Source organism: Lotus japonicus, chromosome 2 (genome assembly GCF_012489685.1).
Source record: "Lotus japonicus ecotype B-129 chromosome 2, LjGifu_v1.2".
NCBI lineage: Eukaryota > Viridiplantae > Streptophyta > Magnoliopsida > Fabales > Fabaceae > Lotus > Lotus japonicus.
The window spans coordinates 65,848,399-65,919,795 of NC_080042.1; the positions used below are offsets into that span (position 1 = coordinate 65,848,399).

The following is a 71,397-nucleotide window of genomic DNA, read 5'->3' on the forward strand; positions in this document are numbered from 1 at the left end:
GTTTTCATGAGGGATAGGTTGCAGCGCAACCTCATGAAGTTGATGGCCGGATAATAACCATGAATCGGTCTAGAAACGGGCTGAAGCACTGCTGTCCACCTTCCATCTACATCCCGATAAAAGGGAGTTCTAGGTGGATCTTATACCTCGCCACGCTAGCGACTCGCGGCTACATTTCCTGACTGAAGGGACAACTGACTCACCACACCTATATTTGCCTCTCAACACCCGCACCCAAAGAGACGATGGTTGATAGATCAAGCCCCAACCTAATTTCATGATCAAGGCTTGATTAAAATCCGAAGTGCAACGAAAACCCAGCCCGCCTTGAGGTTTAGGCCGACAGATAGTCTCCCAATTAACTTGATGAATTTTCTTAGAACCATTCTCAGTGCCCCAAAAAAAGTTTCTTTGAAATTGGTCTAACTTCTCACACACTCCTTTGGGGAGGAGCATGGTTTGCATGCAATATGAGGGCAAGGCTGAAATAACAGATTGAGCTAGGGTCACCCTTTCGGCAAGGCTCAGAGTAGAGGCCTTCCAAGCAGTGAGACGCTTCTGAGTACGCTCAAGAATAAAATTGTAAGTCGATCTCGTTGGCGCCGTGTGAATAAGAGGGACACCAAGATACTTACCAAGGTCAGAGGTAAGACGAATACCTGCTAGATGACGGATTCTATTCGCTTCTCCCCTGTGAACATTGTTAGACACAAGAATGCGAGATTTATCTTTGCTCACATTTTGCCCAGAAGCCTCACAGAAGGTATCCAAGCAGTGAATCATAATCCCCATTTGGTCGGTACTAGCTTCTCCAAAAATAAGTAAATCATCAGCAAAAAATAGGTGAGTTATAGGAGGACCATCCTTGGATAAAATGATAGGATTCCACCTCTTGGCATCCACTTCATATTAAATTTTATGAGTCAACCGCTCTATACAGAGAACAAATAAATAAGGAGATATGGGGTCCCCTTGCCTGATCCCCCGCGTGGGAGAAAACTTATCTGTTTTGCCTCCGTTGAACATCGCCTGAAACGAGCTAAGAGAAACACAATTAAGGATTAAATCACAAAATTGAGGATCCAAACCAATCTCCAAGAGAGTGTCTCTGAGAAAAGTCCAATCAAGTCTATCATAGGCTTTTTCAAGATCTATCTTCATAGCTACCCATCCTTTCCTTCTTTTCAGGTAACGCATGGAGTGAAAGACCTCCTGAGCAATAATAATATTATCTGAGCTCTGTCTACCTGGAATGAAACTACACTGATTGGGAGAGAAAAGTTTGCTAAGTTCACTCTTCAGGCGATTGCAATGGCCTTAGTCATGGTTTTGTAAATAACATTACATAAACCAATAGGACGGAACTGAGAAATAAGGTTGGGTTTCTCAAGCTTAGGGATTAAAACAATAAGAGTGTCGTTAATCTCTTGGACCTTCTCAGGGTGACGAATACAGGATTGGATTAAATCCACCACAGAGTTCCCAATAATTTTCCATTGGGATTGAAAGAAAAGAGGATTTAGCCCATCCGGTCCCGGAGCCTTCATGGCCCCCATACTAAAAACTGCAGCCTTGATCTCATCTGCATCCAGCGGTTTGGCCATGTCACCGAGCAACTCCGGAGGAAGCCTCGGAAAAGAATACCCAGCATCCATAGGCAATCCGCTACCTGTACTCGTGTAGAGATTCCTGAAGTAGTTCACGGCCATGCCACGAAGTGCCTCCGGATCGGTCACTAACTCACCATGATCATTTGTCAAGGCCTCAATTTTATTATGTTTTCTCCTAACCATAGTCGCGGTATGAAAGAATCTCGTGTTTTTATCCCCATGAGTGAGCCAAGACACACGAGATTTCTGCTTCCAAAGGAGCTCTTCTTGAACAAGAGTCTTATGGTAATCCTCCCAAAGGCGCTTTTGGAGTTTCTCAAGATATGGTACATGTTGCATTCTCAACCTATTATTGATTCCTTCCTGGCAACGCATGAGCTTCCTTTTTCGTCTTCCAATTTCACCAAAGACTTCATTATTCCAAGTCACTACAGCTTCCTGGAACGCAGCAGAGGAGGGGGCCTAAGCCATGTTATCCTTCCAAGCCCCATCAACTACTCTGGGGAAATCTGCATGGGTTAGCCATGAAGCTAAAAAATGAAAGGGACGTTGGAGGTTATCACCAGGGGCCTCAAAGAGCTTAATCAGAATGAGATTGTGGTCGGATTTAAGCCGGGGAAGATGAAAGACAGACACTTGTGGGAATGTTTGGACCCAAGGCGTATTACCAAGAGCCCAATCAATACGCTTACGAACCCCTCTCCCCTCCCAAGTAAAGGGAGGACCTTTATAACCCAGATCAGACAAAGAACAATCTTCAATGCGGTCTCTAAACTTGTTCATGCTCACCAGATTTGGAGGGCCCCCACCAATTTTGTCAGAAGCACAAAGGTAGGAATTGAAATCCCTAACAACTGCCCAGCTCTCAGTAACTGACCCTGCAATAGTTCGAAGTTCACGCCAAAGAACATCTCTAAGAGTAACATTGGGGCTGCCATAAGTAAAAGTGATGAGCATCTTGGGACCCCCTGCATTCAGGGTAACTCGGGTGTGGACAAACTGACGGTGAGACTTAAGGACTTCCAGCGATCCCCAATGTTTATGCCAAAGAAGCCAAATACCACCAGAAAAGCCTTCAGCTTCAACAACAAAGAAATCGTCAAAACCCGTAGATTTCATAATTACAGGTAGCTTCCTCGCACTAACTCTAGTTTCAAAAAGAGCTAGGCAAGACACATGATGTCTGGACACAAGATCCTTCAACAGAAGGGGAACTCATTTCCCTGCAGCACCTCTGATGTTCCAACTTAAGATGTTGTACAACATAAGGAAACTATAGAGAGAGGGTAACACGGCAGCTTCTGCGGGTCCTGGGAGAAGAACTCTTGTCCCTATCTCTAGTAAAATCATTAACTGAGTCACTAGATTCCTTGGAATCAACCTTACCCCCTTTAGGGTTACCACTGTGGCCATTGCCAGTTGTAATATCCACTTTCTCCAAACGTTCCCGGGCTCCATGGTTTCTACGAGCCTTTTTTTTTGCATTTTTTAGGGACGTGGGCCCCATTGAATTATTGTGGGAAGGCTGCATCAATGGGGGTGAGGTGGCCCTATTAGCTATTGGCTCCTTAAAAGCTGTACTGATTTGGGAGTTGACTGGGCCTTGGGATTCATGGGGAAGAACTCTTGCTGCGGGGTCCACACGCGGAGGAAAGCTAGGAGGAGCTGCATCCTCATTATTGGGGGCCACATTCTTGTCAGAGAATATTCCAGTGCCATTTAAGGAAATGTGTTCCTGCGGATTCTGATTGGCCATCAGAGATTCCAATCCCAAAGTGGTGGGACCCACTACCTCGCCCATAATTGAGTCATTATTAGGCTAAATATTCTGTTGCTCATTTCCAGGCATAGAAACCGGAGCTGAGTTGGCGGGAATCTCGTCGTGATTATTATCAATCACCATATTTTCCAAAACTGCAAACCTCGTCCCTGTTGAAGTCCCACCGGTCTGGCGGCGGTTACCGGAAGTAGTGGCGGATCTGCCAACGGCTTGGGATTTTCTAGGGGCGCTGCGAGAGTATTTCCTGGCTATCATCCATGGCCCGAAGTCTTCAACCTCCTTATCCAGAGCACCGGAACTGGCTAACAATTGGGGAGCTGCATCTGCTACACTAGCAGTCTTCAGAGGGCATTGTTCCTTCTTGTGGCCAAATTTACCACAGTCAAAGCATATCATGTTCAAGCCCTCGTATTCAATTTTGAATTCCTCATCTTCGAACACAAACTTGGAAACCAGAGTCTTGCGAAGGTCTATTTCCACACAAATTCTTGCAAATTTCGCTCGTTCAGATAGATCACCAGGTTGGCCCTTGCCAGCCATGGTCTTCCAAGTATGGTCATCCACCTTCACAAACCTTCCCACATTCTTGCCAATCTCATGCAATACCTCCTGGTCATAACATTCAACAGGGAAACCCGGTACCCGAAATCACACAGTCACCCTTGTTAGTTCACCTTTGGATGGGATAAACATTGGGCGCCATTGCTGAATGACCAAGTCATGGCTCATAATCACCCATGGCCCTCCAGTGAAAACATGGGCATAATCAACCCTATTAGCAAAACGGACCACAAAGAAATCAAAATCGAGGTCGATCACCTCCATATCCCCTGACGGGTTCCACAACCTTGAGAGGCGATCTTTGAGTAGACGCATACCGATCCGTTTACCTAGCAGTTTGACAATAATAGCATTCCCCCAGGGTTTTGGCAACTCGCGGAGTTTCTCTTTGGAAAGCTTGATGACGGGACAGAGAGGGTTTGGCTGCAGCCTCTCCTCACCCTCCTCCTCCATCTCACTAGTCTCAGAGTCTGATGAGAACCCCTCCATGGGGACTTCGTCCTCTTCCTCAGTCTCGTTACCACCATTCACTCCTAGGCAAATATCCTTATAGGATATCACCTTACGCGCCGGCACCGTGAACTCAGTGGGAGTAGGCTTGCTGGAAGTCCCCCCACCCGGAACATCCTTACCACCCTCCGGTGGGTTACCGGAGGCACTCAACGCGTCCAGATCTCAGGGTTTTAGAGAGAAGCTGCTCTAGGGTTCCTATTTTTTACGAACTATTAATTTTCTTTTGGTGCATACATTCTAATCATTATTAAATAATCGTTAATTTCTTTATTAATATGGAAAGATTCATAACTCATCTTCCATAATTGCTGCTTAATTTCTATTTTGGTGAAAAATTTGTATAATTATTCTCACTATTATTAAATAATCCTGAAATATATCAATTAATGGAATCTTTAATTTAAAAAAGAATTAATACCGAAAGATCCATAACTTTATTCATTACTCCATTTCCATATTTGCTGCTTAATTTTTATTTTGGAGAAAAATTTGTATAATTATTCTCACTATTATTAAAGAATTCCTTATTCTCAATTCAATTTTTTTTCTTCTTCCCTGTTATTTTATCCGTAATTTATAAAAAAAAAATTACCAGTGTTGCTTTTGTCTAAAGCTCATTTTAGTTTGAATTTTTTCAGGTAGGTGATGTGGAGATTGGCTAAACAACAAAAATGGTACATGCTTTGAGTAAGTAGGAAGTCTTATAAGCTTTTATAATGATCTAGATCAAGAGAATGACCCATGATTTATTGAATGTGAATATCTGCAAGAATGAGGAGATAAATTTTTCCGGTATTTATATTTTTGCACTTATTTTACTGCTTTATGTGGTTGTAATTTATCATGTTTTTCTTCCTTCTACATGTTTCATTTTCGTCTCCTGCTTGTCTTCTTTGTTTCCGATTTTCATTGTTTGGTTTTCATTATGAGTTAAATTAGTGGATTCTTCTTTTGACAAATCTTGATTGTTTCATTTTGTCTATGATTATTTCATGTTTTTGTGGTAGTGCTTGCTCTGATGCCTTAAAATAAATGTGAGAAGCACTGTAGTCTTCTGCTGTTGATGATAAATGTCATGGAAGATTATAGCTAAAATTCAAAGCTTTAGTTCTAAACTTGATTATCTAAAGATCACTTTCTATTAGGTTTTCTAGAAATTTATTAATTGTCTCAAGTATGTTTGTTTCTTACAATTGAAAGTTGAAAACTTATAGCTTATTTTCTGCAAGTTTCAAAGAGATCTCACTAGCTTATTTTCTGCAAGTTTCAAATTGATCCCATTTAATTGTTTGTTGGTTCTAACCGATAATAGTTTTATTTGTTTTGCAATTCTACTAATAGTAGATGAGGACTCATTTCAAGAGTATAATTTAGTGAGTGGACTTATATAGCTCACTAAAAAGGTTAGGTTGCTCCTCTTTATTCACCTATGTGTCATATCTATTTAGTTTTCTTTTTATAAATTGATGTTTTCAACAGATATTTAGTTTTTTACATTCAGGATGACCAGAATGAGGAGCAGAGATTCGGTAGATTTACAAAATATGTTCATATCTCATATAAATTAGCTTCAAAATTTAATATAGATGTTAAAATCATATATTCAGGATATGGTTTTCTACCATTGCTCGAGATGTTTTATAACCAACACCACTTCTATGTTTTTGGTAGGTCATTGATTTTCAGACGTTCATAATGTAACCGAGGATAGCAAGTTTTGAAACTAGCTATTATTTGAAGGTCGATTTTTCCGTTCTCATAATTCGTAATAATGTAACAAAGGATAGCAAGTTTTGATGTATTGCTCTTAATATGAGCTTATATAGGGGATGAACAATTTCTTAATACTTCGATTTTTGAACTTTGGTTTTGTTTTGCTATTTTCATTTAGGTTTCCTGACATGCGTCTTATTCCACTTGTAGGGCAATTTTCTAAGCATTTAATTTTAATATTTGGTTAGTTTAAAAGGAAATGACATATATGCAATGATGCAGTGTTAGTTAAAGTGATAAGATGTTACTTTAATTTCATGGTGGCGTTTTGAGCTTGGGGGATTTTTTTTAATTCAAATGAAATGTTTTGACATCAGATTTTTTATTTTGCAGATATAAGATTATATGAAAGGTTCTTAACGTGTGGAAATGGGAGGTGAGACTTGCCTTTCCAAATTTTATGAAAAAATTGAATTTTTTTCCCTTACATTGAAGAATTGATGATGATAATGTAATTGGTGATTGGTAATTATAGGTTAAAATCTCCTAAGGGGTTGAGCATTTTACATGAAATTTCTACATAAAAAAAATTGTTAATAAGATTTTATCTAAATATCATGTTAATTTTGTACTACATAACAATATAATCTACTTTAATTTTTTATACAAACTATTATAGGAGTTAAGTTCTCCTACGGGAAGGAACATTTTAAAAAATATTTTCATTGTTAAACCTAATAGAAAATAAATTTTATATGATTTATGCTTTTTTATAGTTTTAAGAATAATTATAAGGGTAAAATTTGTAAAAGTTGAGTGAAAGGTTGGAGATTGTGTGATATTCGTTGTGGTTTTATTTTGTTGAGTGCTCATATTTTTTTAGTTTCTTGATTCTAGCAGGTAAAAATTTGGCAATATTAATTTCCGTATATCAATTTTGATATAAACATGTGCAACGCACAGGTAAAAAACACTCACAATAATTAATTGGATTTATTTTACTTTTATAATTAAATATAATTTATAGAATTATCCCATAGATTAAATATTCAATATTCAATTTAAGTTAATGCATTTCTTTTTTTTAATTGTAAACAAAATTTGAGTTTGAAATTTAAAATGAGTACGAAATAATAGTAATTGAGGCCAAATTTTTACTCAGATTTTAAAACATTTTTTCTTAAATGAGTACTTTATACTTATGTTTAGATCACATGGTAAAAAACTTCCAAGGGGAAAAACATTTTACATAAAAAAAAATTCATGAAAAACTAATAATTGTTGCTAACTCCTCATTCCCCTCCAACCCTTATGTCTCATAGTTTTTACCATTTTTACTAATTCTCGGGAACAATTTTTCATCTAATTTAAGTATATTTTTCATAATTTTTGAAATATTTAGGATTAAATATTTATTAAGTTTTTGTCAAATTTTGCAAGTTTTTTGATACTCATTTTGATTGATTTTGTTTGATTGAATGCTCATTTTTTTCATATCTTAATTCATTAATATGTACCTAAATAGTGAGATCAATATTCGTTGTGCAACGCACGGAGTAAAAACACTAGTATATACTAATTGCCTTTAATGACTAGTTTATATTAATCTAAATGTGTCATTCTGATTGAGCAACTGCTTGAAACCGCCAGCATTCATGTGTTCAACTGCATAACTTCTTGTTGTAAGATCAAGATTTGATCATGTGGTACAACTCTATGTTTTGATGATAACAAGTATTTATTTGTGGATGAACAATTATGATACTCTAATGTTTGTCTTGAGTGTTTTGACAAACAGGTTCTGATTCTGACACCAGAAGATATATTCATCAGAAGATCTGAAGATCAGAGGATCTGAGGATCAGAGGATCTGAAGATCAGAGGATCTGAGGATCAGAGGATCTGAAGATTAGAGGATCTAAGGATCAGAGGATCTGAGGATCAGAGGATCTGAAGATCAGAGGATATGAAGATCTGAGGATCAGAAGATCTGAAGACCAGAAGCTCTGAAGGACCAGAGGCTCTGAAGGTCCAGAAGCTCTGAAGGTCCAGAAGCAGAAGTTACGAAGGTCAGAGGATCCAAGCTTCCCTCTGACTCTGATCACCAAGCTTCACAAGTTCCAACACGAAGCATTCCTCTGATCATAAGTCAATGGCTAAAGACAAATGTCTCTATCAAGAAGTACAAGAGCAGTGTACTATTCTGAAAAGCCTACCTACCAAGGTTCAGCCACAGCAGGTTCTGGAAGTTCCAGAAATGCCCTCCAACGGTCATATTCTCTCAACAGAAATATCCTTTGCACCTTGGACTATTTAAGGCTGAAGAAAAGAAGAAAGATACGAGAGAGAGAAACCAAGAGCTGCAATACAAGAAAAGATTCAAGCCTCTACTTTCTTCATCTATTCTTATTTAGTTTACACTCAGCTTATTTTAGAAGCAAACCTTTGTAAACACCAACCTCAAACAGTTGTTTGATTTTCCTTAAGGGACCGGGTAGGTCAGTATCCTTAAGAAGACTAAGAGAGTGAATCTTAGTGGTGATTCCTTTAGGAGATCAAGGTTGATCGGATCCTAGAGAAGACTAAGAGAGTGAATCTTAGTGTGAGCTAAGTCAGTGCATTGTTAGTCACTTGGAGGTTTCAAGTGCAGTTGTAACAATTATCTGATTAGTGGATTGCCTTCATTCTAAGAAGGAAGAAATCACCTTAACGGGTGGACTGGATTAGCTTGAGGGATTTATCAAGTGAACCAGGATAAAATACTTGTGTGCTTCTCTCTTCTCTCTATCTTTATCCGCTGCACCATCTATCTCAGATAAACCGAAAAGATTTACTTTAAATCTTAAGGGGAAAGTTTTTATATTCAAAACTCTATTCAACCCCCCCCCCCTTCTAGTCGTTTTTCACACCTTCAATTCGTATCAGAGCGCAAGTTCTGATTACCACACTTAACAGTGTTCAGTAGATCCAGGCCAGTGTGAAAAACTCATGGATTCCACCACTACTACAAGCAAATATCAATACAGTGCAAGACCACCTATCTTTGATGGTCAGAGATTTGATTTCTGGAAAGACAGAATCGAAAGCTTCTTTCTTGGCTTTGATCCTGATCTCTGGGATTTTGTTGTTGATGGTTACACCCCTCCTGTTGATAAACATGGTGTAAAGATCCCAAGGGAGAAGATGAGTGAAGATCAAAAGAAGGAGTTCAGAGATCATCACAGATCAAGAGCTATTCTGCAAAGTGTCATTTCATATGAAGAATATGAGAAAATTACTGATCGTGATTCCGCCAAGGGCATCTTTGAATCCTTGAAGATGTCTCATGAAGGAAACAAGAAAGTGAAAGAATCAAAGGCGCTGTCTTTGATCCAGAAATATGAATCCTTCATCATGGAACCCGGCGAGTCCATTGAGGATATGTTTTCCAGATTTCAGTTGCTGGTAGTTGGAATGAGACCTCTCAACAAAAGCTACACTACAAAAGATCATGTCATAAGGGTCATCAGGAGTCTTCCTGAAAGCTGGATGCCCTTAGTGACATCAATAGAGCTCATGAGAGATGTCGAGAGTATGAGTTTAGAAGAACTCATCAGCATTTTGAAATGCCATGAGCTGAAGCGCTCGGAGATGCAAGATCTGAAGAAGAAGTCTATTGCCTTGAAATCCAAATCTGAAAAGGCTAAGGCTCTCCAAGAAGCTGCAGAAGAATCTGAAGAAACCTCTGAAGATTCTGATGAGGATGAGCTGACTCTGATATCCAGAAAGCTCAACTGCATCTGGAAGCACAGGCAGAGCAAATTCAAAGGCTCATCAAAGGACAAAAAGTCAAAGAAGCATTTCAAGACCAAGAAGAGTCTGATGATGACCTTTGATGAATCAGAGTCAGAGGATGTTGACTCTGATGGTGAAGTCCAAGGACTCATGGCTATTGTCAAAGACAAAGAAGCAGAGTCAAAGGATGTTGTTGACTCAGACTCGGAATCAGAAGGAGATCCTAACTCAGACGATGAAAATGAGGTATTCGCTTCTTTCTCAACCTCTGAACTGAAACATGCTTTGTCTGATATTATGGATAAGTATAACTCTTTATTGTCTAAGCATAAAAAGCTAAAAAAAGGACTTATCTGCTGCTTCTAAGACTCCTTCTGAACATGAGAAAATTATTTCTGATTTGAAAAATGATAATCATGCTTTAGTGAATTCTAACTCTGTGCTTAAGAATCAAATTGCTAAGTTAGAAGAAGTTATTGTTTATGATGCCTCTGATAGTAAGCATGAATCTAAATATGAAAAATCTTTTCAAAGATTCCTGGCTAAAAGCGTAGACAGACGCTTAATGACTTCAATGATCTATGGCGTAAGCAGAAATAGAATATATGACATTGGTTATTCTAAACCTTCTGAAGTTGCTCCATCAGCTCTTAAGAAAGGAACTTTCCCTATGTCAAAATATCATGCTCAAATTCCTTTATATTATCCTGCTGAAAGACCCAAAGTTGTCAGAACTTCTGGGCTAACTAACAAGAAAGGACCCAGAAAGTGGGTACCTAGGGATAAGATTATATATGTTGCAGATATCTTCAATAGGTCCATCGAAACTCCAACCATGGAACCTGGACAGTGGATGCAGGCAACACATGACGGGAGAAAGGCATATGTCCCAAGATCCAAAACTTGAACCTGAAGGTGAAGCTGATCTTGGAGGCATCAGTAGAGTAAGATTTGGTCAAGGAATCATTGGTTTTTGATAAGAACCCCTCTGTTGATATTCTGAACGCTATTCATGTTAGAATTAATGATAAGCTTGACTCTGACAAGTCAAAGCTAGCTGAAAAAGCTTGCAGAGATGAGCATGACCGTTTCAGAAAGAAACAAAGACTCAGAACTTGTCAAACCAGAAGCAACAACATCAGAAGATGCTACTACAACTTCTGATTTGCGTCCTCATAAGAAGAGAGGGTTCCTAGCTTCTCATTCTGAAGTATCTGAAGATAAAATTTTGTCCAGAATGGAGATGTCACCAGAACCACTTCTGCTCTCATCAGAAGATATACTAATCAGCAGCCAAGTATCCCTTGGTATTCCTTCCGAGGGGGAGTATTTCGTCTTATGCTCTTACTATTTTTTTTTCTTTTTCTCCACCTTCATTCTTTTTGCTTATGACAAAAAGGGGGAGAACTAATAGTATCTTGACAACTCTCTTATGTGATCAATTTCTATGCTCTAACGATACATTCTGATTGATGTCATCTCTCTCAATGCTATGATACATCTTATGACTCAATTAACTCTGATCACATACTTCAATATAGCTCAGAATCTAGATACTTCTAACGTGGTTGATATTAAGTATTAGATTCAGGGGGAGCTTAGCTCAGAAACAAGCTCGAGTCTTGGATTCAGAAGGAGCTAGATAAACTATACACATCAGGATAAGTTTTAACTCTGATACCTTATACTCTGAGTGTATTCAGTTTATTTGTTTAGACATGTTCATCAAAATACATGGTTTTGTCATCATCAAAAAGGGGGAGATTGTAAGATCAAGATTTGATCATGTGGTACAACTCTATGTTTTGATGATAACAAGTATTTATTTGTGGATGAACAATTATGATACTCTAATGTTTGTCTTGAGTGTTTTGACAAACAGGTTCTGATTCTGACACCAGAAGATATATTCATCAGAAGATCTGAGGATCAGAGGATCTGAGGATCAGAAGATCTGAGGATCAGAGGATTTGAGGATCAGAGGATCTGAAGATCAGAGGATCTGAAGATCAGAGGATCTGAAGATCAGAAGATCTGAGGATCAGAAGATCTGAAGACCAGAAGCTCTAAAGGACCAGAGGCTCTGAAGGTCCAGAAGCTCTGAAGGTCCAGAAGCAGAAGTTACGAAGGTCAGAGAATCCAAGCTTCCCTCTGACTCTGATCACCAAGCTTCACAAGTTCCAACACGAAGCATTCCTCTGATCAGAAGTCAATGGTTAAAGGCAAATGTCTCTATCAAGAAGTACAAGAGCAGTGTACTATTCTGAAAAGCCTACCTACCAAGGTTCAGCCACAGCAGGTTCTGGAAGTTCTAGAAATGCCCTCCAACGGTCATATTCTCTCAACAGAAATATCCTTGCACCTTGGACTATTTAAGGCTGAAGAAAAGAAGAAAGATACGAGAGAGAGAGAAACCAAGAGCTGCAATACAAGAAAAGATTCAAGCCTCTACTTTCTTCATCTATTCTTATTTAGTTTACACTCAGCTTATTTTAGAAGCAAACCTTTGTAAACACCAACCTCAAACAGTTGTTTGATTTTCCTTAAGGGACCGGGTAAGTCAGTATCCTTAAGAAGACTAAGAGAGTGAATCTTAGTGGTGATTCCTTTAGGAGATCAAGGTTGATCAGATCCTAGAGAAGACTAAGAGAGTGAATCTTAGTGTGAGCTAAGTCAGTGCATTGTTAGTCACTTGGAGGTTTCAAGTGCAGTTGTAACAATTATCTGATTAGTGGATTGCCTTCATTCTAAGAAGGAAGAAATCACCTTAACGGGTGGACTGGATTAGCTTGAGGGATTTATCAAGTGAACCAGGATAAAATACTTGTGTGCTTCTCTCTTCTCTCTATCTTTATCCGCTGCACCATCTATCTCAGATAAACCGAAAAGATTTACTTTAAATCTTAAGGGGAAAGTTTTTATATTCAAAACTCTATTCAACCCCCCCCCCTTCTAGTCGTTTTTCACACCTTCACTTGTAACCTTTTCTAATTGCATGGCTCTTAGGTCTCCATTCTGAGGCATCTGTCTTGAATGGTGTAACTCTGAATTTCACTAAGTCTTTCAAAATAAATTTCGACTCAAAATTTAACTTAGGTCAAAGAATGACCCCTTATTAACTCAACTAAATATAACTCCTTGATGACTCTATCACCTTTTTCATAAAAGTTATGAGAACTTAAGTCTCAAATTCTCTATTCAACCCTTGAGGTTTCGATTCATATTCCACTTCGACCTAAGTCCAAGTCTTGGTAAAATTTTGGGTTAACAACAACCCATAACCAGCCTTGCGCTCGGAAGGCCATTCTTAGAGCCTTTCTATGGACTTGTAGAGGGAGTGATGATGGTCTTCGAGCCTATAAATACAAGTGTGGTTATTCATCTACATAACACTTTGCTCATTATGAAATACTCTAAGTTTTTATTAGATTTAGAGATCCTCTCTTTTCTCTCTCATTGACTTGAGTGTCGGTATATCCTCTTCAAATACACCCCTAGTTCTGACCATGCAGCTTCGTCGCTCAAGCAAAACCATACAAGTAAGCGATGATGGTCATGCCAACCCTCCAAGCAGTTGTTCACTGGCCCTTTTTTCAGCATGCTCAGCTTTTTGCTCTATTTCATATTTTCTTCCATTTTTCCACTTTTTCACTTGGAAATTATTGCACAATTGTGATGAAAATATGAGTTATATAAAGGCAATGAAATGATTATGTACCAATTCATATAGGAAAACATAGGAAAGACTAATACTACAAAATATATGTCCATCAACCCACGAAAAGGAAAATAAGAAGGCAAAGGATTCCACGTATTCACCTTGGTTCTCAAGATGAAAATGAGAGCAATAGATATTTCTCTAAGGCTCGTTTGGTATGTTGTATAGTATAAAGTCTGATAGTATAAAACATGATTGTATTAGGCCTGATAGAAAAAGGCATGATAAAATTTTAATACTATACAACGTTTGGTCATGCACTGTACAATTTAATAGCGACGGTGGTGGTATGGTAGTCGTGATATTGGAAGGTGATGATGGTGGCGGCGGTGGTGGGTGGTGGCAGCGGCGGTGGTAGTAGTGGCGGTAACGGCGATGGTGGCAAGGGCGGATGGTGGTGGAGGGTGGCGGTGGTGGTTATGGTAGTAGTAGAGGTAGAAGCCATTGTGGTGGTGGTAGTGGGTAGTGGCGATAGTGGTGGTGGAGGGTGGTGGTGGTGGCGGCTATGGCAGTGTTGGTGGAGGGTGTTATTGGTGGAGTGGTGGCGGTGGTGGTGACAGTAGTAGTGGTGGTAGCGACGATTGTGGTGGGTGGTGGCACAATGGTGGTGGTGACAGTGGTGGTGGTGGTGGAGGGTGGTGGGGGCGGTGATGGTAGTGACGATAACGATGGTGGCTGTGGTGGTGGTGGTGGCGGCGACGACTGTGTGGTGGTGGTAGTAGTGGCGATAACGATGACGGTATCAACGATAGTGTCAGTGGTGGAGCGTGGTGGTGGTGGCGACTACAGTGGTGGTGGTGGTGACGGCAACGATGGTGGTGGTGGCGGGGTGGTGGTGGTGGTGGTGGAGAGTTGGTGTGGTTGTGATCGTTGATTAAATATATTCAAATAGTTTATAAGGTGTATTAAATAGTCCATCATTTTGTTGTATAAGAGGGGATTGATGTATAAGCCTATATAATACAACCTGAGCACCAAACAATGGATAAATTCATAATGTATTTTATAAGTTTATATTATCATGCCCAATACGGCGTACCAAACGAGCCAACGCCTGATACACCTGTTGAATGTCCGGAATAAAGTTAATATGCATGTAACTTTTTGGGGATATGACTTATTCAAACTGATAATTCGTGAAAGAAATTTATACTTATCACAATCATTGCAATGATCACTCGCATCTAATTTTGGTATGATCCAATTGCTACAAGGAATTACAAGTGCATCACCAAAAAAGTGTCATGTTTTTATATAAGGTTTGACACCTTCAAATTGATCAAGCTTTATTGAACAACCGATAAGTTGGAACAGCTAATAAATGCTTACTTCTTGGAATTGAAAGTCCAAAATTCTCAGTCATTTCCAATTCGTCGGGAGACATACCCAGTGGAAGCTTCCAATTGAAGCAATGCACTAACTGAGCTAGAACAAATCCAACTGTAATTAAAGCCAATGACACCCCAGGACACCCTCTACGACCAGAACCAAATGGTATAAGTTGAAAATACTGCCCACAAAGATCAATATCACTATTTTCAAATCTTTCAGGATAAAAAACCTCAGCATTCTCTGACCAAATTTCAGGATCTCTTCCTATTGCCCAAGCATTGACCAAAACCCTTGTCTTTTTTGGTATGAAATAACCATTGATAGTAACATCTTCTTGAGACTCACGAGGCACTAATAAAGGACCAACAGGGTACAACCTTAAAGTTTCTTTCACCACTATATTGAGGTAATTCAATTCAACCAAATCAGCTTCCTCTACTTGTCTATTTTCCCCCACTACACTCATCAACTCATCTTGAAGCTTCTTCATTACCCTTGGGTGCCTTAAGAGTTCTGACATGGCCCACTCAACTGCGGTAACAGAGGTGTCATATGCTCCTACAATCATGTCCAATATAATTGCCTTGATGTTGGTTCTGTCGATGATATGTGTGTGTTCGTTTTGAGGGTCTTTTGGTTGGTTCATATGTGATAGTAATATGTCCACGAAGTCCATGTAATGCTTGCTGTTATAATCAGAAGAAGCCTCATGATCTTTGATGATATGTTCCACCACTTGGTCATATGCCTTGCTTATTTTCTTGAATTTTCTTACTTGTCCCTGATACATGGATTATTGAAATTGATTGAGTATCATATATAATCTTTTAAGATGAGAAGAGTAATGAATACCTTCCATATAAAACAGTGGAAATAATCATTTACATATTTTCAACTTGCTATTGTTTTTAAATATATAATTTTATTTCAGCAATGAACATTTACATTCTAATGGGGTTAGTTCTCCTAATAAAATTTTCTCCATTCAAAACTCGAACCAAATAATTTACTTAAAAAATAAAAAATGTACTACATGAACCAACTTAAAAAAAAGCAGTCAATTTGCAACTTAATTATTTAATCACCGAAAAAAACTCAATTGCTTGTTTTTTTTATATCTGTCAAGAGTGAAACTGAACTCGCATCGTCTGCATCTTTTACAACAGCAAAAATGACATGTCTTTCAAATTTGTAACTAATTCAATTTTTTACTAATGAATCTAAATCATATAATATAAAAATCAATGGTCACGATTTTGGAGTAGAGAGCTGCATGCGCAAAGAAACTAGTTGCAAGTATAGAGGATCCAGGTTGAGTGAAACATGTGATTTCCGAATTTCTGGATTGAAGTGACACGCCAATTATCTTTCATGAATCAAAAGGGATGGTTTTAGTATAGGACAAATCCCATAAGGAGATTCAAAAATTGGATAATCCAAAACTACAATAAGCTTTTCACATTGACAAAAAAAACCATAATAAGCACAATCAAAGATATAATTTGAAAGGTAGATGCAACATGAAAGTTGAAGATGATATATTGTTTACCATAAGGTCCAAGGCACCAGCCAAATGTACATAATCTCCCAGGTTAAAATTTCCAACCAAGTGCACAGCCTCGTGAACAATCCCCTTGAGGTCGAACCTATCATCGTTACTGCGACCCAGAATCATTCTAAACACTATATTCTCAATAAGCTTCGCAACCTTTTCACTGACATCCACAACTTCCCCTGACTCTCCAGATTCCACAAGCAACTTCACAAGCAATCCCATCTCTTCCTTTCTTAAAGGAGCAAAGCTCTCAACTTTGGATCCACTCAGAAGCTGTGTGGTGCAGACCTTTTTCACGTTGCGCCAGTAGGGACCATACTCAGAGAACGCCAAGCCTTTACTGCCATAAGATAAGTACTCAGAAGCTTGGATTATGGGCCTGCTAGCGAAAATGGTGTCGTGTGTCTTGAGGAATAGCTTTGCAGCTTCAGGGGAAGAAGCCACGATGGCTGGGACCTGTCCTAGCTTCAAGGACATGATAGGTCCACATTTTTTGGCAAGGACTTGGAGGGAGCGATGGGGGAGTTTTCCTAGCATGTGGAGGTTGCCAATGATTGGAAGAGGTTTGGGACCTGGAGGGTGTTTGTGTTTGTGTTTCCTATCATGTTGACTCTGTTTTGGATGGAGGAACAGAGCTAAGGATAGAGTTATAAGGAATGTTACAAGGAGTATTGCAAGGATGGCCATGGTTTGTGGATACGTTTCAGGATTTGTTGGCTTGAAGATAAGAGAGACGGGTTTGGATATTTTATAATCTTGAGGTGTTTTTGGTCTTTGATTGATGATGGGCTTGGTGGGACAGGGGATTCGATCTAGATGGTGCATAGTCAAACCAAAGAGTTAAAGGATTATTAATGTTTTACCGACCAACCACCCTATAGAAGAACAAACGCTTTGAGAGAGGCTCTAGTTCTCGCCTCCAATCTACAGCTGGGCAAATGCATCTTTGCTTCTGACTGCAAGGAATTGATCTCCTTAGTCACCTCCTTCAAAATGGACTGGTCTATCAGTTCTATGACATACAGGAGCTAAGGAGCAGACTTAGTGAACCTAAATTTGTGTGGGTTGGAAGAGGGTCTAACCAGCAAGCTCATGACCTTGCTCAATCAAATTATTTTGGTTCCCAAAGACACGGTAGAAGGTAAAGCTAGAAGGTTGCTTCTGAGTTGGTTGTCCTTTCCCTCCCCTCGGCCCTCACTTGTCCTAGTCTCCTAGCCGTTCATGATGAGCTCCAGTATGAGACCATGAGCAATGGATGTTGAGGATTGATGTTGAGGCTTGTTGAATTTTGTTGAGAGCATCCAATGGTTGTTGAAGTTTGTTGAGAGGAGAGAGAGATGGCCAAATTGTTAAGAATTCTCAACAAAGTTGAGAGGAGAGAGGGACGCCACATGGCGGGAGCCGATTGGTGAGAGGAGAGAAAACGCAGAAGGAGAGAGGGGGCTGACACGTGTGAGGTCGTGATTGGTTCGCCGGATTTCTTTTACCCCTATTTTTTGAACTCAATTATTTCGTCAAAAAAAAATTTCTGGAAAAACAATTTATATCAAAATTCATGATTTTTTTTCTCTATAAATAGAGACTTAGTTCGTTTGATTTGGACACATAAAAAAACCAAGTTTTTCACCATCTTATTATCTCTCTCACCATCTTATTTATCTATCTATTAGCATTTGTTTTGAAATGGATCCCAATAATCACCATTTCAACACCCAGAATTCTTCAAACAACCCATTTTACAATAAAAAAACACAACAACTATGAAGATCCAAATCAAATTTCTTACCAACACGCAGAATTCTTTAAACAACCAATTTTGTTAAGTGTTTATTGATTTAATTTAATTTAAATCGATAACTGTAATTTTATGTAATCATAAAAACAAAAATATAAAATTAAATAAAAATGTGAAATAATGGGGTAGGGTGAGTGGTGAGTGGTGGGGTAGGGTGTTGAGAGTTAAGTAAAACCATTGGAGTGGGTAATTGTTGAGAGAGTGTTGAATTGGAGAGAAAAGATGATGTAGAGTGTTGGGAAGAAAAAAAGTGAGGTAAAGAATGGGTAAACAAAATATTTTTCAACAAACCATTGTATATGGTCTAGATGGTTGCTTTTAATTTTCTCTGCTTTCACTATTATGTTAGGTTGCATAGGGGACACCTTGCATTGTATTATTGTCTTGTCTATGTTTTAGTGTGGCCACACCTACTGCTCGGGCCCATGTGCCATGTACTGCTCGGGCCTTTGTGCCTTGTATTCTTGTTCCTGGCTTCAGCCTTAAGATCATGAGCAATGGTTAAACAAAAAATGTTTTGTTTTTCTTTTTAATTCAATTTTTTTTCTTCCCAACACTCCACATCATCTTTTCTCTCCAATTCAACAAACTCTCAACAATTATCCACTACAATGGTTTTCTCTTTCAACACCCTACCCCACCACTTTTTTATTTCATATTTTTATTTAATTTTATATTTTTATTATTTACATAAAATTACAATTATTGTTTTAAATTAAATTAAATAATAAACACTTAACAAATTATATTTTTTTTAATATAGACAATAATTTATATTAGGATTTTGGTTGTTATATGGGTAGTTAGATGAATTCTGGGTGTTGAAATGGTGATTGTTGTGATCCATTTCAAAAGAAAAGCTAATAGAAAGATAGTTAGATGGTGAGAGAGATAATAAGAGAGTGAAAAAACTTGATTTTTTTTAAGTCTCTATTTATAGAGAAAAAAAAATCATGAATTTTGGTATAATTTTTTTTTTCAGAAAATTTTTTTTTGATGAAATAATTGAGTTCAAAAGATAAGGATAAAAGAAATCTGGCGAGCCAATCGAAGGCTGACACGTGGCGGTACCATAAAAAAGCAGATTCTTCCTCTCTCCTCTCAGGCGCGTCACGCGCCTTGTCTGGCCGTGTTGCCCACGCGCCTGGGGGAGGCCAACCGGAGGCTGACACGTGGCATCCGGCAGTGGTCTCAACAATGTTGAGCTTCCTCAACATTTATCACGCTTCTCTCTCCTCCACATCACTCTCAACATCACTCAACATCCATTGCACCATCTAAACAAAACTCAACAAAAATTCTCAACAACCATTGCACTTGGTCTAATGGAATACCTTTCATCGACCAAAAAAAAATTGACAAAGAAAAAGTATAAAAAATGGAGGGACGGAAATCTCTATTTTATTAAAATCTGGGGACAAAAAACGCATTTAACTTTGGATAGACCTTATCACCTTAACGATATGAGAAAAAAGAAGAAATGACCATCAATACTGTGAATATACATACAATGTGATGTGACTATGTAGGCTTGGTTAGCACTTAGCAATGCCTTAAAGAATTCAAACATCAGAGCATATGTTTGGAGCTTCGTCGTTGGCCGCTGTCGTTCCTATTCCGCCACTGTGCTGTTGTCGCTTCCATGTGGTTGGCTAGGGTTTGGAGATTCAAGCTAGGGTTCTGCTGACCCATGTTCTCTTGGGCCTATTTCCTCTTGGGTCTTTTGCAAGTAGTTTTTTTAATCTCCCTTAGACAAACTTTCTATTTTGTGTACTATGGAGTCGTGGGCCTCATTGTTATGAACTATCTTGTAAGTTGTATTTGGGCTTATGACCCAAATTTCCTCATTCATTCAATGAATGATCGATTGTAAGTGTCGTTCGGCTATCTCTATTAAATGAACTTTGAACCTTTGACAAAAAAAAAACATCAGAGCATGTGGTGGCTCATACCTTTTATCCAAAAGGCGACAAAAGATAGAACAATTACAAAGACACAATTTTAGAAGTCATAATAATTATATAATAGGCCAAGGCGGCTGAGTAACCAGTTCATTGTGTCCACCATGTGTCATGTGTGTAACTAATGTCCCCGAATGATAGCTCAAGTGGTAAGAGTTAGGAGACATGTGAGTTGGGTGAGAGAAGTCTAGTGATTAATCTCTGGAGGATGCAATTTATCTTTACGATGTACTAAAAAAGCACTATGTGGAAGTAGTTAAGACACTGATATCCAATTAAAAAATCAAATGAACAAGGTTATTTGTGAATGATTAAGAAAACTATGCATTAACCCTCAACAATAGAAGTTAAAAATAAATCATCACCGAACCGAAATGGTTCGCCTTCTCTCAAATTGCAAAATTGCAGTGGTTGTGGCTCCAGAGAAGAGCCACGATGTTAGAGGATAGTGCTACAACTAGACGACACTAAGGATTTGACACCCAAGTTAGTGAAGAAGACTTTGAAGCCCGAGACTGACAAGATTCACGATATTCAAAAGACCATCCACAATGGATGGTTGAATGGGGTGTTTGATGTTGTTGAAAGTTGTTGAAGAGGTTTAATGGTTTGTTGAAATTGGTTGAAAGGGGAGAGAGAGTATCAAATTGTTGAAAATTTTCAACATGTTTAAAGAGCCTGCGGTGTGCCACGTGGCGCGAGGCCAGTGGCCACCGCAGGCGCGTGTGCAACACGCGCAGACAATTGTCTGTAGGAGAGAGAAAACGGATTTTTCTGCCCCTGCCACGTGGCAGCCTCTGGTTGGTCAGTCCGGATTTCGTTTTTCCTTATCTTTTGAACTCAATTATTTCATCAAAAAAATATTTTCTGAAAAAAAAATTATACCAAAATTCATGATTTTTTTTTCTCTATAAATAGAGACTTGGTTCGTTTGATTTGGACACAGAAAAAAAAACCAAGTTTTTTCACTCTCTTATTATCTCTCTCACCATCTTATTTGTCTATCTATTAGCATTTGTATTGAAATGGATCCCAACAATCACCATTTCAACACCCAGAATTCTTCAAACAACCCATTTTACAACCAAAATCACAACAACTATGAAGATCCAAATCAAATTTCTTACCAACGTCCTCAAAATCCCACCAATTATCAAGTCTCACATCAATTGTTCAACCAACGTCCTCAAAATCCAAACTATTATCAAGTCCCACATCAAATCTCCAACCAACGTCCTTGAAATCCAAACTATTATCCAGATCCAAATCAATATTCGTACCAACCTCCTCAAAACATACAAAATTTTAACCAGTCATCAATTGTTCCAAACTCTCATCCATCTTATGGATCTGTGAGATATTCATCTCAAACACCTCAGTCTAGTGGTTATATGCCAGTGGTTCCTGAAAATTTTCCGAGTGTTGATGTATCGGAATTTCCGGAATTTTCAACACAAGTCAATCTTGGTGGCGGGTCAGCTGATAATGAAGTCAATGAAATCACTCCTAAGAGCAAAAAAGCCCATTTACCCGCATGGAACACTGTACAAAATCTAGTGCTAATTAGTGGGTGGATTAATTGTGGAACAAACAGTGTTGTCGAAAGAAACCAGAAAGGAGAAACATTTTGGAGAGATATTGCTGAGTATTGTAATGAGCATTGCTCATTCGATCCTCCGCGCGATTGGGTTGCCTGCCGAAACCGTTGGAATTATATGAACACAAGACTGGGTAAATGGATTGGCGCTTATGATAGTGCTAAGCGTGAGCACCGAAGCGGTTGGTCGGAGGATGATGTTATCGCAAGAGCGCAGGAATTATACGCAAGTGGGAAGATTGGTCAATTTACTTTGATGGAAGAATGGCGCGTTCTCCGTGATCAACCACGTTTTTATAGTCAGGTAGGAGGAAATAGTGGCTCGAGAAGTAGTGGATCTAAGAGATCACACGATAGTGATGCAAGTGGCTCAAACTCTATAGGATCAATTCCTCGTCCAATGGGTAGGGAGACAGCTAAAAAAAGAGTAAAAAGAAAATTAGAGAAGATGCCGACGAGGTGGTGGACAAAGAGTGGGATTCTTATATCCAATTCAAGGAGAAAGAGCTTGAACGATTGGACAAGATAGCATCGGTGCAAGCAGAGACTAACGAATTGATGAAAGAGAAGACTAATGCGATGAAAGAGAAGACTAATGCTAAGAAAGTTAGTATGTATCTAAAGCTAACTTCGGAAGAGCATCTCAGTGACCGTAAGAAAGAGTTGTTAGAGCAGTTGTCCAAAGAGCTATTTGAAAATTAATTTCAAGCGAGTCTTTGTCTGTATTCGGTCAAACTTGTCAGTGGTGTGAAGTCTGTAGTGTTTGCTTTAATGTTTGCTTTAATGTTCGCTTTAATAATTTTCAAGTGGTGACAGCTATGTAATGTTTGCTTTAATGTTCGCTTTAATAATTTTGAAGTGGTGACAACTATGTAATGTTTGCTTTAATGTATGGGTAACTGTGTTTGAATATGTACCACTCAATCCGATAATTAACTCTGGCTGATAACTTATTTCAAATCCACCAGTTGTGTCAAGTCTGTAGTGTTTGCTTTAATAATTTGCCCGTGGTGTCAAGTCAGTAGTGTTTGGCTTTAATAATTCTCGGGTAACTGTGTTTGAATATGTACCACTCAATTCGAATCTTGTCCTTTTCCGATAATTAACTCTGGTTGATAACTTATTTCAAATCCGGCACTCAACCACCATTCAATGTACCTACTTATATGGACTCATAGATCCATTGATGTACCAATATCCCAAATCTTTTCCAATCTACTTCAAATTTCACAAAAAATGGATCCATCTGATTGTCCTTTTGATCTTGCAGCATACATTCAAAATAGTCAAATTGAAGAAGCTTATGTACTCAACCGATTTAGAGAGCGTCGAAGAAAAATTCGAGAAGATACTGCACCTCGTAGTAGAAAATATCTCGGTAGAGATCATACAGCGGCAAACCAGAGGCTAATTGGCGACTACTTTGCCAATGAGCCTACATATGACGATGCAATGTTTCGTCGTCGGTACCGGATGCAAAAACATCTTTTCCTTCGAATCGTTGATGACCTTTCAAGTAGTGATAACTACTTCACCCAACGCGTTGATGCAGCCAATAAACAAGGTATATCACCCTTAGCAAAATGTACCACAGCAATGCGAATGTTAGCATATGGTGTGGCATCAGATGCGGTCGATGAGTACATCAAAATTGGAGGTACTACTGCATTGGAGTGTTTACGTAGATTCTGTAAAGGAATCATACGATTGTATGAGCAACAGTACCTGAGAGCACTAACCCAAGAAGACCTGCAAAGAATACTACATGCTAATGACATGCGGGGGTTCCCAGGCATGATCGGGAGTATTGACTGCATGCACTGGGAGTGGAAAAATTGTCCTAAAGCATGGGAAGGTCAATTTACTAGAGGGGATAAGGGAACCACAACAGTTATTCTTGAAGCAGTTGCAACTTATGACCTATGGATCTGGCATGCCTTTTTTGGATGTCTTGGAACGTTGAACGGCATAAACGTTCTAGATCGGTCACCAGTGTTTGATGACGTGGAACAGGGAAAGGCTCCAGCTGTGAATTTCTTTGTGAATGGTCGTCCCTATAATATGGCATACTATCTAGCCGATGGTATCTATCCTTCTTATCCAACTTTCGTCAAAACGATTAGACTTCCTCAAAGTGAACCCGATAAGTTATTTGCAAAAGTTCAGGAGGGATGTCGGAAGGAAATCGAACGTGCATTTGGAGTTCTTCAAGCTCGTTTTAAAATCATCCGTGAACCAGCTCGCTTGTGGGACATAGATGACTTGAGTATCATTATGAGGTCATGCATCATATTACATAATATGATTGTCGAGGATGAACGAGAGTCATATGCTCAACGTTGGACCGATTTTGAGCAATCTGGGGAAGGTGGATCTAGTACACAGCAACCATACTCGACCGAGGTTTTACCCGCTTTTGCAAATCATGTGCGTGCTAGATCCGAGTTGCGTGATTCAAATGTTCATCATGAACTGCAAGCAGATCTAGTGAAGCACATCTGGGCAAAGTTTGGAATGTCTCAGGATTGAAGATGATTTGTATCGTACTAATTACGTTATTTGTGTGTTGTGTGCTTAGTTTTTCCTTGTCTTGCATTTTAAGATATGGTGTGCTTAGTTTGTTGTCTTGCATTTTATTTTAAGAAAATAAAATAAATTCTTGTATGCTTAGTTTGTTGTCTTGCATTTTAAGTTAAGAAAAAAAATTATAGTCTATATTTTAAAAAAAAAATTGTTAAGTGTTTATTGTTTTAATTTAACTTAAATCGATAATTGTAATTTTATGTAATTATAAAAACAAAAATATAAAATTAAATAAAAATGTGAAATAAAAAAGTGGTGGGGTAGGGTGAGTGGTGAGTGGTGGGGTAGGGTGTTGAGAGTTAAGTAAAACCATTGGAGTGGGTAATTGTTGAAAGTTTGTTGAATTGGAGAGAGAAGATGATGTAGAGTGTTGGGAAGAGAAAAAGTGGGGTAGAAAAGGGTTAAACAAAACATTTTTTGTTTAACCATTGTATATGGTCTGAGGGTGTGAAAATGATTAAGGTCCTCATTGTCGATTAAAAATTATAATATAAAATCATTCACATAACCTTTAAGCTTTTGAGATAACTAATTATTTGATCGCCAATGTTACGACAACATTGATGGGGGAGGAAGAGTTCACGATTTCACATGGTGGTGCGGGCACGGATTGAAAAACAGCAGAAGCTCTGGCGGCCGCCAACGAGGTTAACAACGGCAAGGGACAGACGCATCGCCGAAGGAAAGGGTATTCTAGTAAACCTCCTTTATAACTTCACTCAATCCAAGCCATTGATTATTAAATTTTATATCCAACGGCTGTAAATGACTTTCCATTCACCAACCAATTTCATATCTCTTTCCAACTCAACAACACAGTCAACACTTCACAACACCACTCTCATTCTTCATTCTTCATTCTTCATTCATTCCCATCTCGCGAAGACGAAAATGGAGGGATCTCAAGTCGCACACAGTCACCCCTACGTTCCACGCGATTTGCATCTACCTGACTATGTTCCTTGCTTCCTCTCTCAGTCCAGCATTCTCTCTGTCTTTGCCATCTCCACTCTTCTCGTCGTTTCCTTCATCTGGATCTTCTCAGGTACCCACCCCTTCACCATTCCTCTCTCTTTTCCTTTCAATTCATCATTTATTCATTTTTTTCTGGTTTCTCTTCTGATTTCAATGATATTGACCAGCGATTTTGAGGTTGAAATGAAAAATTCTGCAATTCTGAGATTTCAGTGAAATGCAAATTTTCAAATACATCGATTTTGTGTAATTGAATAACGACCCATTAGTGAAATTAGCTTATTTATCAGAAAAAGATACTTTTTTTAATGTAAACTAGGTCCAGTTTCAAATCCTTCACTTACAATGTCAAAATAGTTCAATGTCAATGATGACAACAAAACTGAATATAGGTCAACTTTTCATTCCATGTTACTTGTTTCCGAATCTTTATTTGCATTTGGCACACATAAGATGAATAGATGAGCACTTAGAAGTGTAGGATTCAAGTTATGTGATGTGTTATGTGTTCCTTCCTTACTTTTTTTTTTTCTCTGGTTAAGAATATATAATGAGGCTAAAATATATGAATGTATGTGTGATTAACTTTGTTCTGTGGTGTGATTTGTTATTCAACACTGTTCTGATCATTTACTATCTAAGTGGGATTGCCATATATTCTGTGGATCTATTCTGCTATTTGTTGTCCTGCTTGTGACCATTATATCATGCTTTCTAATTGTTGACAATATGTGATAATCTTTAATGGAGATGGTTACTTGCTTCAAACTAGAATCATGGACTGAAATTTTCTACAAGCCAATTTTATTGTTTGTGCATGAAAGAAACCATATCAGTTTGGCCTACACTGTCTCAGCTCAATCTATATGTTTTATCACTTCCTTTATCCTTTAGTGCATATGTTTTCTTTCAATTAAGCTCTTCACTAGGTACTCAAACAATATCATTCTTTGCAAGTTCAAAGTTCAAGGATCAGGCTGTCTGTACTTTGTTATGGCATTCCATTATCATTTCAGTTTGAATATCTATCCTCTGATAGGTGGAAATGGTTTTTTAGGTTTCTCTGATTTTGTTTACATGACTGAATTTTCCCAGGACGCCTTCCTAAGAAATCAAAAGTTGATAGAGTGTTAATGTGCTGGTGGGCCTTTACTGGCCTCACACACATAATTCTTGAGGGTTACTTTGTTTTCGCACCAGAGTTTTTCAAGGATAAGACTGGCTTCTACCTGGCTGAAGTTTGTGAGACATTTAATCTTTCTCTGACATTCAATACAGACATAAGATAGTTTGAATTTGGAGCACCTTCAAGGAATTTGAATTTTTAGTTAATGGAAGTGTCTTTTTAACACATAACAGGGAAGGAATATAGCAAAGGGGATTCAAGGTATGTAGGAAGGGATGCAGGAGTAGTTACTGTTGAAGGACTAACAGCAGTTATAGAGGGTCCAGCTAGCCTTCTAGCAGTGTAAGTTGTAACTAAGGAGCAAAATATATGATCAACAAGCTAATGCTATCATGCTGCAACTAGTGAATTTTTGTTTATCCAGTCTAATTCTATGTTTTTTTATGTTTAATCTTCTCTTGATTTTCATTTTAAATTTAACTGTTTGTGTTACCAATATGGATTACAGATACGCTATAGCTACTGGAAAGTCATATAGCTACATGCTTCAGTTTGCCATTTCTCTGGGGCAGCTATATGGAACTGCTGTGTATTACATAACCGCAATCTTGGAAGGTGATAATTTTTCCACAAACTCATTTTACTATTATGCATACTATATTGGAGCAAATTTCTCCTGGATTGTGATACCCTCGATCATCGCCATCCGCTGCTGGAGGAAGACTTCTGCTGCATTTCGAGTTCAAGGCCAGACAAAAAAGCCTAAAGTTCGATGATGCAAAGTGCAAACTTGTCAGGTTATCGTTGATGACTTCAGTTATTAAGTTAATTGGGATGGTTAAGGTAGGAGAGGATATTTTAAATGAATTGTTTCAATTGATTCTCTTAAGCTGCATATCTCCAAAATTGAATATTCCATTATTATTTGAGAAGATGGTGTTTAATGTTTTTAACTTAGTTTTCTTTTGATACTGACTGTTTTGAAATTCCAATTGTTATTCGGAATTAAATGTGAACACACGTCCTTCTGCTCATAGTTTTTCTAGGATTCACGTCGTTGTTCTAGATCTTACACTCGCTTAATTTGTTTCTTAATTATTTGTTTGTGATGACTTGTAGGTTGTTTCAGAGAGCAAGTAGCTTTGTTACTTTGTACTCAACTTCATGTTTTGTTTGTGTTTGTTTGTTAGATATTTTATTTTTGGTTACATGGAAAGTCCCAAAACAGTATATAAAACCATTTTTGTGAATATATAAAGGCATATAAACACTTGAAGAGCAAGTTTCAGTATGTTAAGCAGCGTTGTCAATAGCGCTATACCGGCAGAGCGTGGTGGATCGACGGTTGGCCGCGACGTTGGAGGTCGTAGTGGCGCGGAAATCGCGTAGTGGCCACAATTGCGCAAGGAAGAAACAAGTATAAAAAACGTTAAATTCATACCGAAAACTCCAAATTCCCCCTAGATTTAAACATTAGGTTAAACTTTTTAAGGGCATTTTTAGGTTTTCCTACCATTTAATGAAACATTGTGTTTCATTCCCCGAAACCTCTGTAATCGAAAACCCTACTCATCCTAGCAAAAACCCTAAATTACCCCAGAATTTAAACATTAGGTCAAAATTTTAAGGGCATTTTGGTGTTTTCTCAGCATTTAATGAAATGTTGCATTTCATCCTTCTTCAACTTGGAGGCTCTGCGATCTCTTTCATTTTTTTTCTCGATGAAACGCTGTGTTTCCTCCTTTGTCCTCCTCCTTTCAGCCCCTTTCTTCCTTCTTCCTCCTCCTTCTTTAATGTAGTTGCCATTGCGCTACATGCTAGCGTTTTTTGGGCTTGCTGTTACGCAATGCTATTTGCCATTAACAACATTGATCTTTAAGTATATTAATCAACATCAAAATGACTAGATTAATAGCTATATTGTATTGTGTTTAGCATTATGTTTTCACATAAATGCAGTATACATAATGGGTCTACATATCGACCAAATTTTTAATTCTCATGTACTGTTGAGTTTTGAGCATTTCTTTTTATAATTGTCTAATTAGATAGTTTTTTTCCTTAAAAAATAAAGGTTTAATTGCAACTTTAGTCTCCGACGTTTACAAAAATCATAATTTTAGTCCTTCTCCTAATTTAATTACAAGACTAGTCCCTCACGTTTGCTCCCGTTTGCAATGTTAGTCTTTCTGCCTAATTATTAACGGATGAGGCTTATGTGGCAAGTCTTTGGGGACGTGGCACTACCACTAGAGAAAGGACTAAAATCATAGTTTTGTAAACGTCATGGACTAAAGTTGCAATTAAGCCTAACTAAAATACTAAGATATAAGGATGAGGTGAGGTGAGAAGAGGTGCCCAACAAGAGCCTCAGCTAGCCTATTTATACTAATAAACAAACTTGTCCAGTAAGAAAGAATTCCTTGTTCTTTAAGTCTTCACAAAACTGGGCCACCTGTAATTAGGTGAGAGACTAAAATCGTGGTGTTTGTAACCTCAGAGACTAAAGTTGCAATTAAGTCTTCTTTCTTTTTAACTTTTATTATCCTTTGCACTAGAACAATTTGAATATGGAGCTGTAGAGATCCAAACAGGGTGAATAATATGTCTTTGGAAAGCTTACTCGAAGCCCTACAACTTTCATGCTCAGCATAATTCGAGAATCTATCTCTAACATGGTCATAATTACCTTGCAAAGTTGTTGTGGCTAATCTTGCGAGTCTGGACCAGTCTGCACTAAGGCGATCATATCTTGGGCTATAGAACTCGAAACTCGGCAAACTCAGAAGGGTCACGAAGCTGATTTAAAGAGCTACAATTCTCATGCTTACATTAATTAAATATTCGACCCTTTTGTGGGATCCGCAGATGTGTGTTTAGCAGCTTACTCCTCTGTGGAACCAATTTTGTGAAGACTTAGAGAACAATGAATTCTTTCTTAGTGAATAGGTTTGTTTATTAGTATAAATAGGCTAGTTGAGGCTCTTGTTAGACACCTCACCTCACCTCATCTCATCTAATCTTTATTTCTTAGTATTTTAGTTAGGCTAACCTGCAGCTTTAGTCCCTGATGTTTTCAAAAACCGCAATTTTAGTTCTCTCTCCAGTGGCAGTGCCACGTCCCAGAGACTTGCCACATAAGTCTTCTCCGTTAATAATTAGATAGAAAGACTAACGTTGCAAACGAGAGGGATCATAAGAGACTAATCTTGTAAATAAATTAGGTGAGAGACATAGTTTTCGTAAATGTTGCAATTAAGCCAAAAATAAAATAAGAAAGAATAGTTATTCATTCCATATTCTTTTATGGATGGAGTTTATACTCATCATTTTGAAATAGACCTCCAATATTTCTGAATATACAGGTTACATGTTAAAAAAGTCACTTTGTTCGTCCAACTGTAATTGCAACTCAGAAAAGATGATCAGCTGAATGATATGGAGTGTCAATCTATTATTTATTTATTTATTTTTATAAGTGTCAATCTATTATCTATCTATCTATTATGTTTCTATTATAATATATTAATTCTGAAGCACGAACTATAGCGTTGCCACTTATCATTTACTTTAGTCACATCACATATTTAGTTTAGTTCTCAACTCATAGAGAATAAAGATTTTTCATCTACCACTATTATACTGTCAAACTTAACTCGTCGACCTTAAAAGGTGTAGTCCTTAATATTTTATTTATATAAATAGAAATACTTTTGAAGTGTTTTTTTAAAAAAAAAACTTCCATTATAATTAAATACAATTAAGAAGTAAATATAAATCTGTTATAGTAATTTAATATCTTATTAAAAATGTAAATAGTACATTATCTAATTGATTATGAAATTTGAAATTAATTATTATTATTATTATTTATATGCTTAATATTATATTTTCTAATCTCTTAACCGTCTTACAAGGTAATTATATGTTCACGCATTGCGCATGTCTTATGTTAATAATATATTAAATCTGAAGTTAAGATGTGGAGCTGCCACATCAAAAAAAAAAATCCGCCTCATTTCATGTCACATAAGTAATTTTAAACAGTTTGAGAACTCTCCCCTATTTATTTTTCAACTTCCAAATGACAATTTTACGTAATATTTTTAACATCCAATACAAAAGTCTCAAATAAGAAAGAGTTTGAGATTTGACCAAATGAATATAGTTCACCTTTCATCTGACCTCTCTTTAAAATACATTTGCACACGTTTGAAGTCACCTCAATCTATTATAATATATAAAGTTGAACTGTAAGATACACATATGACATTCATTACAAGAAAAATAGGAGGTACTGACTGACGAAAATCGTCGATAAGCCCTAAAAATAATCAGTAAAGAATTATCACCGACATCAAATATCCATCATTATTATGCTCCTCGGTAATATTGATCAACAATTTTCAAAAGTCATTAGTAACTTAGCGATGATCACAGTCGTTGGTAAGTTACTAACGACCTCAACCGTCGTTAAGTTACCAACGACACAGACCGTCAGTAACATATCAACTAGAACGAAAAAAAATACATTACTTAGAATGAAAGTGATATATCGGTAGAAAAAAAAAATTAATTTTTAACATATTGCATTCTTCGTGACAATATAATAGAACATATTTATAGTTTGATCAAAACTACTCATATTATTAAATAATATGATTTAAATATAAAACCTTAAATTCAATTTCCATATTTAGTCTTTTTATAAATTAATAAAATAATATGATTTGAGTAATGCTACGTGGTACGACAGATCTGGCACGAGAGGGGCACAAGACTCATTTAGTGACGGTTTTAAACCGCCACAAAATTACAACAGCCAAAAAAAAGAACAAGTACAGTTTCTGGGGGTTTCAAACTGACAGAAAATGCTTCGTGCGTGGTGCACGAGAACCAATGTCGTGCCCCACAGCATTTTTCATATGATTTATCTATGGTTACAACAGATATATTAAAGGTATGGCAGGAAAATTCGCTACTGTCCTCTGAATTTAAATGTGGCTTGGCTTGTAAGCTAGGGGAGGTAAGGGGGTCAGATTTTGGGGGGACATATGGCTAGGGAATACACCTTTGCAAATCCAATTCCCTCGCGTTTTTGCATTGTCTTTGAACAAAGTAGCTGTTGTTTCTGAGGTAGGTAAGCGAAGCAATGGGGTGTGGGTTTGGACTATGTCTTTCCGGAGGCAGTTCTTTGATTGGGAGATTGCTCAATATGAATCATTCACATAATTGATAAATTCAGTGGTGCCGGCAATAATGGACGATATACTGATTTGGAGGATTGGTCGTATGGGCTTATTTTCAGTTAAGGCTGTGTGCAGCGGTCGAGGAGAAGTGGGTGACGAGTTCAACCTGGAGTGTGCCCAAAACAGTGGCAAAAGTAGTGCCACCAAAGCCCAAAGGTTTCTTTATTTGTTTGGCAGGTACATATGGACCGGATTGCATCGAAGGCAAATTTGATGAGACGGGGAATGGTGCTTGCAGATGGAGGTCTTTGTAGCTGCTGCGGAGCTTTTTTGGAGACCACACACCATCTCTTTTTGCATTGCAGCAGAACATAGGTGCTGTGGAATAAGGTGCTGAAGCGAGAGGGCATTCTATAGTGTGTACCAGGGACTTTTAGTGCACTTATGATGGAATGGACAGATCTGGCCATAAAAACTGACAAGGTAATCTGGTCTTTAATTCCTTTTGCGATGTGCTGGTCCATTTGGAAGCTTCGGAATGATGTAATTTTCAATGCAAAAGTGTTCTGTGTTGAAACTATTTGGGATATTATGCATATGGTTAGGCTATTTTGGTGGTTAAAAGGGTGGTGGCAGGATTGTCCTTATTCGTTGGAACAGTTTAATATGAGGTTAGAAAGAGTACAATGTACAAAAAAGAAGGAGAAAGCTCGAATAGTGGTACCTTGGTGTTCTCCTTTGCCGTCATATGTAAAGTTCAATGTTGATGGCGCGTCTAAGGGGAATCCCGGAATATTAGAAATTGGGAGGCCTATACTCAACCACAAAAGCTAGCTCAAGAGTTGAGGTTTGCACTACCTGCTCGAATAGTGGTACCTTGGTGTTCTCCTTTGCCGTCATATGTAAAGTTCAATGTTGATGGCGCGTCTAAGGGGAATCCCGGAATATTAGAAATTGGGAGGCCTATACTCAACCACAAAAGCTAGCTCAAGAGTTGAGGTTTGCACTACCTTTATAAAGACTATCTATGCTCTATCTCTAACCAATCTGAGACTTCTAACACACCCCCTCACGTCCAGGACTGAACAACCTGGAACGTGGGATCAACAACAACGGGTGCCCCGAATATGGGAAGTCTCCACAACAAACAACAAATGTATCTAGGATAGGCTCTGATACCATATTAGAAATTGGGAGGCCTATACTCAACCACAAAAGCTAGCTCAAGAGTTGAGGTTTGCACAACCCTTATAAACACTTGATTGGCCTTATCTCTAGCCAATGTGGGACTTCTAACACGGAACGAGTGGTATTGGAGGGGTACTTCGAAATCATCAGGGTACGATGCTGGGTTATTTTGTGAAAGCAACTGGTCATCTATGGGCCTATGAAGCTGAGCTTCAAGCAATTGTGCATGCACTTGTATTTTGTCAACAATATGGTATACATAATGTCTTAATTGAAAGCGATTGCTCGCTGGTGGTAGGTTGGGTAAGGAATGTGAATGCTCGTCCATGGAGTTTGCATCAGGTGTTTAATAGAATTGATTTTTTGATGCCTTTGGTGAATTGCTTGGGTGTATGCCATATCTTGAGGGAGGGCAACTCTTTTGCAGATTATTTGGCAAACCAAGGATGTTGCATACATGACACAATTTGGGTGCTTTGTGATTCATTGTAGTGGGAGGATACTGATTTTGGATTGTGCAGATATAGATGTTGTATCAGCACAATAATTTGTGTGTGTTTTGCGTGGGGTTCTTGTGAAAATAATACTGGAATTTTTATGCTATGGATTGGTAAGGATGCAATCTGTTATGGTGCTGTTTGGATATATAAGTCTCATGCTTTTGGAGCATTTTGGAAGCTCATTATGTGCTGCGTGATGGCCTGATTTCAAGAGGAAAATGGAGGTAGTTTCTAGTGTAATTTGGTAGTTATATTGTATTTTTTAAAGTGGGTGGATTACTGTTATGTGTTTTGTGTATTTTATTATGGGTAGTTGAAAAGTAATCTAGCGTTTTGAGTACTCTTTTTCCTTCCTCTGGTTTTTTCTCATTGGGTTTTTCCAAGGAAAGTTTTAACGAGGCTCTAGCGTTAGATATCTCTTTCAAGGTGAGGGTTATGTTTTGGTTTGTAATGGTGTGGTTTTGAGGTTTTAACTTACTTATGAGAGGGTTGTGCAGTTGTGCTCATAAACTTAATATCATTCAATAAATTCATTATGTTGTTAAAAAAAATTAATAAAAAAATAATAACTACTATATAAAAATTTTAAAATTGAAATACTGAACGTTAAAATTATTTGATCACTTTTATTGATAATTTTTCTATAAAAATATATTATTAATATGTAAATTATTTTTTATGTATTTATCATATATATAAATATAAACTCAAAATATATCCAGACACTTCTAGATTATCTCATAGAGTCCAGGTCTTTTTATTCCGGAAACATATAATGCATGTTTTTTTTTTGACAGGCATATAATGCATGTTTATATAACACACTTATAAAGTATGTATATATAACCAACATATAATACACGTTTACTATATATATATATATGTGTGTGTGTGATATGTGTGTGTGTGTCCTATGCATTTCAATCTTGCAGAGATTTTTCATTTTTTCATGTTATATTTTATTCCCTCCGTTCCTTATTAACTGTCCACTTTGAAGAAATTTTTTTGTTCCTATATAACTGTCAACTTGAGTTTCAAGGGAACATTAATTGATGTTTTTTCCAAGAAATGTCCTTACATAAACAATAAATGAAGAAATATAAAATACATTTTAAAGGGTGATATGGAAAACAAATAATATTTTTATGAAAATCAACACAATTAATTGCTTTCCTTAATTTATGTGAACCTTCTCTTCCTAGACAGATAAATAGGAACGGAGGAAGTATTTTTTAAAATTCGTATATCACCTTGATTTTTTGATGCTTATATAAATATGAAAGAAGTTAAATTTCTACTAGCTAAATATGCAGTTACATCTTACGGATGAACATGAACCGCCCAACCATTTCTTTTTATTGATAATTATTTTATAAAAATATATTATTAATATGTAAAATATTCCCAGGCCCAGGCGCAGATCTAGATCTCCTCCTAGGCGTAGCGATGAGCGCTATTATCAGCATGTAGGGCAGGCCAATATCGGGGCCAATGACAGGACGTGCAACTTCTTTCAAGGGGTTGACGTGAACATTTCAGAATGAGCGCTATTATCAGCATGTAGGGCAGGCCAATATCGGGGCCAATGACAGGACGTTCAACTTCTTTCAAGGGGTTGACGTGAACATTTCAGAACGCTAATAAGAGCTTGAAAGGCTAGAGGCTATGACCTAAATCTTTTCAAGTTGGGAGTTTGCAAAAGCCTTTGCTGAGGAATATTGGACATCTTTTGTGTTTCTAATAGGAATTTTGAGAAGTATTGGTAGTTCATGGAAGAAAAATTTCGAGTTTGAAATAGATTAGGAAAGGTTATATATTTTGGTGTCTAACATGAGATCCATATAGTAGTGTTAGTTTCTTTATGGACTCACGATTCTATTTTTTGGTGTTCATAGATTGAAGTATATTGTCAGTTAATTGTTCATAGATTGAAGTACATTGTCAGTTAGTTGTTCATACATTGTCGTACCAAGTTCACAAATTGAATTGAATGGTTTTCGTCTAAATTTTTTTTTTATGTATTTATCATATATATAAATATAAACTCAAAATATATCTAGACACTTCTAGATTATCTCATAGAGTTCAGGTCTTTTCATTCCGGAAACATATAATGCATGTTTATATAACACACTTATAAAGCATGTTTATATAACCAACATATAGTACACGTTTACTATATATATATATATATATGTATGTATATATGTATATGTATGTGTGTGTATGTCTGCGCATGTGTGTGCGTATACTTATACGAATATTCACAATATTTTATGAAATGTGTATTTTTTATTGATATAACCTACCAAAATAAATAAACAGTCTCATCTATCATCTTACATTAACGAGGATAAACCCTAACCCTGTATTATTTCGCGAGTTTTCGAAAGCAGCGATGATAGGAACCAAGCCTACTCGCGACACCCCTATCGGCGGCGGCTACGCTGGTGGCGGCACAGCAGTCGCGCCTTCCGTCGAGGGAGGGGGCGAGGGAACTGATGGAAGTGTCAGCCCCACCTCAAATCTATGATGGCAAAGGTCGATCTGTTAGAGAAGGAGGAAGAGGCGGTAGCTGCCGCGGTGGTTCTGCTAGTTGACTATTTCGATCGAATGGAGGGACGTATGCGAGAGATGAGGAAGAAAAATCGCCAAGAGCATCCCCGTATAAGACGCGGAGGCATTCACACACTCCGACGTCGCCGACTGGCATGGAAGTAGTTTTTGCATCCGAATTCGAATCCTCCTCAAAATCGGGAGCTTCAACTGGATCAGAAGCTCATGCTTTGCCGGCAGATGAAGAGGGTGCAGATGATGATTTGCCTCTACTTTTCATATTGATCTAGATTAAGAAGGAATAAGCACGGGGCTGCTTGGTTTGTCATAATCAGGCTCTGTTCATATGCTTGGGTTGGCTTGGGAGTGTGGTGTTCGGTGAATTATTGTTGAAAGTGATTCTCTTGTGGCTATTAATCTGATTAATAGTAGCTGTGATAGTTCTCACCCTTATGCTTCTCTAGTTCTGCAGGTCAGGGAGTTGATGCTCAAGGAGAGGCAAATCAAGTAGCTGATTGCTTGGCCAACATGCCTCATTCTCTGGATTTGGGTGTTCATGTCCATGAAGTCCCTCCCCTAGTTGTAGGACTTCATTTTTTTTCTTTTTGGACAATATCGCAGGACCTTTTTTTTGTTGGACAACATGGCTTCTTCTTGCTTTTGATGATATCCTAGTACGCATTGGTCTATAACTGGTTGGTGAACATTTCTTTGGTTTGTAATGAATATTTGATAGCTTAAAAAGGGTGCAGTTAAGTGTCTTATTATTTTCAAAAAAATAAAAATATTACATTATATTTTTTACTTATTAAAATTATTATTAATTAATTTTGTATTAAATAATTTACATTTATTTAGTATGAGTAGTTAAGTTAGTTGAATGAATTATTGTTAGTTCTATTTCTAAGCTTTACCAAATACTATTAGTACTAGATATAACACTCGTGCGTTGCACGAGTTTATTTACAATATTTTTTAAGATTAAATAAAAATTATTATACTTTAAATGAATGTTAAAATAATTTTTAATTATAAGTATTATAAAATTAAAAAAATAATTATCTTGAGACAATTTAGAGTTTTCTTTGTGTAAAAAATACATACTCAAATTTAATAATTTATTTTAATAATTAGCATGAAATTAGTTTTAATAATTTAATAAGTCAATTTTTTGTTTATATGAAAAATAATTATAAAAGTTTTATGAAATATTTTATTTTAATCTTCCAAAAAAAAGAAATTTTTTATATTAAATAATAAATTTTCAATATCATCAAATAAGTTATAATAATAACATAATTTGTGTGATTTTTATCAACAAAAAATTGATTTTAAAATTTAAAGTTATTATAAATTATAAATTTTATAGCTCTTAAAAAAACTTAAATAGCGTAAAACTTTATTTAGTTTTCTCTGTTATATGCATTCTCAAGTCATTTTCACTTATATATAATAGATCGAAAAGTATATTTAATTATTTTTTCAAATAATACCCAAATACCTCATTGCGAAAATTTTAATTTTAAAACTATTTGAATAAATTATTTATCAGTAATTCATATTTTATTATTATTTAATTTTGAATCTTGATGTTAATTTGTTTATGTAGGTAAATTTGGTTTTTTATCATGAAGGACAGTGAGTAAGTATTATGAAAAATGAAAAGTCATGAGTTTAATTTTTTTTTTTTCAAGGAGATGAATAAGAGGGTCTTCATTTCTACTATTGTATTTAATGCTATGTTCAAGTCTCATTTACATATATGTACACAATTTGAACCCGAAACATTTCTTAAGAGGAATAAAACATCCAAAAATTAAGATATTTATTTACATAATTTATTTTTAACATATTTTATTATTATATAACTAAAATTGTTCACATGTAAATTATAGGTACTTTTATCAGTGTAACTTTTTGGTCGATAAACAACAGTATTAATACAAAAGATATGTTTTATCATTTAATGCATTTAATGTAAAGGAGTGCAACTAAACTCAAGTCTTTTATATATATATATATCTATATATCTAGCATGATTGTAACCCTCAAGAACTTCAGAGGGAAAGATTTCCGTAGTAGGTCCAAAGAAATCCCACCAAGAGTGAAACCAATTTGGAAAAGAATATTTGTTGGACCATTTAAAATAAATGAGCCAAGAGTGTTTGAAATTCTGATTTTGTAGACCAAGGATTGTATTCTCCCAAGCTTTTATATAGTCCCAATAGTTGAAACCTACAGGGTCAAAGTTCTGAGAGAATTTTTTGTAACCATTTGGATTAGGTCCAAAGTCAGTGGGACGAAGGACACGGAGAATTTGGAGTGTAGAATGAGTGATAAGGGAGTTATCAGATTTATCCCTAAAGTGTTTGATTTCTACACTGTTTGTATCTATAAGGATAAACTCATACAAAATTTGGGATTTGTTTGGGTGAATGGGATCAAGGTGATTTGGGAAGAGTTTAATGCCAATTTTGTTGGCAAGGTCGATTCCTCCAGAGCTATCCCACCATTCTGGTTCAATAAAAGTTTGGAATTTGGAGTTTATTTTGGCTAGATAACCGGTATTTTGGTTGGGTTGACTGGGTTGAGCAACAACGGGTTTTTTCCCGCAATGAGTTGCTAAGGTTTTGGTTTTATCAATGATGGCTTGGAGAGATTGAAGGTCATCATCTTCTTCTGTCATGCTAGCCCAGGATTTTTTGGGTAAATTGATGAGTCCCTGAGGAACATTATCCAGGCCTGCTTGTTTAAGGGCAAGGAGAGTTGGAATTGATAAAGCATAATCTGCTTTGGTTTGTTTTGGTTGGGGAGATTGATTTTGAGCAGTGGGCTCAGATTTTTGATTTTGGACAGTGGGTCCAGATTGATGGGCAGTGGGCCCAGAGAGGATTAAGTCAGAAATTGTAATACCTTTGTTCTTGTGAGAACCTCTGCCTCTTCCTCTGGATGAGGAAGAGCCTTTGGAGGCCATCTTATGATCTGCCCTGCAAATATTCACGAGTGAGGAAATCAGGGAGAGAATTTGAAGATCCTTTTATATATTCAATTTCAAAGTCAAAAACACTTAAAATAGCTTGCCATCTGGCGAAGATATGTTTTGAAGCTAAGTTTTTGACATCTTTTTGTAAAATCTCTTTAGCAGATTTGCAGTCCACCCGGACCAAGAATTTTTGATTGATCAAATCAGATTGAAATTTTGAAATAGACAAAACGATTGCTAAAACTTCTTTTTTGACAGTAGAATAATTCTGCTGAGCAGGGTTCCAATGTTTTGAAGTAAAAGCAATAATTTGTTCCTTGTCAGAAACCTTTTGTTTCAAAATGCCACCAAAACCAATATCAGAGGCATCAGTTTCAATAATTTTGAAAGCTTGAGGATTAGGGAGATAAAGACAAGGGAGATTCTTGACACGAAGTTTGATTTGTTTGACCACATTGGTATGAATATCGGACCAAGGTGGAGGATCCTTCTTGAGTCTATCATGAAGGGGTTTGATTATGGTACTGAGTTGAGGACAGAAATCCGCAACATAATTGAGACAACCCAAGAATCTCTGTAATTGGGTTTTGTCAATGATTTGATCAGAGAATTTATCAGTGAACTCGATGGCTCTATTGATCGGAATGATGGTTCCTTGGTGGATATTGTGACCAAGGAATCGGATTTTGGTTTGGAACAAACTGACTTTTGTCTTGGAAACAGCCAAGCCATTCCTTTTGATTACAGAGATAAACGTATTGAGATGTTTGAAATGTTGATCAAGAGTTTGGGAAAAGATTAGAACATCGTCAATGTAGACAATAGTGAATTTGGAATAAGGATTGAAGATTTCGTTCATAATCCTTTGGAATTCAGAAGGGGCGTTCTTTAGCCCAAAAGGCATAACGTTCCACTCATACTGCCCAAAAGGAACAGTAAAAGCAGTTTTATACCTATCCTTCTCTTGCAATTGGATTTGCCAAAATCCAGATTTCATGTCGAATTTTGAAAAGACCTTAGCATCATGCAGTCTGGCTAAGAGATCTTTCTTGTTGGGGATAGGATATCTAATCCAACGAAGGGCTTGATTGAGAGGTTTGTAGTTAATAACCAGCCTAGGGGTTCCTCGTTCTATCTCAGCTTGTTTGTTGACATAGAAGGCTGCACAGGACCAAGGGCTCTTACTCCTGCGAATAAGTTTCTTTTCAAGGAGATCATTGATTTCCTTTTGGCAGAAATGAAGAAGTTCTTCATTCATTTGAATAGGTCTAGCCTTGGTTGGGATCTGTTTGTCTGAAAATTCTTTTTCATAAGGAAGTTCCACCATATGGCTCTTCCTTTCCCAAAAAGCGTTGGGTAGATCAGAACAGATGCTGGATTGAATATTTTCCAAAATATCCTCAATCCTTGATTTAACAGAAGGTTGTTGCAATTGTTCCTCAATGGTTCTATAAGAGATTTCTTCCTTGAGGAAGTTGATCTGCTTCTCCTTGTAGGATATGACGTTCAAAGTCTTATCTATGGGAGGTTCAGAGAATTTGAACAAGATAGGTTGTCCAAGATGCTGAACAGTGATGCCGTTTTCGTCAGTATTATAGGGGAAGAGTTTCTTAATGAAAGGGGTCCCTATAATGATCTTTTGACTCAAATTTCTGACTAACAGAAATGGAGTTTCGATTTCAAGACTACCATTTTTGATGATAGCTGAGGGGATTTTATACTTGATCTTTAGTCTAGATCCTTCAGCAGCGCTGAGCTTTTCAGTTGTTTTCTCAAAATATCTGGTGGGAATGAGTCCCTCCGAGATACAACTGGAATCTGCCCCTGTGTCAAAGAGGGCAGGGATTTCGAGAACAAAATCTCCAATGAGGATTTTAACATGGATAAAGAATTTCTGAATGGTGACCTGGTTAATATTCTCCAGAAAGTCTTCGCAATTGTCGTTAGGAGCAGGATTGGAATCAGGTATAGAAGAATCATCTTCTTCATAATTTTTAGTCAGTTTCTCCAAAATAAGTTGCTGACTTTTTTGGATTTGCTTGAGACTTTTGACCTCAGTCTTGAGGGAATTGACTTCAAATTGAAGGTCTTGAATAGTAACGGGCTTGACCGTAGATTTCTCAAGACGTTTGAAAGTATCTCTAAGATTGAATTTATTGGTGGTTATAGGACTTTTGGGAGGCCTATCTTCAAGAGTAGATCTGAGGCGTTCCAAATAGATTTTCTTTTCCTCAGGATCAGGGATAGAATTAATAGCTCTGAAGAGAAGATCTTGTTCATTGGTCAAAGTGTTGATAGACAAGGTATTGACGGAAGATGATGATTGAGAATCATCATTCTGAATTTGATTTAGGTCTTCAGAGACCTCAGAATCCGAAGGATTAGATTCTTCTTCATCAGAAGTTTGAATGAGAAGATTGTTGATCTTGTCTTCAATTTCAGGTTCAAGATGAAGCTCAGAGATTCTCTTTTTGAGTCTGCAATACCTGCTAATATGGCCCGGCTTGCCGCAGTTGTAGCAGGTAACATCTTTTCCTTGAGAGGGTCTAGTCTCAGGAGGATTCTTTGGAATTTGCGAAGATTGGGGTTTTGATCTAGGCTTGGGTTTCCTATGATCATTCCTGCTAGATCTCTTTCTCCATTGTTGTTTGGGAGGAGGATCTTGCTTTCTAGGTTTAGGTTTCTTGGGACAACCTTGAATTCCAAATTGTTCGCAGAAAGTACCCAAATCCCTGCGATTTTGAGACTTCTCCTTAGTGAGTTGCTGTTGGATTTTGTCATCCTGACAGATTTTGAGAGCAACTCTTTGAATGATAGCTATGAGCTGTCCATAACTAAGGGTGTGATATGGGATTTCTCCCCCCGGATTTTGGCTTCTAAGTTTCTCACGAACTTTGTCGCCAAAAGATTTAGGAAGACCAGCCAGGAATTTCTCTTTCCAGAAGGCTTGTTGGCTGTCTTCACGGGTGTAAACTCTGGTTAGGAAGGTATCTTTATACCACCTGAAATCACCCAAAGATTTGCACTTAAGATTGGACAAAAGATCACCAGATCTGTCCTTGATGAGGGAAGGATCTCCAACAAAATGTTGGGCTATGGTGAAGATTAAGGAGTTGACGGCATCAGAGATGAATTTGCCATCCTCCATGATAGGATTACCTTCTTCATCAGTCTTGACAGCAGTCAAGATCTGATCCTTCTCGTCTTGAGTGAGATAATTATCCCACCAACCTTTGAGCTGGCCACAGAAACCAGCAACCAAGACTTCAACGATAAGAGATTCAGGACAATTGTTGGCGGTAACATAGGCAGTGGCTACCATAGTCATATTTTGGAGGATTTTGGTGATACCATACTCATTTTCACCATCAATGTTCCATTCATAGACATTGTTGGCACTGAAGCTTTTGAAGTTTGAAGATTCTTCTAAAAGAAGATCAGGAGCAGTAGCTCTAGGATAGTAGAGCTTGGTTTCTTTTCTCCACTGATTCTTAGAATTGTGAATGACAGTATTGACAGGAATACTTTTGATAGATTGAACGTCAGATTGAATATCAGAATCAGACTCAACCTTACCATCTTCAATGTTATTTAAAGAAGTAGAGGTATTACGAGTAGAAGTACGAGTTTTTGGAGGAGGAGGAGCAGTAATAGTGGGATTAGAAACTGCTTCCGGAGTAGGTTCCGGAGTCTCAGGAGGTTCCGGAGTCTCAGGAATAACTTGTTTGAGAAGCTGAAGTTGCTCTACCACCTTTTGGAGGAGCTCATTGTCAGATTCCTTTTTTGCTCGAAGAATTTGAGCCGAATGTTTGGAACGGCTACTGATTTGAAAAGGTTTGAAAAGGGGTTTCTCAAGTTGACATCCTTTAGGGATATCAAGATTAGAAGAGGAAGGTTCAATCTTGACCTTTTCTTTTCCTTTCTTGGAAGAGGAATCCTGTACTTGGGATTCTCCAAGAATTTGAAGATACTTATTGGTGTAATTGGATTGTTCCATGAGGTCTTTGATGTCTTTACCAGTGACATCACCTTCTTCTTTCCTAGTCTTGAAGGGAGAAGCTAGGACAGGTGTAGATTGAGCTCCTTTAAGAAGGAAAGGAGTTTTAGGCGGCAGGTTAGAAAGGGTTTCTTTTCCATCCTTATGCTGCCATTTAACCATGTCAACTTGGAAGGGGTAAGATTTCCAATTCTTGTTGGCATAATCTTGAAACCATTCAAAAAAGAAGATGTTTTGCTGGGTTTTCTCAAGGAACCCATAGAATTTTTCTTGGATCTTCTTTCTCTTTTCACCCTGATATTTTGCAAAGAACCATTTTCTTTGCTGAGTCCATCGGTCAGAGTAGAAATCTGCCTTGATACTTTCCTTGTCGATGACGAATTCAGTAGTGATTGCTCCAATGAAATCAGAAGTTTCTCCAGGGGTTTCTAGAGAAGATAACGTTGGAGATAAGGTGGATTGATGTTCTTCATCATCCTTGTTATAGGTAGTCTTGACAGGAGTGGTATTGACATATCCAGCCAAATGGATAGTAGATCCGTCATGTGAGAGGGAAGGTCGAGCGCTAGACTCAGGCTGGTTCCTTCTAGTCATAGAAAAAGATCTTCTGGACATGGCAGATTGGAAATCATTTGAGGATGTCCTAATAGATCTAGGGATAGAGAAGGAATTTCTCCTATCAAAGATAAGATCTACTTGACCAGATTGGTGTTGGACGATTTCACGAAACTCAGGAGTTTCAACAGGTTGGGCTGGAGTAGCCTTTTCCAAAGACCATTTCTCTGGAAGGGTAATATCACTTCATTGGATGGTTTTGGGAACAATAACGTTTGCCTTATCATATTTAGTGTTAGATATTATATATAAAAGATACATCTATATATATGACACAATTAACATTATTTTAACTTAATATTTTATAATTCTTAGCATTTCATTTATGTTTTAAAAAATATTGTTTTACGAAAAAAAAAATTGATCAGGGTGACCAAGCTACCCGGTGCGCAGGGGCAGCAGAGAGGGGAGAAGAGCTGGGCGCTGACGAGCTGGGTATTCCCGGGAGGGGCTCCTGCAAGGGACTCCGATGCTAAAATGAGTAGAGGAATCGAGTAAGTGAGTGGTGAAGTGAAGAGAATCATGTACCTTAGAATGGATGTGTCGCCTCCTTTATATACACGTTGGGATATTAGGGTTGGAGCCATGCAACGTCATGCATGGTCTGTACCGGTGGATTAGGGGCCGTTGGATCCTTCTGCTCCTCCTGTTGCTAACAGGGATCTAACGGCCTAGAATTCCTAGGGACCCACCCCCAACCACCCTAGTTCCGTAGGGTGGTGGGCCTAGGTCAACCCCTAGGTGGTGGGGTCCAGGTACCTGGATCAGGGGAGGATGTCGTCCCGCTTGTGGTACGGGGCCCGGACGCCCCCACCCCGGTCGTCCCATCGGGGCTCTCCCCTGGGTAACCTTGGTCGGGTGCTAGCCCGGTAGGTGGTCGTCCTAACTATGTTGGGGCCGCGGTCGGTACGTCTCCGTCCGTCCGGGGCTTCCTAGAACAAAAATATTTATATATATCCACGCAACGCTCGAGTCTTATATTTAGTTATTTATTAACTCATTTAAAAATCAGAGAAGAATTAACTTAGGTTTGGAAAAATTGTTGATAGGTTGGTTGAAAAGTTAACAACCCGTCTGGATTCTATTCAATTGTTCTATTTATTTCATATTTACAGTTTTACTTGCAATTATATTATAAATAATCGCTTTCATCTCCGAGAATTACATGAAAGACTGAAGTATATCAAAAGTCCTTAAAAGTGCAATTTGTCATGGGTCCCAAGTGAGAGCAACACAGGAAGTAAACCACAATCTCTTCCCACGATCCCAATCGTTCAATGACAATGATGGTGAAATAATGTCTAATCCTTCAATGTATCGACGACTCAGTATCTGCCTCATTTACCTTAGTTTCTAGACCAGATATCCCATAGGTTGTCCACAAATTGAGTTGGTGTATGTCAAAGCCTCACACCCTCATTTACAAGGAGTCACTTAGATTTTTCATTACTTTAAAGCCAATCTGGGCAAGGGCTCTTATTTCTTGTCGTATCAAATTAAGAACACTCTGCATGTGCAGATGATGCCATGATGGTTGGGGAGGGTGTTTATCAACTAGGAAATCAACACTGGTGATTGTGTTGTCTATGGTGATGCATTGATCTCTTGAAAAAGTAAAAACAAAACGGTCAAATCATCTGCTGAGGCCGAGTATCAAGTTTTGACATATGTGCTTGTTCATTATTATTATGGTTGTGTCAGTTATTTCATGCCCTTCACGTTGACATTGCTTTCAGGGTCGGCCCAAGGCCCATGTGGCCCAAGCAAGGGCTTTAGGCCCAAAAAAATTATTAAGTAAAAAAGTCTTTCATTTATTATGGTATACTCAGGCAATGTCTCTACCATTGCACTTGTCTCGAATCCAACTTCACATGAAAGGTCCAAAAATGTGGACACTGATCTTAATTTCATTCGTGAACTTGTGGCTTCTAGTTCCCTTCATTTACCGAATGTTCAATCCCAGTTTCAGCTAGCTGATTTACTCACGAAACCTCTTCCATCTTCCCGACTTAGTTTTCTTTTTCCCAAGTTCGTTCATAATCTATATCTCCCAACTTGAGGGAGTGTATTATACTTATTGAATGTAATTAGTTATAAGAGTTAAACTTATTAGAAGCAGTTAGGAATTATTTTTGGAGGAAAAGGTAGTAAGTTAACTTTCAGTTTTCTTTTGTACATATATAGTGTATTCTTCATTCAGTTCAATACAATTTTACATTCTCTCAATACTTCCACTCTCAATAATCAGTATATATTCTCCTAAGAATTTCGTTTAGTAATCTCTTTAACAATTAAAAAAAGTTTATGCTCACATAAACAAAAGCATACAAATGAACTTTTCACTTTTCTTAATGAAAAAGCTAGACACACTATGATTCGATGACTACATTTTCAACTCTTGCGAGTTGGTCATTTTTTATTTTTTATTTTCCAAGGTAACTCTTTATTTTATCGGATTTTTTTGTCCAGTTTTTTAGTTTCCCAAGGTACAGTAGTCACGAAATTAATCCCTTCAAGGTTTGAAAATCACATTAAATTTGTAGATCTCCCCAATAAATCCTTCTCCCTACGCATTGTCCATAGATCAAACATTGAGTTGAATGCTTAAAGGGTCCAACTATCTACTAGTTGTGATAGACTTTATCATTTTTGTTCCATTCTTTATTAGTTGTATTTGCGAACTTGTCCAATTAAATTAACATAAATAAACTCATTTATTGCTTTTACATTTTGTACATCAATATGTGACCTTTAGGGTATGTTTGATTATAGTTTTAAAAAACTGTTTTCTATTTTTACTTTAAAAAACTTAGGGTCTGTTTGATTGCAGTTTTCAAAACAAATTTCAGTTTTTAAAACTGAAAACATGTTTGATACGACCTATTTTCAAAAAACTAGTTTAAAAAACAGTTATCATTTTCAGTTTTTAAAACTAAAAACCCAAAACAGTTCAAAGATGTTTTCATTTTTTGTTTTAGTTTTCGGATATCTTTTTTCTAAATAATGGAAAACATGTCATTCAAACAACTTTCTTCTTCTGAAAACTGTTTTTAAAAATTGTTTCTGAAAACTATTTTAAAAAATCAAAATCAAAACTGCAATTTAACAGACCCTAAAAATTTAAAAGTGTGTTTGTTGTCAAGAACTGTTTTCGAAAACAGTTCTCAATTTCAATTTTTGAAACTAAGGGCATGTTTATTTGCAGTTTTCAAAACAGGTTTCAGTTTTTAAAAACTAAAAACATGTTTGATACGAGCTGTTTTCAAAACTAAGGGGTTGTTTGATTGCAGTTTTAGTTTTCAATTTTTAAAAACAGTTTTAAGAAGAAGAAAAAAATTCGAATGACATGTTTTCCAACAATTAAAAAATTGGTATCTAAAAAACTAAAAATAGAAATTGAAAACACTTTTTAACCGTTTTTTTAACTGAAAATGAGAAATGTTTTCAAAAACTGAAAATAGGTCGTTTCAAATAGGTTTTCAGTTTTGAAAACTATTTTGAAAATTGCAAACAAACATATCCTAACAGTTTTCATTTTCAGTTTTTAAAACTATAAAACCAAAACAGCGAAAATATGTTTTCAGTTTCCGTTTTTAATTTTCAGATATCAGTTTTCTAAATATCAGAAAACATGTCATTCAAATTGTATTCTTCTTCTGGAAACTATTTTTTAAATTGTTTCTGAAAATTGTACTAAAAATTTAATACTAAAACTACAACCAAACAGACCCTAAAATATCAGAACAGTTAAAAGATGTTTTTTTGTTTCAATTTTTAGTTTTCAGATTACAACTTTTTATCGTTGGATAAAATATCGAATTGAAACAGGTTCTAAAACAATTTTAAAATACAGTTTTCAAAAACTACAATCAACGATAAAAAGTAGGGATACCTTGAGAAACCAAAACAAACTACAATCAACAGACCCTTGCCATTCCACTTATCATAAAACCTGATATTTTTCCTTATCCTAAACATACTCTTTCTCGATTGATGTGAAGAGTTTTTCACATGTATTCAATCACATTTCTTCATTTTAAATATTTTTGAATTCAAATTTAATTATAACATAACAAATTGATGAAAACTAATTGATAACTTTGTAACGTTAAAAAAATGTAAAATATGAGATGAGCTATTAAACTCTTTTCTTTTTTTTTTATGATGTAAATATGAATTTTATTTTATTTTTCCAGGAAAAGGAGATGAGTTAGCCCCTCATGGCATTACGATCAAAAGTAAACTATAATGAGACAAATACAATAAAGCAAAAATAAAATACAATATTAATGATTTCTTTGGTCACAATTTAAAAATTAGAAAAAAAGGGAAAAAGTCACTCATCACTTACACTATCAATACGTAAAATTATGAGAGGTGAAATCATACATGACAATAAATATTTAGATTCTTTACGTTGTAGCAGCTCCAACTCTGCGACTTACGGTTGTAGCAGCTCCAACTCTGCGACTTACGGTCGATGGCAGTTGGAACTCGTCAGTGAGAGGATGGGTTGTGGCGTGGTGTTGCTGGTCACTACATACCGTTGAATTTGCGGTGTATCGATGGGCTTAGAGCACGACAATGCTTTTTTGGGAAAACTATTGGGAGTTGAAATGGGTTTAAAGCATGGCTAAGACCTTATATTCAAATCTATTGTTTGCGCATCTTACTGTGATAATGCGGTTGAGGTGCTCCAAAATCACGTTAATATTGACACGTGTCGGATTAGAGATGCAATTATAAGAATCATAATATTATGTTGGATTGAAATTGAGATGTTTCATTCGTTCATATCTCTAGGGAGGAAAATAACGCACATAATATGTTAGCTAGTCAAGCCTCTCGAAAAGGATCTCAATATCACATTTGGAGGCTCTCACCCTCTAATTTGTTTGCGTTTCGTATCGGGATGCAGCTTAGTCTATCTTCCTTTAGCGTTCCGTTAACAAAAGAAAAAAATCTTCTTTATTTTGTCAAAGATGTTTAAACTGAACAGGGTTACTAGGGAGTGCTTACATCATTTGGGGGCTTCCATGAATGAGTTAGCATGCTTGTTATTAATTTTCTTATCTCTAGATTCTAACTTCAACATTTTTTACCTGTTTAAGGTCAAATCCCTCCTCTCTTTTTGTAAAACAAGTGAAATCCACAATAATACTCAATGGGCTTCAGCCCAAAGTTTGAAGGATCACTCAGCCCAACAATGACAAAAACGAACCAGTTCCCTTCACAACCCGTGATCACCTGTAAAATAATGCTTATGGATTATGATGATGACGATGAATACTGATTAACGATCATTAATTAATTATGATATATCCAGTATGAACCCAGTTAAGTTAAGCTATTGCTTCATAAACAACCACTTAGATCCATTTTTCTGATCCTACATTACCGCCCAACGAGTTTGGTGAATTCACAAAACCTGAAACTCAGAGAGAAGAAGAAGAAGAAAGGGAAACAGATACTCTTCACAAAATGGATGCTCCGCAAGGTGGATCCGGATCCGGACCCGACCGGGACAAACCCAACGCTCCGATCCCCGTCGTCTCCGCCTTCTGGAAAGGTATTCAGCTGAATCTTCATCCACACGCTTTGCTTTTCTATCAATTTTTAGGGATTTGAGTTGATGATCGATAATCTATGACTGTAACGTGTTGCCACGGTGTTTGAATTGAGAATCGATTTTTTTTTTGTAGAATTTGATTTGGAGAAGGAGAAGTCGATTTTGGATGAACAAGGGCTTCGGATTGCAGAGAACCAGGAAAACAGTCAGAAAAATAGGCGCAAGCTTGCTGAGAACACTAGAGGTATGCATGCTTAGTGTTTTTGCTCCTGTTTTGTCCCGAAATCCAAATTGTGCTAGAGAAACATACACTTAAATGTTAAGCATTGTACCAATCAAGAGTTTGATTAGGTGCTGGATACATTTAATAGAATTTTAAATAATTTTTATGAAATCAAAACTTATTAAACAATTTGTATTGGATACCATACAAGGGTACCATGGTCACTAAAGTTCGAATTACAGGAGGAGCATAGCTTCACTCTTCTAGTCTTCTATTTCCATAAACTTTTTTGTTAGAAGTCCCGCATTGGCTAAAGATATGACATAGATAGCTTTTATAAATGGTAGAGCAACCCGCAACTGTTGAGCTAGCTTTTGGGTTGAGTTAGGTCTCCCAAATTTGTGAATTCAGTTTTCGTGGTTTTCTGCTTTGTTGTTACTGAATGACTGTCTAAGAAATCACAAATTGTGCTGCTTACAGGCTTCAAGAAAGCTTCACCTGAGGAGAAGTTAGGCTTGTTTAATAGCTTGCTTAAGGGCTACCAGGAAGAGGTTGACAATCTTACTAAGAGAGCGAAGTTTGGAGAAAATGCTTTTCTCAACATCTATCAGAAGCTTTATGAAGCTCCGGATCCTTATCCAGCGCTTTCATCGATTGCTGTGAGTTCTAGTATTTCATGTGGGTGCTCCATGCTTTTGTTTGTACAGGATAGAACTCTTGCAATATTGTTGGATGTATTACATTTAGGTGCATGAGGTGGTTACAAATGTTGGGTTATGGAATCTAAATCTATAGATATAATGATGCTTTTGTTATCAATGATAACTAGGTGTGTCCTTCCACCTCAAAATGCATGCATCTTTAAGGATGTTTCCTTCCTTGCTATTAAATCTACTCTGGAACACGTTGTTACTATCTCTTTGGAACAATCTATTGCTTTTAGGGTACTTTCATCTCTTGACTTTCAGGGAGATTGGAAGCTCTGCTGCCTTCTCACTATGCATATTTAGACTTAACCACTTAGGCCTCCAACATCAACAGATCAACTTATTATATTTCTAAGAATTTCCATCTTCCCGCTTTTTATTTGTACGTGGAATTTCTTGTATGCATTGACATTAATTGTGCATGCATGCAAAGCTATGCACATATCTGCAATACTGCATGCTTGTTCATGTTCTGATATATTTTCTTTGGAAACAGGAGCAAGATCTCAAGTTATCTGAGATTGAATCTGAAAACCGAAAAATGAAAGTTGAGCTTGAAGAATTCAGGACAGAGGCAACTCACTTGAAGAATCAGCAGGCAACAATACGTAGACTTGAAGAGAGAAATAGGCAATTAGAGCAACAGGTTATTAATTCTTGAGATATTGTGTCTATATTGCATAATGTCATAGACATGGTCTCTTTCATTTCTGAAGGCAAATACGTGTTGCCTTAATCGTTACTTCCCATATTTGGTTTGGTATGCATTATGCATGAATGTATTGTCAGGATCATAGAATGAGTACCTATTTTCATGATCATGATGGACTAACTCTCCCAATGTTTAACCTTTTAGATCAAAACACATGAATGGTTTTTAACATATCATATCTAACACTAGTAGCCATTATTGTAATTTCCAATCCAATTTAATTTCATAACAATTTAAGATTGAACAAAATTTAGGTGTAATTGAAAATATAGCATAAACTAATTTTATCTAATATTTTTTTACTATAACTAACTTCAAATCTATTTTTGGCATTACATACTATCTTGTACTTGCAAAAGGGGCGAAATCTGACTTACTGGGATGCTGATATTGCACTCTAGTTTCAGTCTCAGGAGTTGGTACTTTTTGAATGAATTCACAAGCATTTGCACTTTCATGCTATGCATATATTTATACAATTTGGTGACCTTACACACACACACACACACCCACATACGCAATCAACTGCAACAAAAAAATTCATTTGTTATACGGAACTTTGTTAGTTGTGATGACCACCCTCAGACATCAATAAATGTTGGCAGAAAGGTTTTTAATGTTTACACTCATGGCCTGTAATAAATTACTTTCCTAGGTTAACTGAATTCCAACTCTCTACTATCATTTTGATAAAGTAATAATAATTCTTTTCGATCAGAGTACTGGTATTTTGTTGTCATATGATAGTATGATAATATTCAATGTGACTAGACTTCTCAACATTTCTAACATTTTAAAACTTCAATTACAAATCAAACCTAACTATCTTTCACGGGTTTCATTAATTTGAATAAACTTATCCATGTCAGATGGAAGAGAAAGTGAAAGAAATTGTGGAGATTAAGCAACGCAGTCTGGCAGAAGAGAACCAGAAAACATTGGAAATTTTGAAAGAAAGGTATCTTCTACTAATCTTGTGTGCTATTGCATTTTTTTATTCAGTTTAGTATATGAGACAACTGCATTAGGGTATCTGTTTGTGTTAGCACTCCTACTATTGTCCAGGTGGATTATACAAAGAAGGGAGGATAACCATGGGCCACATGAACCGAATGAATAATTTGGCTCCAGGGAACTACCTGCACACATAACAGGGTAGTTAGAATAAACAAACAATCAGGACATGTAATATTAGAAGGGAAGGCAGGGAGAGGGAGGGGGCAAGCAAGGACTGGGTGTGGGATTGGATGGGACATTACAGGTCTCTCAGATGACCTGTGTCATATTTTCTGTTTTTAATTCTTTTGGTTAGCTTTATGTTTGTTGTGAGTGAGGGAAAATATATGCTTGTGAATCTGTTTTTATACTTGGGAATTATTCCCTCTTCTCTATACAGTCAAATATCTAGGTTCCTAACAGTTGGCCCCTCTTGCTCTGGAATTAGACTGTTCACTACTATTCTATTGGAACTGTCCTCCGCCTTGTCATTGCTTCCTAAACTGTTGATCTGTTTATTCTATGCAGAGAACAAGTACTGCAAGATCAGTTGCAGAATGCCAAAGAAAGTGTTTCCAATATGCAGAAATTGCATGAGCTTGCACAAAACCAGCTGTTTGAACTCCGTGCCCAATCTGGTAATCAATTAATTCCCATTTCAATATTAGTCATACACTCTTCACCTGAATCTGCAACATCAGCTATTACATTACTGTATAATCTATTCTTTGGCACTGTGCTTTCTTTCTGTATATAAAACCATAATTCTTTAATATTATTATGTCATGAAGAGAATAACCCCTTGTTTTCTTGAAATTTTCAGATGAAGATAGGGCAGCTAAGCAATCAGAGGTCACTCTTCTGATGGATGAAGTTGAACGAGCTCAAACAATGCTTCTTAGTTTGGAAAGACAGAAGGTGCCATTTACAAGCTTTTATTTGATTTTAAAGTTTTAGTTTTTTATAATTGAGTCTTATGTGCTTTATATTCAAATTCTTCAAATTATGGTTCTTTCTCTCTAATTGTTTCATAAGTTATGAACTGCTGCAATCCACTATTTCTAGATCCATTCAAGTGTAGTGAAGATGATAATGTTAAGGTGGATGATTGGACATCGAAGAAAGATGAGATTAGAAATGAATATAATTTGGAGTAGAAGATGATAGGAACTTGACTTTGGTGGTTTGGTCATTTAAGAGTTGATCAAAATGGAAGGTAGTTTGATTAAAAAGGGTAGAAAACACCAAAGAAAAGATTGAGAGAAGTGATTGGTTGGCTAATGTTTTTACCAAGTCTTTGAGAGGTCATCGGGTTAATTAGATTTGTCATATTTGGTGCATATGACATATATGCTCCAGCTTGAGGGGAAGTGTTAGATATCTTGTAAATAGGTAGGATATAATGTATTAACTGTAATTAGGTAACATTATCATTGTAAATAGGGAAAGAATGCTTATATGTATTTATTGTAACTATTATATATAATGAGCTCCGTTGTGCAGTTGAGACACATAGATTCACTCCAATGCCTCTTGTATTCTTCTCATTTCACAGTTAATTCCCCCTTTTAAAAAAAAACATTGCTGCAATCAGTATGTACATAATAAATACAAAATGGGGAATCCTCCTGTATCAAACTTAAGAGAAGAAGCGGCAATTTTTTTCAAATTGAAATTATCTAAAATTTGCAAGAAAAATATTTCCAAAAGAAACAAAGTATTGGTTGCTAGGTAGATGTTGTCTTAAACTCTAGAACCCTCTTAAGTCTTAACCATCACTTCTGTAATTACTTGTGTTTGAGTAGTCAACTATATATAAACTCATGTTTACCTCTCCTCTTGAGATATGGCTTGGATGTTCTTGTTGTATAAGTTTTGTAAGTATGTTTCCATTCTCTTGTTAAATTTTCTTAATTGGTGTTATACATTTCCCTTTTCGACTTTAAGTTTCTATCGATGACCTCGCCCTCCATACATTCTGGTCCAGTCTCATTGACCATGGACTTTCAGCTGTAGGCATGAAGAATAGGATTACAAGATTGTATTACCTACAAAGGCTGTTGTCAATGATTATAAGTTGAATATAATGTGTGGTTGTCATACAGTTTGGAATGAGCTATGTATTGGTCTAGGTATTTCTTTGGTCTTTATGATAAAAGGATACAGTTTTTCAGTTCATAACCTTCTCTTACTCTAAGCCTCTGTTTGGGTTGCAAACTTTGGGTGGATAGTAAAGGAAGAGGAGGGAACTAAAAGATTTGTCCCTTGCTTGGTACCAAAGGGTACAGAGGACTAGAGTTGGATGAAGATAATTTCTGCGGGCTCCGCATAATTTACATCCGGCCCTTTCTGAAAAAGTTAGTAGAATTCAGCCAGACTTACTGTTTGTTCTCACGATCCTTCTGTGTCTATGCAGGGGATGCTCCAGTCACAGTTACACACGGCAAATGAAGATACTGAGATCAAGAAGAGGTATGGTAATACTCATCTTTTTTCTTTTTTGGAGATATATATAGCAAAGTTAGCCGTAATAGGAGTACAGATATACACATATTTCCATTTCTAAAATGAATATGATCTACGTTTTAACTTCCAAATTATAGATAACATTGTGGTGGTTGTTAAAATAGACCTATTTATTGTTACCAGACTATCCATCTTTAGCATCCTTTTTAATTTGAATAAAATTTCTGTTCTATATTACCTTTTGGTCTTGGTACTTCTAAACATTATAATTAAAGCATCTCATTTCAATTTTTTTAAAGATTAGCAGCTGAAATTTCTTCCTTATTGAAACAAATTAATTTTCATAAAATTTGTGTTGGACCTAACTCTACCCCAAAGATGCATATTACTTGAAGAGATTATCACAATTCTCCATATATGCTAAGAAACACACCGGAAGCTGTTAAATATACAAGGATGTTTCCATTATTCTTATTGATTTAATCCAGCAACTTTAGCTTTATGTGTTATTACTTCAATTTTTTAATTTTTTTTGTACAAGTGTAAAAGCTAGTAAAACTGTAAAACAACCCCTTTCTTTATAAATTTCTGAGCGAGTGTCTGAACATGACCTGGACCCTATTCTTCACCTTTGGATTATCTATTTCTGTTAATAGAACTGATTATTTGGATCCCTCAAACCATAAAGTATTGTCAGCTAAGCAATTCATAAGCAGTCTCCAAAAAATCAAAACGATATTCTCTTAGATGAACTCATCGTACAGAAAGTTATTCAGTGGTGCAGAGCTACTTGACTTGTTTTCATTTTCTGTCTGTCTGCCTCTCTTTCTATATATGCGTACTCACTTATCAATACTTCTCAAATCCTTCTTATTTCCTTCACTGTTTTAATTTTCTTTTAAATTAGACCATAGTTGTCTGATGACTGTTGATTTTTATTTTGCAGTGATAATTTAGACACGAATAGTGTGCTTGAGAATTCTTTAAATGCCAAAGAGAAGCTAATCTCTGAATTGAACATGGAGCTACACAATATTGAAACAGCCTTATCAAATGAAAGAGAAGAACACATAAATGAAGTCAAGAAACTTACTGCAATGCTCAATGAAAAGGTGATATTTCAGTAGGTGAAGTCTTTTAATTTTATGAACCTCCATAATGTGATATTTCAGGGCATCATAAGTGGTTATGAATACCTAAAGATTTTCATCCCTTACAGTATGTTTTGGGTTTTGAATTGACCAAGTCCCACATCGAATTTTGATATATTAACAATTACAAAGAAATCATACAAATTCCATTCACACGGTATATAATTTAGTCCCTCCCTCTTCATTAAATTTTGAAACTATCTTTTTAGCTATCCCATTCACAAAATTCTCAATTCATATTATGGTTTTGGGCACAGGGCGTCTCCATGAACCTCCCTTCTAGGATGATGGGGATTTGTTTTCCCTTGAGAAATGGAAGTGCATGATAGTACTCTTCTTTTGTAGTGTTTTGTGTATGAAAGACAAATTTAGTAGAACTAGTTCTGTTCATAGAAAACAGTTATCTCACTGTATGAACAGTTTACAATACATGTCTGCTAATAATGTCATTTTTTCCCTGACTAATTTTTTTTATCACCCTACTCTTAATATAGGAGACTGCTCTTGAGGAGATGAAGAAGGAGCTCCAAACAAGACCTACAGAAAAAATGGTTGATGATCTGCGCAAGAAAGTGAAAATTTTGCAGGTGGCTTTTTTGTTCTCTTTATTCTCTAATGACCGTTTTATTGACCACTCGCTGTGGGCCTCACTATCCATCTAACTCCTAGTGAGCTATACATGCAGGCAGTGGGTTATAATTCAATTGAGGCTGAAGATTGGGAAGTGGCTACAAGTGGGGAGGAGATGAGCAAGATGGAGTCTCTTCTTCTTGATAAGAACCGTAAAATGGAACATGAACTAACACAGTTGAAGGTATGATCATGGAAATGGGACATCTGATTCCCACGAGATAATAGACTCACATAACACTGGCCTTTTATGTAGTGTAGCTTTAAAGGCCATCCCAGTTAAGAAAGGATCCCCTGTACATCCTGCATTCAAACAATGCCCAAGTTGTGATATCATCATATCAATAACAATTTCTTGTAGAAGACTGTTTTTTAAGATGATCTGCTGGTGGTATTGCTGTGCATTTTGAAGTATCTCTGTTATTCAGATGTGGTTCTACCATTTTCAGGTTACCCTTTCTGAGAAAACATCCTTACTGGAAACAGCAGAACAGAAGATTACAGAACTTGCAGCAAAGGTTAATGAGCAACAAAAATTGATACAGAAGTTGGAAGATGATATCCTGAAGGTTTCGAACAATTACCACTAACACCTTTTACTATATGAACCACTTATATGAATCCCTTTCTTGCTCATTTCTGTATATGCATTAAAGTTTATGATGGGATTTTATGCTTTTTATTTATTTAAGGCACCTAGCTACCCCTTTTGATGCAGGGATATAGTTCCAATTCTAAAGATCGTAAAGGGACCTTCCTTGATGACTGGGATCTTTCAGAAGCTGGTGGCGGTGAGGCTTCTGAGGTAAATTCCTTGTCCATGCTGGCGTTCTTACTGCATTTTACTTTTGTTAGGAGAGCAATCTTCAACAGGAACCAAGTCTTGTGCATTCAATTGAAAAGACATGCTATCGCAATTGTTCTTTATTACTTTTTTCTTTTAGGAATACAGAAAACCTAATTAGTTCTCATTAATGATAGATTGATATCTTCTCATTAAAATCATCCTAGGAGTCCTTAAAGCTTATGCTTTTGGTATTTTAGTTCATGGCATGGTGTTAAAGCCTCTTTAACCAAGTAATCAATAGATCATTCCTTATCTTTCCCTTTGCCACACTGAAACTTAAATGTGATTTATCCATGCTTCAAGCCAATAATAGGCTTTGCATGGAAGGCTTTATACTTTATACCATGATTCAGAATCTTCTTAACAAATTAAGCTTTTGAGTCTGTCATGAACCAACTATCCCAAAAGCGTAAACTATTAGGTGAAGACACATGAATAGTTTTATATTGTATTTCTAACATTTCCTCTCACGTATGAGTTCATTGGGCTTGAGGTGTGGAGTGTGGATATTGCAGACTCACCTACCTTGTATTGAAAATTTGAAATTCAATTATTATTTTTATTAGAAGAATAGTGGCAATAGAGATCGAACTCTAGACCACTTGGTCATACAGACTCTGATACGATATCATAAATCAACTATCTCAACAGCTAAATGAATTAGGTGAAGACACATGAATGATTTTTTTATTATATTTTGAACATGGTCAAATGGTTTAATGATTGCAATGTATTTCCTTGATATTTGAATGATGACTCTGGGGTCAATTGGTTATTTTCATAAAATTTAATCTATGCATTTAGAGTACCATGATTTTGGGAAACATGAAAAAAAATTTGCCGGATAGACTAAAGTGAGTGAAGTGAAACAATCACACAATTTCTGTCTGTTTGGAATTAAAGAATTCTTAAATTGGCTCTTTTGCAGCAGAGTACAGCAGACCAAAGGCAAGTGGCCTTGGACCAAGATCAGAGCTCAATGCTTAAAGTGATCTGTAATCAGAGAGATCGATTTAGGACACGCTTGCGAGAGACAGAAGAGGTATGCTTTTAATTGAAATCAACTGATTTATTTGTATTCCTTTCCGTGTAAACTTAGTTCGATCAAATTTTAGATTGTAGTGACCATTGACTTGGGTGAATTTTTCACCTTTGATAGGAAATAAGGCAGTTGAAGGAGAAGATTGGGGTATTAACAGTGGAATTGGAAAAGACCAAAGCTGATAATGTCAAACTATATGGGAAGATTCGTTATGTGCAAGATTATAGTCTTGAGAAAGTGGTTTCTAGGGGTTCTAAAAAGGTATTCTGAATTGTTCTTTGTTTTAACTTAATGTTCTTTCATTATCGTAATTCTCTTTAAACTTTTACCCTGAACAGATTTGTTTTTCTTTTCTCGTTCAGTATGCAGAAGATGTTGAAAGTGGTTTTGCATCAGATGTTGAATCTAAATACAAGAAGATATATGAGGATGATATAAATCCTTTTGCAGCATTCTCAAAAAAGGTGAATCAGCTTGACTACTCTAATGAAGCACGGCATTGTTCTTAATTTACTGTTGATTTTAAGCTGGTATTTAGTTGCAAAGCTTCACTACTCTAATGAAATATGCATATGTTGAAACTGAACGTCTTAACTAAAACATCAAAACCACACAATAAGAACTTCAAAGGAATCTCTATCTGCTTTTGTGGTTGGGGTTGTCAGTGTCAGACACACTTTCTCATCACAAGTATCTCTGTTAGTAAAATAATTTGAATAGAAAATGAGGTTTCAGGTGTATATCTGTGTTATTACTGAGAGTAGAAAATGATTTACTACTCATTGGAAACAACGAACAGTGCCAGTGATGTCCTTGATTAAAAGTCTAAACTTCCATTTGTTAAATATGCATTTCAGTAGTTGCTGTTTCTGGTTGAAGTTATTGAACATTGTTACTCAGAACCCTGCTTATAGACCATCCTCCACCATCTCCCACCATACCTGGAAAAGTGGGATGGATTGGCATTGGAGGAAATATACGGAAGTGATTGATTGGAAATGTGAAGTTTTCAATTGCTGTGTTGTGTTCTCGTATTAATTATTTATGTTTCTAATTATGAACTGCTCCGTCTATTTCCGTGTAACTAGGAAAGGGATCAAAGATACAAGGAATTGGGATTCAGGGACAGAATTACGCTCAGCAGTGGGCGTTTTCTCCTTGGTAACAAGTATGCTCGAATGCTTTGCCTTATTTCAGATATTCTCTAATGCAATGCTCTTGTTTTCTCCAAGTTAAATAATTTGTTTACCTGTTTGACCCTGTTATATTGGAGTCAGAAAATTTATGGCATGTTTGAGTCCGTATTTCTGAAGCTTAGGCGGAACATGGGCAAATACGTTACGACTTACGAGCTCATAAATCCTTCGTATTTGTTTCACCAACCATGATACGTGATGAGATTTGCTTTCACTCGTTGGAAGCCCCAATCCATCATATACTACTGATCACTTATTGACACCATCTTCCTGATTTTTGTCTAGTGATATTATCATGCCTACTACCTCTTCATTGTTGGCATTTTGTTTGAACATTTATGTTTTAATGGTGGCTTTGGGAACATTGAGTCTATTAGTCGTTCCTTGATTTGTGCATATGTTGACAAAGTATTATGAGTTGTTCTTTATTTGATAAAGAATCCTCTTGCAGGTATGCCCGGACTTTTGCATTCTTTTACACCATTGGATTGCATGTTCTGGTCTTCACCTGTCTCTACCGAATGTCTGCTCTGAGCTATCTTAGGTAAATATGATGACTAAATTTCACTGTCTTAACTGCTTTGTGGATTTCAGTGGCTCAACCTTTTAATTTTCCTGCAGTAATGGCCCAGAGGAATTCCTAATTGGAGAGAAAAACGTTGATCTTCCACGCGCACCGTAGTGGGGATTCAACTCAATTTCTGTGGTGGTTTTCTCAACTTGAACAGTGCACGTGGTGGGTATGCAAACCCCCTTTCAGTGGTCTTTTTTGACAGACGGAACGAGAACATTTCAATATTCAAATATCAAGGGTGTTGTACATATAACTGTTGTTTAAAAAAAATGAAATATAGAGGCTTTTATTACACATGATTAATGGCAAAACACTCTAAAATCGATGTTCTCGGTCTTAAACTCTTAATTAGTGAGATTGAAAACTCCATAGATTGTTATGTTTCAGAGAGAAGTGATTCCGGGAAATATAGAAGTAGCTTTTGTCGGATGGACGGGAAGTGCTTATGGGAGGATATTGAAAGTGGATCCAAGTTAGTTATAGCAACACGTTTGAACAGAATCCTTCTATCATTCCTCTGTTTTATTGGAAAGTGGACTGTTGACAAGTGAAGGATTATTCGATTGGTTTATTGCAACACGTACCAAGTTATTGGTTTATTACATGACATTGGTAGTTTTAAATGTTACTTTCCCTTGATGTGGACAACACTACTTGCACGAATTTCATAGTACCTGGGTTGCCTGGATATAATCTATCTCAGTGTATATAGATGGTAAAACTCTTCCTTGAAGTTTTCAAATAAACCAAGTCTGTTAATTAAACCGGATTAACTTTTTAGAATTAGCTTAATATGCGCTTCTTGGTTAGAGTATTCTAGCAGGTTAAGAATATTTTTATGGTATGGTGAACAAAATTTCAAACCAAAAAAATTAAGGGTTGACTAAAGTTTGGATTTAACCACTCTAGTACTAGGTGAAACAATGATATTTAAGATAAATGAGTTGAAAATTTTATATTTTATTATTTATCTTAAGCATGCATTGATCCACCTAAAACTAGTGATTTAACCCAAATTTTGTCTAAGGTCATTTAGAGAACCCAAAAAGTTATCTTCTTATATTGTTTGCTCAAGAAGTCACTCTTTGTGATGGAAAGTTAATCGTATTATTTTCAAAAAGAAAAAACTAGTAATAACGTGATACATTTTCTATGGATTTTATCTTTAATCTTCAATCCAACGGATGCTGGTTGTAGTGGTAAAAAGTAATTGTTCGAACCCCTACGCCGAGAGTTTGAATCCTAAGAGCCGCACTCTTAGAGAGACATTTAACATTTTCCACACCTGGATCGAAATTGTGATAGCAATTAAAAAAAACTCCAATCTTCAATTGGTTGTATAATTCCTTCTCTACCACCCCCAGCAAAAAGGTAAAGGAAGCAATGCTTGCAAGCTTTGATGTCATGTTCATCTGCACCATTTTAAACAAATCTACTACTTGTAAAAAGTTTCTATATAGTGGACCACACAGTCTACCCTAAATTTTTATAACTTCATGCTTTTTAGTTACTTTTAACTATGTTTTTTTATCACACTCTTAAAATGTTTTCGGGTTACTGGAATAAGCAACTTGCATTTGACACCGTGGAAAAACTCTTACTTAACTTACAACGCTTAAGTAATTTAAGACAATTCAAATGTCACAAAAATATATTCCCTTGGAAATCACATATTCTTATGTGCTTAATCTTCAATGCTGGTGTGCAATTCTTTTACACACACCCTAGTTTAGATGTGAAAAGTTGTTTATCGTCAACCTCCTACGAAAAGGTCAAGATTTTGGGATGATTAAAAAATAACTGTGAAGATTATTGACGGTAAAAGACTCATAACATAATGAATGAACAAAACAAGTCATCTTCAATTGGACGCATAGAGGAAGCTGCTATCCCTTTATGTCAACATCTTCAGTTAATTTCGGTAACTGAACAAAACAACTATTTAGAAAAAGAAAAAGAGAAAATTATCGAGGAATAGTCTCAGAGTATGTTTGTTCTTTGTTGTACTTACAGTTTAAAATAAGGGTTGTTTAACTCTCAAATCCAATCATATGAGGGCATGTAAGAGAAATAGTTACATTTATTTTTAATTTTAATATATTTTCTGATTTAGTTGAATTTCAGTGTAAACTTGATATGTTAGAATTTATAATATTTAACATTTTTTTATTTATTTCGGTTTCATTCAAATTAAGAAGAATAATATTTAACGTTTGAACTATGTTTTATTTGATAAAAGTATATTGTCATATATGATCAAGGTTCCTTGACAAAAAAATAAATATGATCAATGTTCACTTTTAATCTTCAAAATCACATCTCCCTTTAAAAACATTACTCTAAGGCTTTCTTTGATTTAGAAGAGAAGTAGAGAAGATGAGTAGAAAGAAAGATGTGAGAAGTAAAGAAAATTTTGTGTATTGTTTTGTATAATAGAAAGAAAAAAGATAAATAAAATAGAAAAGGTCTCTATTTTTGTGAAAAACAATTTTATTCAACTTTAACTATGTCAAAAAAATTAATTTATTAGCGATCTTAAGCACTGATTTTTGCAGCTCAATAGTGAGAAAAAAAAAAGGTTGCATCCGACCCATTTCTTCTCAATCTGGAGAGTCCCCAAAAAAGTGGTGAGTCCGCCTCTTGCCCCTCCCTCTCACCCTCCGTCCCCTACCAAGCAAGGGTGATTCATTTCTCTTATTTCCTCTCTCTTTTTCTTTTTCTCAAACCTTCTACTACCAAATTAACAATGCCTAAGAGCATGTTGGGATGAGGCTCATACACAAGGGCTTTCTGAGAAAAATTCAACGGAGAAACGCAAAGGTCGAGACAAAATGTCAAAGAAGGATTTGGTGGAGTTAACATTGAACAAAAGTGAGGTTCTTTACTTTGATGTGACAAAGAATTCATTAATCTAAATGTGAGACTTCCCATAAAATATATCTATAGTTGGTGAGGAAAAGCCCCAAGGCTTGAGGGATCAATAGTGGCATAATAAAGTTCAAACAATTGTAGTGAGGAACAGTTTTGTGACTTACAACTTTTCCCTGAATTTGTGGTTGACCTACTTCGGTTGATGCATTTTGACATTCGGATGAATTGCAAGCTGAAAATCTTCCATGTATATCAACGGTTCCTATAATCAGAAGCGTGAAAGTTTACTCGTATTTTTTCAAGTTAAACGATGAAATTATTTAAATATTTATAAAAAGAAAGATACATAAACATTATACTTTATCTAAGAAAGAAAATTTTAATCATGCACATAAACTATGAAATACTTTCTTTTACTTGGATATGTCGTGGGGTATATTTTCTCAGTAATAGCATGTTTGCTTTAAAAGAAAACGTGAGAAGAGAGAATATGAGGAAGAAAGTGATGAGAAAAAAAAAAGTAAATTTTATAAGTTCTTTGATATCGTAGAAATAGAGAAGAAAGAGAAGAGAAAAAATGAATTAAATTATTTCTCATTTTATTTGGTTAAATAGACAAAAGAAAGAGAAAATATTACTTTTAATTAAAATAAAACTATCAAAAATAAAAAAGTGGGATAGATTAAAGTTAATGAATGATGTTAATTGAAATTTCAAAAAAAAAGGCAACACATTCCTCAACATTTTTTCTCAAAATCAGAAATTAGAAAAAATAGTGGGTGCACATGGAATATTCACACTCTTTTCTCCTCGTACAGCCGAAGAGGTTGTCTCGTTCACTCAAGTTCTCCTTTCCATTACTCTCTCTTCTCATTTTCATACAACCTATTCTGGTCAGTTTCTAAGCCATTTGGTTTGAGGACATCTCAATCGACCAAAAGCATGCGCCCTACGGTCGAACTGAATAAATCAAGGAGAATCATCCTACCCGACCAGTGCCCGCTCGACCACTTAAACATCGAGATACAATAAACTTAAGGCAAGACGGTCAGAGGCAATCCACCCACTCAGAATACCAACTTAAAGGGTCTCTCTCACACGTGCAGAGACAGTCGTCATAATCTCTGAACCTATAAATACATGTTTTGTCATTCATTTATATAATATGTTATTCATTTTTGGCTTAAAAGCACATTTCGTCCCCCACGTTTGGTCTTTGTGCAAGCGTCGTCCCCAAACTATTTTATTAGCAAGTCTGGTCCCCCACGATTGCTCCGTTAATGACATTGGTCCCTGAGCGCATTTCCATCCAAAAACAGACGGAAAATGCTTACGTGGCTTCATTTAAACGACGTGGATTCCAGCAAGGAGAGAGGGACGAACATGTGAGAAGCATGTGACCTTCTTCTTCATTCCTTCTCTTTAAACACGGTATTCCATCTCCATTTCTCCAAAATCCCCAAATTTGAAAACTGAAACCCTAGGCATGGGAGGCTATGAAGGGACACCAAATCGAAGGGAAAGACATGATGAATCGCATGGAGTGGAAGATGTTTCCCAGCGAAGAAGGCCACAAATGCGTGGAGGAAGTGAAGTTTCCTCTGGTTCTTCCAATTTGAGGGGAAGAAATCCGAAATTTTGTGATTGTGGAATTGAAGTTTCCTCCGGTTCTTCCCATTGTAGTATTTTTAGTGAAGTGTAGGAAACTGTTCTAGTCAAGAGTTGTTTGTAGGCTTGCCCCTGTTTGGTTTTGGTTTGTAATGGAATGGAATTGAAGGTGTTAAATGCAAGATTGCTTCTTATTTACTTCTTTTTTATGCCAGTTGTTAATCTCGTTCTTCTTTCTCATATGCAATGAAAATGCTAAAAACCTGGCCATATGCAATGCTAAAAATGCTTCAATCCCATATGCAATGCTAAAAATCTTGGCAATTGTTAATCTCATTCTTCTTTCTCATTAGAACGAACTTACATGCCACACCATTTTGCAATCCTTCCCCACCGCACCATAAGTAGTCACTGATGTTGCTTCCTCGTGTCATTTCGCCTTCGCTTCCCCCTTCGCACCCTTCGTACCTTCACACCCTTCGCACCCTCACCGTCGCACTGGCAACCGTTGCACAGTGAACCGCCGCACAGAGAACCGCCACACAGAGACACTGTCGCCGTCGTTCGTTATCGATTGTTCCGCCACTACTCTCCCTTATGTTTTTTTTTTAACGATACTCTCCCTTCTTTCTCTCTAGGTTTTGTTGTGCAAAAAAAATGGCCTCAACCTTTCTAATTCAAATAAGGCACGTGCAAGGCACATGTGAGGTCTCTCTCACCTACATAGCTTCCCTCTCTCCTCCAGGTCATTTAAAAAAATCCATAGTGGCAAAAAACGTTACATATCTAACAGAAGGACCAACGTCACTAACGGAGCAATCGTGGGGGACCAGGCTTGCTAATAAAATAGTTTGGGGACGACGCTTGCACAAAGACCAAACGTGGGGGACCAAATGTGCTTTTAAGCCTTCATTTTAAAATTTACTTGAGTTTCAATTGAGTATCTAAGATTATCTTCCAACACTTTCACTGATTTGAGTGACGGAGTAAGCGCCTCAACAATGTGGAATCTAGAAGCTCTATCATAACCTCAAAGCAGAATCGTCTCACAACACCGTGATTCTCTATCACGGTGTGATGAGAGATTTCTCCTAGATTCTGAGGTACAAACATTATGAAATAGATAAGAACTATTAATAAAAATTAATTCGAAACATATTTTCGAAATGAGGAATAGTGAGTAGCAAGTGTGTTCCAGCTTAGCTGTTGAAAATGCCACACGACATGATATCCAATCACTCTTATTTACTACGATCCATGCATCCATGCTTTATTTCACCGACAATCACGGATAAAGACGTTCACAAAAAAAAAAAAATTAATTGTATCACGATTCACGGTTAATACACCCCACAATTTAATGTATTGCAATTTGGACCTACCATCGTACCCTTATAATTTAAGGCTATAATTCTTGTCTACCAATATGAATACATAGAAGATGAATACATGAATTCCCATTGGCCAACACATTTTAAATATCAAACAGGCCAATATAAGATGAATTAAATAAGCAAACCTTTAAAATTGTAATTTAGTTTATTCAAATTAATACCCACAAGAATAACCAAATTTCAACAGGGTCAACATATTTCAATCAACTTCCTCTATATTCTCACCAGACCAAACCAACGTCACCTAAAAACATTGATTTTGTTTTTCGCTAGTGCCAAATTACACTATTGTCATAGCTTGTTCTTGTGTATTTTTAAAAAGAAAATAGAAAACATATGAAGAGACAACATCCACACTCCACAGTTCCTTTGACCCACGAAACAACAATCCATGACCCTTTTTTTATCCAAATAAAAGAGACCCACTAAATATTAATCACTCAGATCCATGTGAAATTTAATATCATATCAATGTCACACTGTTAGCCATATGGCCTACATGCAACCCTTTACAATAATACTACCATAAATTACAAGAATATATAACTTCAATCTTCAGAACTAAAAATAGCCCCCAAGGGTTGAACAAATTTGCAAGCCATGCCATGGAGTTTATAGTTACAACTTACAATCCATTTTTAGAAATTAAAATTAACCCATGCAGGACTAATAATTTATGAACCCACTCCACACAATCAAGGGAAAAGGAAAATCCTTCTCTACCATATGTGGGCTGTTCTTGACTTTTATCACCTAAACACTTTAATGCTAAGCATGGTCTTTTCCCTTTTTTTTGTTTCTCTCTAGAATTAAACCCCAAGACCATAATAATTAAAAACCTAAACCTATACTAAAATTCTTTTTTCTCCCCACATCATAAATTATAAATTTTATAATGTTATTATATAGAGCAATGCTAGGATGAGGGTTAAATAGGTCAATTACAAATCTAGCACTTGTTGGGTGAGAATCCAACTTCATTTTTTGCAAGATCGAAGCTGACACGTGTCCCCTGTTGCTGCACGTTCCCTATAATGGACAAAGACGACGTCGTAGGCGCGAACGCGAAACAGAAAGTACCGGCGGAGTCCACCGGAATCAAGTAATTCTTCGCCGGCAACGACCACGTTTTGCCGCCGCTGAAGTGGAGCGACACGGTGGGGACACGCACAGACTGCAGAGTCGACAAATCATAGCACGTGTCGAACAGCGCAACCCCCTCGGCGGAACGCAGGTTCTGAGTCAGCCTCCGGAACGCGTCACGGACCGAGTTGTAAGCCTGAGTTCGCAACCGAGTTATGGCGGTGCCGGAGTCCACGATAATCCCGCCGGCGCCGGTTTGGTCCATCTCGAATGTCTCCGGCGGAATGCCGACCATCTGGCCTCCGACGCTGACGCCGGTGAGCTCCACGTAGTAGAAGGTTCCGATCTTCTGGTTCTTCAGTAGTGGTGCAGTGACTGAGTCGCCGGGTCGAGCTGAGTTGAACTCGAGCGTCGACGATTTCCCTGAGTCACGGTCCACCAAGCAGTACGAGAACGACGATGCTTTGATCTGTGAGGTTAACGACAACGGCCCACCTCCGAGACCAAGCAACCCGGCGGCGCCGACGAATAAACCTTCGTTGTCGTGGCCGCACCCGATTGCAACCCGGTTCACCGACCCGGATCCGCCGAACGACATCGTTTCAGTCACGAATTCCCCAACGGTGAATGACCCATCACCGTATGAGACTTGGTAGAGGCACTTCCCGTTCCGGCAGGCTGAAACCTCCAGCGCCTGGCACTGTTGAGCGTCGCATGTCAACGGGCCGTAGGTGGAGGACGTTGTCGGGTCGAAAATCGGGTCGGATTGTTGGTAGCAATCAGCACAAGGCTTGCATTGAAGCCAGTTCACGTCGCTTCCGGTGTCGAGAACCATGTAGAAAGGCTTCGCGGGTTGACCCACACCGACCCGGCTGAAGTACTCGCCGCTGCCTTGACCGGTACCGGAGGAGACAGGCGTGGAGAGAGCCTCCGGTAGAAGCTGGTCCATCTGGGTCGGGTGGAGATCCGATTTGTTGACACCGTTGAGTGCGAGCTTGAGCTTCAAGGTGAGCGAGTTGACTCGGGCTGAGTCACGAGCGAGTCGGGAAAGTACGAGGTTTTTGTAGTCACGGTGTTTTTCATTGAGGACTGTCCCTCTTGGGTGTAACTGGACGGAGAAGGAGGAAGAGGAAGTGGGTTTGTGATGGGTTTCTTCCTTGAGAGAAGATTCCACAAGTTGAGTGCTATAGGAGAGAACTTGGTGAGCTTGGTGGAGGGAGGAGGAGACGTCGAGGACGGCGGTGGAGGACTCAGAAGAACCGTGAATTGGGGTGGCGCGGGTGGAGGTGGTGGGTGGAGCAAGGGAAAGAGTTATGGTGATGAAGAGTGTGAAGGTGAGAACTAGAAATGGTTGGTTTGGAGCCATTTTTGTTTCTAGTTCTGAGAAAGAAAGTGAGTGAGAGTGGAGTGTGGTGGATGTTGGGGTGGGTGCCTAGTTTTATTGGTTTTCAAAACACAAAGAGAGAGGTTCTTTGTTGCAGAATGATTTGTTGGTTGGTAGATGAAGATATTAAAGTAGTGATAAAATACGGGTACATATCTCTAGGGATGTACGTGTAGTAGTTGGAAGAGATTACAAAGAAAATAAGGAAAAATGAGTGGATAAAGATGTGTTCACTTTTCATTTTCACTCACTCTCACACAAAGAGTGATATTGGAAGAGAATAGAGGGAAATAGAAGGTATGATGTGCAATATGTGGAAAAAGAATGGAGAGATGGAAAAATAAATGAGTTGAGATTAAAGAAAAAGTTGAGTTTGAGTGAATTAAAATCCAAAACGAATATGATATATATGAAATTCGTTGATTAGGATCCCTTCATGTGAAAGCAGTAAGAGGTTTGTTTAGGTTGAAATTTGTGTCTATCTCTTTTTATATATATATAGTGGATCCAAATTCTTTGAAAGTGAAAGTTTTGTCCGGTTTCCTTAACTTGAAATTTTATGTTTGTCTTTCTCTTCATATATATTAAATGGGTTAAACCTTTTGAATATTGATTTAAAGAGATAGATATAATGTTGCAATAGATATTATCAATTCACTTAAGAATATTTTAATCTGTATCCAATACATATTGTATACATAATAGGGGCAATGGTAGCTATTTTGGTGAGCTAAGGGAAAGGAAGGGATTTGCAAGGTGAAGGGTCAGGGTTCAAACCCTGACGAATGAACTAATTTACTAACAATTAACAACTAACATTTGCCTATAAAAAATTGAATAGACACACACGAAATATCAATATTAGAGAATAATGAAAGAATTTGTACATGAAATTATCCTAATCCTAAAATTCTCTTGTTTTCTCAATTTGAAGTTTGTGTCTATTCTCCCTTTTATATTATATATATAATATATATATATATAATAAGTATTAAATAGGTGAGACCATATGAATATTTATAAATAAAAAAGTAGATACTAAAACTTCAATATAAGAGAATACTCACATGAGAGAATGTTAATCCAATATAAATGTATGGAATACAAGATGAAAGGTTTCAAATTTAATTGAATATAATCTCATTTTAAAACGGGCAATAATATATACCTCACATCCACTTTACTGTTTTTTATTTACCTCTTAGTATAAGATCAAATCATATCTTATGTGATGATGTCTAAAATCAGTCAACCAAAGTGTCTCACCATTTACTAGGGATGTATGGATAAAAATGGAAGATATTACAAGAAAATAAGAGAAAATGAATGGAGAAAGATGTGTTGACGTTTCATTTTCGAATATTTTTAAGAAAACACCGAGCGGTTGGCCAGAATGACGTGGTCCAAGAACAGACCACCTCGACACAACTGACAAAGTGTCTGACCGACCAAGGGTCAAGACAAATACACAAGCATGACGGTATCAAAGTCAACCATGCGCCCAGAAGCTCCACTCAAAGGACATCCCACTTACTTGCAGAAACAAGGACATACGCACTATACCTATAAATACAAGTTCTACCGTTCATTACCTAACATGCTTTTCACTCTTAGAATTCTTGAATTCTTCTTAGACTCATTGAGTTTCTCTTTACTCTCTTACTGACTTGAGCGTCAGAGTGTCTTCTGCATGTACCTACCCCTCCAATAAATGTCAACGCCACCACCATATTAGGCCAAGCTACAACTAACCACCGCCACTAGCACTCCAGATTCCAGGAAGAATAGATGTAATGTGTGGCGTGATTGAAAAAGAAGAGAAATATAGAAAGATAAATAAGTGAAATTGAGATAATAGAGAAAGTTGAGTGTGATGAATCAAAACCCAAAATAAATATGATATATTGGAATAAGAATAAACTTAAAAAAAAAATATTGGAATAAGAATAAAATAGGATAAGAGATATAAATGGAGGAGAATCCTCTCATGCGGAAATTCTTGATTGAGATCCTCTCATATGTAAAATTTATCTCATATTCTCTATATTGAAAACGTGAAGGGATATTTACTTGAGAGAATTTTAATCCAATACAAATTTAATTAATTATAATTTTGATTTTTTAAAACAATATTACAGTATATACCTCTCATGCACATTTTTTTTATATACCTCTTATTATAATTAAGATCATTTCACATCTTAGGTGATATCTAATATGTGTCACTTAAAGTGTCTCATCATATATGTCACTCAATAGTTAAAAGTAATATTGATATTTTCCCTGCATTTAAAAAAGGTTTGGCAAATTTTAAATAGGACAATTTCCTTAATGGTATCCTGCCACTCTTCCACCACCTCTCACCAACTTGTGACACCATCACCACCACTTTAGGCCACCCGTCCTCCACCTCCGGCCGCTCATCACTACAACTTCCCTCCATCGAACTCACCTCTTCCTCTCCTTCCATGCATGGCCAACCGATCAGTACCCCTCGCTCAAAACCTCCTTTCGCCAAACTCAACTCCTCTCTCTCCTTATCACAACCGCCCTTATCAATCATGCACAACCCATCAACCTAGCCATCGATCGATCTCTCCTAGGCACAACCTCCCTTACTCTTAACATTGTCCATGACACCCCTAAAAGCTTGCAAAATGGTAAACTAAATGCATGCAAAATGGTAAACTGTAAAAGCTAAAGAGCACCTAAGTGGTTGGATTTGTCAAAATCATATTCTATAAAAAAAATTATTAAGGGAGTGATTTTAATAAGAGTTACTCATGAAGTAAACTTATACCTCCTATATATATATTAGTCATCTAAGAGTTCTTTTTAAAGGTAATAACTAACTAAAATATACTCATAGCTAATTCAATTTTTATCAATTCTGTCTCATTGCTAATTCACTTTTATTCTCGAATAAAGCTAATTGCTAATTCACTTTGATCTAATTTTAAGTTTGAACCATTATCTATTCATTTTTTTTCCAATTTCAAGTTGCCTATAGCAAAATATTTCCATCAAACTGAACTTGGTAAAGTTTTTATTTGCTAAAATACTTGTGCATTAATTTTCAACTCTTTATGTGTTTGTTTACGCTAGTGGAAAAGGAGATTTAGTGTGCGTTAGGGGAATCATTGACAACGAAAGTGAAAGTAATTTATATGAGATTAGAAAAAGATGAAGTGAAAGATAATCTATTTTTTTATGTTATCTGAAGGACGAAGAGTATATTTATTTCATACCATTTTGTTATGTCTAAACCTTGAACTCCATTGAAAACCTAGTGTTGTAGTAGGTCAAAGTGAGTTTTCTTATGT

General features: G+C 36.9%; 7 protein-coding genes across 11 annotated transcripts; 3 read left to right on the plus strand and 4 right to left on the minus strand.

Moving 5' to 3' along the window:
• Nucleotides 1–2,072: 2,072 nt before the first annotated feature.
• On the minus strand, nt 2,073–2,729 carry LOC130736869 (uncharacterized). The gene has a single exon (XM_057588645.1). The coding sequence runs from the start codon at nt 2,727–2,729 to the stop codon at nt 2,073–2,075; it is 657 nt and encodes a 218-aa protein (XP_057444628.1).
• Nucleotides 2,730–3,429: 700 nt separating this feature from the next.
• LOC130736870 (uncharacterized) lies at nt 3,430–4,440 on the minus strand. The gene is made up of 2 exons (XM_057588646.1): nt 4,105–4,440; nt 3,430–3,999 (listed from the first exon to the last, which is right to left on the minus strand). The coding sequence occupies exons 1-2, from the start codon at nt 4,438–4,440 to the stop codon at nt 3,430–3,432; spliced, it is 906 nt and encodes a 301-aa protein (XP_057444629.1).
• A 10,346-nt stretch (nt 4,441–14,786) lies between these two features.
• Nucleotides 14,787–17,889, minus strand: LOC130738917 (cytochrome P450 CYP736A12-like). Its single transcript, XM_057591099.1, has 2 exons — nt 16,551–17,889; nt 14,787–15,782 (listed from the first exon to the last, which is right to left on the minus strand). Exons 1-2 carry the CDS (start codon nt 17,379–17,381, stop codon nt 14,949–14,951), a joined length of 1,665 nt encoding a protein of 554 aa, XP_057447082.1. The 5' UTR covers nt 17,382–17,889; the 3' UTR covers nt 14,787–14,948.
• Nucleotides 17,890–23,169: 5,280 nt separating this feature from the next.
• On the plus strand, nt 23,170–24,452 carry LOC130738922 (uncharacterized; the record flags this gene model as incomplete). The annotated part of the gene is made up of 1 exon (XM_057591104.1): nt 23,170–24,452. A coding segment is annotated over one exon (1,269 nt), but the record flags the coding sequence as incomplete, so codon positions are not given.
• Nucleotides 24,453–25,302: 850 nt separating this feature from the next.
• Nucleotides 25,303–27,627, plus strand: LOC130738921 (probable 3-beta-hydroxysteroid-Delta(8),Delta(7)-isomerase). The gene is made up of 4 exons (XM_057591103.1): nt 25,303–25,537; nt 26,563–26,709; nt 26,827–26,935; nt 27,102–27,627. The coding sequence occupies exons 1-4, from the start codon at nt 25,384–25,386 to the stop codon at nt 27,367–27,369; spliced, it is 678 nt and encodes a 225-aa protein (XP_057447086.1). The 5' UTR covers nt 25,303–25,383; the 3' UTR covers nt 27,370–27,627.
• Nucleotides 27,628–48,954: 21,327 nt separating this feature from the next.
• LOC130738915 (protein CASP-like) lies at nt 48,955–60,341 on the plus strand. Of its 5 annotated transcripts, none has more exons than XM_057591094.1 (19): nt 48,955–49,190; nt 49,324–49,434; nt 49,894–50,072; nt 50,617–50,766; nt 51,702–51,790; nt 52,357–52,466; nt 52,652–52,746; nt 54,245–54,300; nt 55,241–55,406; nt 55,940–56,032; nt 56,131–56,259; nt 56,525–56,644; nt 56,794–56,880; nt 57,854–57,964; nt 58,082–58,225; nt 58,303–58,428; nt 59,053–59,132; nt 59,612–59,704; nt 59,782–60,341. In XM_057591094.1, the coding sequence occupies exons 1-19, from the start codon at nt 49,103–49,105 to the stop codon at nt 59,840–59,842; spliced, it is 2,088 nt and encodes a 695-aa protein (XP_057447077.1). In that variant the 5' UTR covers nt 48,955–49,102; the 3' UTR covers nt 59,843–60,341. The 5 variants fall into 5 exon arrangements, with proteins under 5 accessions (XP_057447077.1, XP_057447076.1, XP_057447079.1 ...); XM_057591093.1 differs by having other exon boundaries at nt 48,956–49,190; nt 57,851–57,964; XM_057591096.1 differs by having other exon boundaries at nt 48,956–49,190; nt 58,327–58,428.
• Nucleotides 60,342–66,033: 5,692 nt separating this feature from the next.
• LOC130738919 (protein ASPARTIC PROTEASE IN GUARD CELL 1-like) lies at nt 66,034–68,178 on the minus strand. Its single transcript, XM_057591101.1, has one exon. It carries the CDS (start codon nt 68,054–68,056, stop codon nt 66,557–66,559), a length of 1,500 nt encoding a protein of 499 aa, XP_057447084.1. The 5' UTR covers nt 68,057–68,178; the 3' UTR covers nt 66,034–66,556.
• Nucleotides 68,179–71,397: the final 3,219 nt, after the last annotated feature.

Coding starts and splice junctions, on each gene's coding strand:
- LOC130736869 (XM_057588645.1), bottom strand. CDS start 2,729: ATGAAATCTACGGGTTTTGACGATTTCTTTGTTGTTGAAGCTGAAGGC.
- LOC130736870 (XM_057588646.1), bottom strand. CDS start 4,440: ATGGAGGGGTTCTCATCAGACTCTGAGACTAGTGAGATGGAGGAGGAG. Junction 4,000..4,104: donor TGATTATGAGCCATGACTTG/GTCATTCAGCAA, acceptor TGTTATGACCAG/GAGGTATTGCATGAGATTGG.
- LOC130738917 (XM_057591099.1), bottom strand. CDS start 17,381: ATGCACCATCTAGATCGAATCCCCTGTCCCACCAAGCCCATCATCAAT. Junction 15,783..16,550: donor CTGGTGCCTTGGACCTTATG/GTAAACAATATA, acceptor TCCATGTATCAG/GGACAAGTAAGAAAATTCAA.
- LOC130738921 (XM_057591103.1), top strand. CDS start 25,384: ATGGAGGGATCTCAAGTCGCACACAGTCACCCCTACGTTCCACGCGAT. Junction 25,538..26,562: donor CTTCATCTGGATCTTCTCAG/GTACCCACCCCT, acceptor GAATTTTCCCAG/GACGCCTTCCTAAGAAATCA. Junction 26,936..27,101: donor CCAGCTAGCCTTCTAGCAGT/GTAAGTTGTAAC, acceptor TATGGATTACAG/ATACGCTATAGCTACTGGAA.
- LOC130738915 (XM_057591093.1), top strand. CDS start 49,103: ATGGATGCTCCGCAAGGTGGATCCGGATCCGGACCCGACCGGGACAAA. Junction 49,191..49,323: donor CGTCTCCGCCTTCTGGAAAG/GTATTCAGCTGA, acceptor TTTTTTTTGTAG/AATTTGATTTGGAGAAGGAG. Junction 50,073..50,616: donor CAGCGCTTTCATCGATTGCT/GTGAGTTCTAGT, acceptor CTTTGGAAACAG/GAGCAAGATCTCAAGTTATC.
- LOC130738919 (XM_057591101.1), bottom strand. CDS start 68,056: ATGGCTCCAAACCAACCATTTCTAGTTCTCACCTTCACACTCTTCATC.